Source organism: Bubalus kerabau, chromosome 6 (assembly GCF_029407905.1).
Source record: "Bubalus kerabau isolate K-KA32 ecotype Philippines breed swamp buffalo chromosome 6, PCC_UOA_SB_1v2, whole genome shotgun sequence".
Lineage (NCBI taxonomy): Eukaryota > Metazoa > Chordata > Mammalia > Artiodactyla > Bovidae > Bubalus > Bubalus kerabau.
The window spans coordinates 118097674-118166094 of NC_073629.1; the positions used below are offsets into that span (position 1 = coordinate 118097674).

The 68421-nt window shown below is 56.1% G+C and overlaps 3 protein-coding genes across 8 annotated transcripts; 2 read left to right on the plus strand and 1 right to left on the minus strand.

Annotated features, from left to right (window-relative positions):
- The first annotated feature begins 6586 nt into the window (after nt 1–6586).
- On the plus strand, nt 6587–22868 carry KLHL30 (kelch like family member 30). Of its 4 annotated transcripts, none has more exons than XM_055586596.1 (7): nt 6587–6712; nt 8457–9273; nt 10599–10734; nt 12576–12662; nt 13197–13352; nt 14934–15122; nt 16085–17597. In XM_055586596.1, the coding sequence occupies exons 2-7, from the start codon at nt 8500–8502 to the stop codon at nt 16504–16506; spliced, it is 1764 nt and encodes a 587-aa protein (XP_055442571.1). In that variant the 5' UTR covers nt 6587–6712; nt 8457–8499; the 3' UTR covers nt 16507–17597. The 4 variants fall into 4 exon arrangements, with proteins under 4 accessions (XP_055442571.1, XP_055442573.1, XP_055442570.1 ...); XM_055586597.1 differs by lacking the exon at nt 6587–6712 and having other exon boundaries at nt 6723–9273; nt 16085–16230; nt 17455–22868; XM_055586595.1 differs by lacking the exon at nt 6587–6712 and having other exon boundaries at nt 6720–9273.
- A 1477-nt stretch (nt 22869–24345) lies between these two features.
- Nucleotides 24346–32869, plus strand: ERFE (erythroferrone). 2 transcript variants are annotated; one of them, XM_055587039.1, is made up of 8 exons: nt 24346–24567; nt 26942–27067; nt 28049–28151; nt 29683–29930; nt 30009–30117; nt 30215–30305; nt 31298–31376; nt 32551–32869. In XM_055587039.1, exons 1-8 carry the CDS (start codon nt 24397–24399, stop codon nt 32647–32649), a joined length of 1026 nt encoding a protein of 341 aa, XP_055443014.1. In that variant the 5' UTR covers nt 24346–24396; the 3' UTR covers nt 32650–32869. The 2 variants fall into 2 exon arrangements, with proteins under 2 accessions (XP_055443014.1, XP_055443013.1); XM_055587038.1 differs by lacking the exon at nt 32551–32869 and having other exon boundaries at nt 31298–31718.
- Nucleotides 32870–35525: 2656 nt separating this feature from the next.
- Nucleotides 35526–60125, minus strand: ILKAP (ILK associated serine/threonine phosphatase). Of its 2 annotated transcripts, XM_055586599.1 has the most exons (12): nt 59970–60124; nt 52923–52988; nt 52403–52459; nt 49383–49502; nt 48000–48126; nt 46843–46949; nt 46412–46505; nt 46043–46130; nt 44342–44463; nt 37716–37835; nt 36151–36232; nt 35526–35783 (listed from the first exon to the last, which is right to left on the minus strand). In XM_055586599.1, the coding sequence occupies exons 1-12, from the start codon at nt 60022–60024 to the stop codon at nt 35643–35645; spliced, it is 1179 nt and encodes a 392-aa protein (XP_055442574.1). In that variant the 5' UTR covers nt 60025–60124; the 3' UTR covers nt 35526–35642. The 2 variants fall into 2 exon arrangements, with proteins under 2 accessions (XP_055442574.1, XP_055442575.1); XM_055586600.1 differs by lacking the exon at nt 52923–52988 and having other exon boundaries at nt 59970–60125.
- Between the last annotated feature and the right edge of the window lie 8296 nt (nt 60126–68421).

Genomic DNA, 68421 nt, shown 5'->3' on the forward strand with positions numbered 1-68421 from the left:
CCTCTCCCCCCACTCACTGTGGCCTTGGGCAAGGCCGTCCACGGCTCCAAGTCTCATGTTCCCATGAACATCCAGGACTCCAGGAAGATCGGGACTCCAGGGTTATGTGGGGGGGGGGGGGGCGGTGTTGCTCAGACCCCAGCATGAGGCCTGGCTCAGGGAAAGGACCTCTCTGCTGGGCACTCACGGGTGACTCCCCAAATGCCCTTCTGCAGGCACTCTGCTTCCTGGGGGCCTCCTTATAAATACACCGTATCCTGAGAGTACCCCCAGGGACCCTGAGTCCCTTGGGCTGGGCCAGAGAAAGCTGGTTTGTTATTTAAAAGATGTTCCAAGTGATTCTGATGCTCCGTGACCTCAGAACCCCACTAGCAACTCACCTGTGGGAAGCACGTGTCACTGCCATGGGAGCGGGAGCTGGCCCTGCAAGGCCACACTCAGCTGTAGGGCCCTTTAATCTTGGCATTCAGTTGTCAAAACCCCACTGAGGACCTCCGAGCCCCTACCTAGGGACCCAGAGGGTGCAGACTTCAGCGAGGTGACCAGACACAAGGTGCAGAACCAGGGGCTTCCAGAAGAATCGGGAAGACACGAGAAGGGGAGCCCGGTCTCTCCCCCTGGCCCACTGCAAATGCATACAGGACAAATACAAAGAAAACACTGCACCCAAGGTGGTGAGAATGTCACCTTTTTCTCATGAGGAGAATAAATATTGGAACAGTGTAAGCTCTTTGAATATCAATGCTTGGATTTAGAAGAGTCAAACTTTTTTTTTTAATGCCTCTAAAGTTCTTTTGAAAGAAACCATGATCAAAGCTGGTTTCCCAGGTAGCGCTAGTGGTAAAGAACCTGCAGGGACAAAGCCGGCTGTGGAGGCCGGCCTACAAGAAGGCCTCCAGCGAGCCCGCCTGCTGGTGCCATGTCTGGTGGGGTCCCTCCCTCACTGTACCTTGGAATATGGCAGAAGCCACAGACTGCACCTCCAAGTAGGCTGTGAAAGACTCCCATCTTCGTTGCTGTCTTATTTCTGGGGGAAGCCAGCCGCCGTGTTAGGAGTAGTGCTGCGGGGAGGTCTGTGTGGACCTCTGTTCCAGGCCAGCCTCTGTCCCATGACTGCAGTCCAGTGCGCTGCTTGGCACCAGCTATGGACACATCCTGAGGCAGAACCACCCACTAAGGCATTTCCAGAGCCATGAAACTGTGTGAGATAATAAATGTTCACTGTTTTACAACACTAGACTTTGGGGTCATTTGTTATGAAGCAGTAGCTAGCTAATACAACAGACTAGAAGATTTTATATAGAAGAGTGATGAAGAGGCTTACATTTCAGGTATGAAGAGATCATAAGTATAGAGTAATAGTCCATTGATGGACTAGAGATCTCTTCAAGAAAATTAGAGATACCAAGGGAATATTTCATGCAAACATGGACTCAATAAAGGACAGAAATGGTATGTACCTAACAGAAGCAGAAGATATTAAGAAGAGGTGGCAAGAATACACAGAAGAACTGTACAAAAAAGATCTTCATGACCCAGATAATCACAATAGTATGACCACTCAGCTAGAGCCAGACATCCTGGAGTGTGAAGTCAAGTGGGCCTTAGGAAGCATTACTATGAACAAAGCTAGTGGAGGTGATGGAATTCCAGTGGAGCAATTTCAAATCCTGAAAGATGATGCTGTGAAAGTGCTGCACTCAATATGCCAGCAAATTTGGAAAACTCAGCAGTGGCCACAGGACTGGAAAAGGTCAGTTTTCATTCCAATCCCAAAGAAAGGCAATGCCGAAGAATGCTCAAACTACCACACAATTGCACTCATCTCACACGCTAGTAAAGTAATGCTTAAAATTCTCCAAGCCAGGCTTCAGCAATATGTGAACCGTGAACTTCCGGATGCTCAAGCTGGTTTTAGAAAAAGCAGAGGAACCAGAGATCAAATTGCCAACATCCGCTGGATCATTGAAAAAGCAAGAGAGTTCCAGAAAAACATCTATTTCTGCTTTATTGACTATGCCAAAGCCTTTGACTGTGTGGATCACAATAAACTGTGGAAAATTCTGAAAGAGATGGGAATACCAGACCACCTAACCTGCCTCTTGAGAAACCTATATGCAGGTCAGGAAGCAACAGTTAGAACTGGACATGGAACAACAGACTGGTTCCAAATAGGAAAATGAGTACGTCAAGGCTGTATATTGTCACCCTGCTTATTAACTTATATGCAGAGTACATCATGAGTAAGGCTGGGCTGGATGAAGCACAAGCTAGAATCAAGATTGCCGGGAGAAATATCAATAACCTCAGATATGCAGATGACACCACCCTTATGGCAGAAAGTGAAGAAGAACTAAAGAGCCTCTTGATGAAAGTGAAAGAGGAGAGTGAAAAAGTTGGCTTAAGCTCAACATTCAGAAAACTAAGATCATGGCTTCCTGTCCCATCACTTCATGGCAAATAGATGGGGAAACAGTGGCTGACTATTTTTCTGGGCTCCAAGATCACCGCAGATGGTGATTGCAGCCATGAAATTAAAAGATGCTTACTCCTTGGAAGGAAGGTTATGACCAACCTAGACAGCATATTAAAAAGCAGAGACATTATTTTGTCAACAAAAGTCCATCTAGTCAAGGTTATGGTTTTTCCAGTGGTCATGTGTGGATGTGAGAGTTGGACTATAAAGAAAGCTGAGCGCCGAAGAATTGATGCTTTTGAACTGTGGTGTTGGAGAAGACTCTTGAGAGTCCCTTGGACTGCAAGGAGATCCAACCAGTCCATCCTAAAGATCAGTCCTGGGTGTCCACTGGTAAGACTGATGCTGAAGCTGAAACTCCAATACTTTGGCCACTTGATGTGGAGAGCTGACTCATTTGAAAAGACCCTGATGCTGGGAAAGATTGAGGGTAGGAGGAGAAGGGGACGACAGAAGATGAGATGGTTGGATGGCATCACTGACTCAATGGACATGGGTTTGGGTGGACTCCGGGAGTTGGTGATGGACAGGGAGGCCTGGCGTGCTGCGGTTCATGGGGTCGCAAAGAGTCGGACACGAGTGAGCGACTGAACTGAACTGAGTCCACTGATGGAACTAGGGTTGTTCTGACCCTAGAATTTGGTCATTCAAATCAGCAGAAGAGACACTTCACACAGAAAACATTGCCCTTTTGCAATAGAGATGCTGCAGCAAATCCGTGGGGGAAAGAAGGGATTGTTAATAATAGTACTGAGAGTGTTGGAAACTATTTGGGGAAGAAAATGTATGACCTTACGGCACCCCATGCCCCAGATAAATCCCAGATGGAATAAGAGATACTGTGAGCAAGTAAATCCGTGAAATACCCGCTGAGGGGGTGGGCGGGTCTGGTTGTGCAGGACCTCACAGCATGACGGGGCCAGGCTGAGCATAGGGGGCAGTCTTCTCTCCTGCAGGTAAGTGCCTCGGTCACCCGAGCTGGACGACCCTCTGTCCACGCATCAGGCTTTACCGCGGTCATCTCACACTCCCCAGCTGCTCCGGGGCAAGGCACAGAGGTGACGCCTCTGCCACCGCAGTCCGCCTGGCTCCCAACCTGCACGTCCATTCCTACAAGTGATCGGGTGTCACTTCCACCTTCTTAAAGCATGATGTGTCCCCATTATGATGGAATTAAAAATCACGTGGTCCAAAGACTCATCACATCAGAAATGCCTCATCACATCAGAAATGCTTGCCACAGAGTACCGTGATAAACAGAACACAGGCCTCGCCGCGGTCCTGACGCTCGTGTGCTCGTGGGGATTGTCTGCTGCCAGTTTTCTGCCTCGTGTCTTTCTGTGTTTTCCAAATCTCCCACCATGAACATGTGTTATTTTTATCATCCTAAAAAGAAACAGGCAGCGTATTTTTAAAAATTGCCCCACTGGGGAGCAATCGACGATGAGGATCTGTTGAGCCCCTGGTTTCGAGTTTCCCAAACTGACCTGTCATCCGAGGCGCTGGGTCCCCGTAGGGCGTCCATTCTTGGCGCCCTGTGCTGTGCACGAGGCGGGGGCGGGCAGCTGCCCGGGACCCTGGCCTGTCATCAGCGTCGCCTGTCCTGTCTCCTGCGGCCCGAGGCAGGGCTGCATTAACCCTTCGTGCTCTGCCCGCAAACAAAGTGGGGGCTGGGACAATGCCTCTCTTTCCCCTCCAACGCCTTCTCCTGGATGGCCCTGGACACAGCGAGAGCTGGAGACATCCATGAAGCCCCCGGGAGTAAGGCTGATGCTAAGGAAGCCCAGGGGGAAGTCCTGGGGCTCTGGGGAAGGGGCAGGACCTTGGGCTGGACTGGGCTATGACTGGGCTAGACTGGGCTGAGCTGGGCTGAACTGGGCTGGACTGAACTGGGCTATGACTGGGCTGACCTGGGCTGGGCTAAACTGGGATATGACTGGACTGGGCTGAGCTGGGCTGGACTGAACTAGGATATGACTGGTCTGGACTGGGCTGGGCTGGGCTGAACTGGGCTAGACTGAATTGGGATATGACTGGGCTGGACTGAACTGTGATGTGACTGGGCTGGACTGAAGTGGGTTATGACTGGGCTGGACTGAAGTGGGTTATGACTGGGCTGGACTGAAGTGGGTTATGACTGGGCTGGACTGGGCTGAACTGGGCTGAGCTGGGCTAAACTGGGCTGGACCGAACTGGGATATGGCTGGGCTGGGCTGAACTGGGCTGGACTGAACTGGGCTATGACTGGGCTGGCCTGGGCTGGGCTAAACTGGGATATGACTGGACTGGGCTGAGCTGGGCTGGACTGAACTAGGATATGACTGGTCTGGACTGGGCTGGGCTGGGCTAAACTGGGCTAGACTGAATTGGGATATGACTGGGCTGGACTGAACTGTGATGTGACTGGGCTGGACTGAAGTGGGTTATGACTGGGCTGGACTGAAGTGGGTTATGACTGGGCTGGACTGGGCTGAACTGGGCTGAGCTGGGCTAAACTGGGCTGGACCGAACTGGGATATGGCTGGGCTGGACTGAACTGGGCTATGACTGGGCTGGCCTGGACTGGGCTAAACTGGGATATGACTGGACTGGGCTGAGCTGGGCTATGCCTGGGCTGAGCTGGGCTAGGATATGACTGACCTGGCTGGACTGGGCTGGGGAGGGAAGCGCGGACTCAGGACACCTGTGAGTGAGCAGCGTGTGGGAGGCCCCCCGAGCGTGTGGTCGGGCGGGTGATCCCTGCGGCGTCTGTGTGATGACCACACTCCCACATTAGAGCCGAGACTGGGGCCGGCTCATGACCAGCGCCTCAGCAGGAAGCTGGGCCAGCTGCCACGTGCCCGGGAGGAGACAGCTGTCCCAAACCTGCGCTGTCCTGACACCCAGACACCCTGGGGAAATTCCCCTACCTTGCCAGGAGTGGGACCCGTCACCCTGGTGCCCCCAGGCCCCTCTGCCCTGTAAGAGCACCAGCCAGTCCCCACTGGGCTTTGGGAGGCCAGTCAGCCTTGGCCACCTGACTCCTCCACGTCCCAGCACACCTTGAAACTGGTTGTACTGGTGAGGCCCAAGCGGGTACAAGACGGAGGGGCTGACAGGCAGAGCCCCCCAGCGGGCCTCCCTGGTGCCTGTAGGCCTGGGGCTGGAAACATCCCTCTGCCCCCTGGCATGAGAGATGCCCCCCTCTGCCCCCTGGCATGAGAGATGCCCCCTCTGCCCCTGGCATGAGAGATGCCCCCTCTGCCCCCTGGCATGAGAGATGGTCCCCTCTGCCCCCTGGCATGAGAGACGCCCCACTCTGCCCCCTGGCATGAGAGATGCCTTGCATGCCCTCCACTCACCCCAGATTCAGTTGGGGCCTGTGACTCCAGAACCTGCAGAGATCCAGGTGTCCGGAGTTCCCCTGTGACTGCCGTGAACCCAGGCCTCCCAGGAGGCCACGAGCCTCTGCGGCTGTATTTTTAGACCATCCCATTTCTTAGCCTTCCTGGGCATCACTACTAATGAAGACATCAGGGCAGGTCCAAGGCCAAGGCCAAGGCCACAATACAAGCAGACAGAGCCTCAGGACCGCACACCCCTGTCACCAGCCTGGGAGGTGCCTCTCTGAGCCCCTCCTTTACCACCAAGACTTCCCAGCACCAGGGACCCCAGGTTTTGAAAGTCTTTGCTGAGCAACCCCCATTTCCTCACCATGGTCACTTTTTCCCATGTGATGGAAAATAAGAGGCCACGTGCGCCCCTGTCAATAACCACAGGAAAGCTGGTACGTGCCGGGCCCTTATGACACCCTGGTCCTGAACTGGGGGCTCCGTGTGGCCCCTGAGTCCCCAGCTCGGGCTTCACTGTGCCCCTCTTGCCAATGAGAAAACACAGAAGTGAGAGACCCAACACTCCTCACTGGGAGTAAGGGGTAAGCCCAGACATGCCGCTCCCCGGGTGCTTGCTGCCGTCTGTCCTGGCCCAGGGGTCACAGGAGGCTCCCGGCCAGCATGGTCATTCAGAGAGGACAGGCAGAGAGGAGATGCCACTCCTCTCCTTCCCTTACTGGCCACCCCCCCCCACCAGATGCTGAAAGAGACTAAAAATACCCTCTGTCCCCACGTGGCTGCCAGCCCAGCCCAGCCCAGCCTGGCCCCGTCACATCCCAGCAGATCCTCCATGCCCCTTGGCCGGCTGGGCAGTCGTGTTCTCCAGCCTGAGTTCTGAGACAAGGTCTCAAAGACCCACTGAGAGGTAGGATTGGGGGCAGCTGGAAGGGGGAGGTGAGGACCGGGGCTGAGACCAGCAGGGGAGGGAGAGTTCTAGCGGACAGCCCAGTAGGCCTGGAGATCCCAGCCCTGAGTGCTTTGGGGAGAGACCCGCACACAGCCTAGACCCAGCCCCAGGGGGCTGGGGTGGGGGCTCAGCGGGGCTGCTTTCCTCCAGGTCCTTCTGGAGAAGCGGGGGGCAGGCTGGACCACACCTCCGCCCGCAGCCAGGGCTTTGGCGTCCAGCCCCAGCCAGGGCTGGACTGAGGCCCTTTGTTGTCCTGTCCACTCTGCCCTCCTCACTCCCGGCCTGGCAGGCACTGGGCAGGGGGCTCTGAGCCCCCCGGAAGCCTTGGCCCCCGGTGAGGACTGCAGGGCGGCAGGTGTCAGCAGATGACCTGAGGCTCCCCGGGAAGGTGCCAGGTGCTCCCGTCCACTGGCCCTGGCTGCCTGGGGCAGTGGCCGCCTGGCTAATCTCCTGCGCTCCCCTGGGAGGGACGCGCAGCCTTCCCCCCAGCCAGAGGGCCTTGCAGGGAGTGGGTGAGGCAGGCTGGATGCCCACCAGGGCCCTGGACCCGTCCTGACCCAGCGGAGCCCAGGCAGGTTCTTAGGCCTCTGGGTGGGTTCTCTGTGTGCCTCCCTGCTCAAGTTCCCGCCACCGGCATGGGACCCGGGGCGTCCACAGGGCAAGTTCTCCTTATGGGAGCTTTGGGGCTTTGTCGTTTCGATGGCAGTGGGTGGACCCGGCATTTTGCACCGGCCTTCGCTTTGTTGGCTGCTAAGGCGCCCCCTGGTGGACCCACGGCGTCTCAGGGTGTAGCTTCTTGCTCTGTGGTCACTCGGGGGAAGACAAGCTGTGCAGAACTTTCTTTTCTCTGGGGCGGTTTTCTTAGGGCAAAAATATCAGAAGATCATAAGGAAATACGTGCATAATTAAATTAGCCCAGAATGCGTTCGCTGGATCAGGCAATTCGAACTGAGATTGCTCTCTTGTGGTTGCTTGTCTTCACCAACCTACATCCAGTGGCGTAACTGGGGGGTCCGGGGGACCGGGACCCCCGAGCTGTGTAGTCTTGGACGAGGGACTTGAGCCTCTTTTTGCCTCTGTTTCCCCACCTTTAAAGGGACGGGAACAGCAACCGACGGCTGGCAGGGTTCCCATGAGGGCTGAATGACAAGTGTTTGTGCAAAATCCAGGATGGCCTGGTCTGAGGGGGGCACCGTGAGGACATGGCTGATCCCCCAGCCCTTTCACCTCCAGCCTCTCAGTCTGCAGATGATGAGGCTGGGACCAGAGAGGGGCGTGGCTCACTCAAGGTCACCCAGAAAGGTCATGGCAGCCAAGGTTCCCTGTAACCACAGGCCAGTAAGAACCCGTGGGCTGAAACTATTCAGATGCGGATGCCCTTCCCAGCAAGGAGGGATCTGGGAGTAGAGGAGGCCACTAGGAGGGTTGGGGGTGGCTCTGTTCCGCACAGTCTAGAGGTGCAGAGAGGGGCTGAGGCTTGGTTCTCTTGCTGGCCCATCCTGCCCTGATTGCCTAGGCTCTCTGAGCCTCAACTGCCTCACCTGGGAAAGACAACACCGCTTCCCAGGGCCTCGGGGCTGGTTTAGGTGAGAGGCTGGGCGAAGCACTTCACACGTGATTGATGCTCAGACCGGTCAGCCTGACGGGTGACTCGGGCCGATGAGACAGTCCCCCTGGCTGACCCTGCTGGCTCCCTCCCCAGGAGCCCGCGCGCGGACGCCCGTGAGTAGGTGAACCTCACTGTCATGGTGCGGAACGTGGACGACCTGGACTTCCACCTGCCCTCGCATGCCCAGGACGTGCTGGACGGCCTGCAGCGGCTGCGCTCCCAGCCCAAGCTGGTGGACCTCACGCTGCTGGTGGGCGGCCGGGAGCTGCCCTGCCACCGCGGGCTCCTGGCGCTGAGCAGCCCTTACTTCCACGCCATGTTCGCGGGAGACTTCGCAGAGAGCTTCTCGGCGCGCGTGGAGCTGCGGGACGTGGAGCCCGCTGTGGTGGCGCAGCTGGTGGACTTCGTGTACACGGGCCGGCTGACCGTCACCCAGGGCAACGTGGAGGCGCTGACCCGCACGGCCGCACGCCTGCAGTTCCCCGCCGTGCAGAAGGTCTGCGGCCGCTATCTGCAGCAGCAGCTCGACGCCTCCAACTGCCTGGGCATCTGCGAGTTTGGGGAACAGCAGGGGCTGCTGGGCGTGGCCGCCAAGGCCTGGGCCTTCCTGCGGGAGAACTTCGAGGCCGTGGCCCGGGAGGACGAGTTCCTGCAGCTGTCCCAGGAGCGGCTGGCCGCCTGCCTGGCCAGCGACCTGCTGCAGGTGCAGCCGGAGCAGAGCCGGCTGGAGGCGCTGCTGCGCTGGGTACGCCACGACCCCCAGGTCCGGGCCGCCCACCTGCCCGAGCTGCTCAGCCTGGTGCACCTGGACGCCGTGCCCAGGCTCCACGTGCAGCAGCTGCTGGCCTCGGAGCCGCTGATCCGGGAGTCGGAGGCCTGTCGGGAGGCCTTGGCCCAGGGCCACGAGGGGGTGAGTGACAGGTGGGGAGCAGGGAGTGGAGCCCCGAAACCCCACCCTCATGGGGACAGACGGGATGAAGTGGGCAACCCCGCCTCCCTGGGGTCGGTTCACTTCCCAAGTACATACTGCGCCCCCTGTGTGTGCCACTTCCTGCCCGTGAGGACAGGGGACCCAGAAGTGGTCATCCCTAGCCCACAGCTTGGCGGGAAAACCTCCTGGAAACACACCCAAGGCACATGAGAAAGGCCATGCTGGACTTTGGGTGTCCTCACAGGGGCAGGCAGTCAGGGAAAGCTGCCTGGAGGAGGCAGCATCTGAGCTAGGCTTTAGAGGAAAGATAGGAGCCTGGCAGGGTTAAGTAAGCGAGGAAGAGCGCACAGCTTGTACAGAGGCGAGGAGCATGGACAGGCGTGGCAGCCGGCCACCACCTGACCTTCGGAAGCTGCTCAAGCGTTTATGGGATGCAATTTCCTATCTGGGCTGGCGGTGGGCCTGGTGAGAGGGCAAGTTCTTAATTAAGTGACAGGCCAGGGTGTGACTGAGACGAGGAGCTGAAGTCTGTCTGCTCCCAGGCAGCTGGCTCAGGGCTTTGCTCAGAAGAACCTGTTAGGAGCCAACTCTGGGGACAAAGATGTGGCTCAGGGCAGCAGTGGGGGGTGTGGTGGCAAATACTGGCCACTCTGCATCCATACCACCGGCCTGCCGGGTACAGGGTGCAGCCACTGGCCACCCGCCCACGAGGTGGTCACCCTGTAGGTGCTGGAGGTGGGACGTCTGGACATTTGAGGGTGGGTCAGAGAGGCAGTGGGACTCCGGGATCCAGGGAGCTCTCACCCAGCAAGAAACATTCCAGCCTTTCCTGCCATCCAGGGCCATCCTATGTGGCCACCCCGGCTGGCAGAGGGGAGCTGGGCTCCCAGGGGGTGGGGAGCCTACCTGGGGGTCTGGGGACAGGGTCTGGGGGTTGGTTCCAAAGGTGGTGCAGAAACAACTCTGCTCGGCAGGGCAGGGGCTGGAGAGCGGCTGGGAGGGAGCAGGCTTCGCGCTCAGGCCCACGAGGACCCGGCTGCCACCTGTCCAGGTTCAGAGCGCTTGCCATTACCAGCCCATGGCAGCCATGGCATGTGGACGTGTATGCACACACACTCAGGCACAAGCCCACACAGGCACGCACACGCTGCAGCTCGCCCCACCCCACGCATGTGCACTGACGCAGGGCCACACTGTGGACCCACAGCGGCTCCCAAATGCCCAGGCCACGGCCAGCCTCCGCACCCGGGCCCCTCTGACCAAGGATAGGGCCTGCCCCTGACCCCAGCCCCCTGGCCCCACAGGCGCTGCTGGCCCTCCCGCAGAAGCTGGAGGAGGTCCTGGTGGTGGTGGGCGGGCGGGCGCTGGAGGAGGAGGAGGAGGGAGCCGAGGAGCTCGTCCCCCTGGCCGGGAACTTCGCCTTCTACCACACCAAGGCCAGTGAGTACCCTGAGGGCCCCACAGCCCCGACGCAGGGCGCCCTCCGTCCTTGGGGGGGGGTTGCAGAGGAGCCCAGGCCCCAGCAGGGGAGGGAGGTGGACTGCGGGGGGCCCTGCGAACCCCTCTGCCTCCAGCCGCAGCCCTAACTCTGGGGTTCCACGCGCTGGGGCCTGGGGAAAGCATCCCCTGCCCAGACTGCCCAGTGTGGCAAAGTGGCTACTGGCCCGGGTGGGAGGGCCAGCTGGCAGCTGCTTCCCCTTGGCGCTTTTCCTCTGTCTGCCTAACGGGGCCTCAGTCCTGAGGAGCACAGGGAGCTGGGGGTGCGGACAGCCTGGGGTGCGACAGCTCAGGATCAGGGTGGGCCCAGTGGGGTCCCGATTCCTGCCTTTGAGTAGGTCACTTTGCCTCCTTGAGCCTCAGTTTCCTCATCTGTGAAATGGCCTTTGTAATGAGGAGTCAGTGTGAAGAAAGGGGGCCAGGCCTGCTTCTCCTGCCCAGGAGCCCCTTCACAGGTCCCCCCCACCGGAAAGGAGGAGTGAGAGGGCAGCAGGGCTCTGGGAGGAGGGGCGCCACGCCAGCCCTGGGAAGTTCTTCAGAAAGCACCGGTTTGCTGGCCGCCGTCCTGGGGCTGCTGGGCAGGGGGCCACCACCCCGTGGCATCAGCGGCTGGCGGGCTCCAGGAAGCCAGGGCCGGCTGTCCCAGGTCAGGGGCTGACGGGGGGGATTTGTGGGCTGACGTCAGCAGATGAATTGGGAGCAGCTGTCCCTGAGACCCCGGGCCGGGGTGGGGCGCGGCAGGGTGGCTGGCAGGCAAAGGCCTGGTGTCCCCACCCTGGGGTGACACAGGCGTGAGTGAGGGGGACACGCAGTCCCTGCCTAGCGGGGGTTCCGCATGTCCTGAAAACCACCGTACAGTTGTAAACAGTAAACAGGAATCCTCCTGGGGACATCCCAGAGGCCGATCTCTTCCACAGCCTTCCACAAACACCCAAAACGTGTCCATAGAGAGGACTAAACATTCCCATTTTTACTGCTCATTTTGTTTTTTTTCAAAGTCAATCTCTTGCTCTTGTAGCTTCGTTAAGGCAGATCCATTGCTGCCTCGTGCAGTGGTGTGGGCGTTGCTCTGTCTCACCTCAGGGGCAATAATTCTCACAGCCACCGTCAGCTGGGCAGCTGCCGTGTGACGGCCGCATCTCCCACAGTCCCCACCCACCAGGAGAGAGATTAGCCCCATTCTACAGATGAGGAAACTGAGGCTGGGCTTTGTCTGAGGCCATGGCACTGGAGCAGGGGCGCGGGGGTTGGGACCCACTCTGCCAGCTGCACGGCCGCGTCTGGTCCCCTCCCTGCTGCCCGTGGGCTCAGAAGGTGCTCGGGGTGAGCAAAAACATGAGAAGCGAGTGAATGAAAGATGCTTGTGTTATGACCCACCTGTGGCTTAGCGATCGGGCCCCTTAACCCCTCCTCCACCTGATTGGGGTGGGAGCTGACTAGGGGCCAAAAAGTCCATCTGGGTTGGTAGGATCAGCTGCAGGGTCAGGGTGAGAGCCAGCCCCTGGAGCCTGGACTCCTTCTCTGCACACCCAGGGTGCCAGGCCCCAAGGGTGGCATGGGGAGCCGGGGACCCCCTGGAGCCAAGCCCGGGGCAGCGGGGGCAGCCGGGGCCACTTTGAACCCGTGCCACTGGGTATCCTTCCCCACCTCTGCACCCAGCTGAGTCCAGCCTCTGCCCCCCACCGGTGAGGGGACATTTCTGCCCCCCTCAAACGGAAACGCGCAGAGCAGGAAGGGGGCCCCACAGTAAGCCCCGCCACTGACACTCCCCTGTCTTCCGCCAGAGAGGTGGATGGCCCTCCCAGACTTCCCCGACCACCACAAATGGGGCTTCTCGCTGGCGGCGCTCAACAACGACGTCTACGTGACAGGTGGGCGGGGGGGGGGGGGGGTGGGGGGTGGGGCGTGTCCTGAGCCCCGAGGCTGAGCCCTGAATGCCATGCTCGGATCGCTGGCCGTTTGGTCAAGACTCTCCCAGACCTTTCCATCCTACAGAAACAAGGAAATGTCAAGTCCACGGGTCCACATGCGGGCACAGGGGAGCGTCACGGGCTCTGTCCTGCAGCCAGGGTCTCCCCAGGAGGAAGCTTGTGAAGGAGGGGGGTGTCCCTCTGCTCTTATTTATTGGAAGTTGGGGGGGGTGCAGTCCTCGGGAGGTTTGGTTGAGAAAAAAGCTTTCGCTGATGGGAGGTCTGAGAGGCTGTCCCGCTTGTTTATGTGGTGTGGAGGGGTCTCTGCAGGTCACAGGGCTAGACTGTGCCACCGCGGTCACCACCCCCCTACCCAGGGTCCCGCAGGACGGGGGCCTGGCACCGAGGAGGGGGAAGGAGACCTGGTGCTCAGTCCGCGCCCGCCCGGAGGTCCCAGGCCAGTGGGCGCCCGCGTAGACAGAGCCTCTCTCGTAGGCGGCTCTCGGGGTTCCAGGACGGACGCGTGGTCCACCACGCAGGCCTGGTGCTTCCCCCTGAAGGAGGCCGCCTGGAGGCCAGTGGCGCCCATGCTGAAGGCCCGCACCAACCACGCCAGCGCCGCGCTCAACGGGGAGATCTACGCGGTCGGCGGTAAGGCCCCTCCCCGCGCCCCGCCCCCTGCCGCCGCGCCCCGCCCCCGGGCATCCTGGGGTGCGGCTCAGGTAGGAGTCTCAGGGCCCAGCTCCAGGCTGCTTCCATGTTTTCTGGGACGCAGAGAAGAGGACAAGGAGTCAGTCCCCCAACCCCGTGAAGAGCCGGGGTCTCAGCTGCCGATGGAGATGGCCACGCTCACCCCAGGACCCAGGGCTCGGCCCTCGGCTCGGGGTCACCTCCTCGGTGACGTCCCTGGGGCGAGGGGACACACGGGGCGCCCTTTTGCTGTCACCTGGCCTCCAGACACCCCCGGCCTGAGCTCAGGGACCACCGTATCCCCCCTGCACCCCAGAGGCGCTGAGAGGAGTCGCCCCGGGGACGCTGACAGATCAATAGTGAAAGACGCAGCAGGCGGCTGAGCAAGAGTGTCCCACGGCCTCCGGAGGTGACAGCTGGCCCTAGGGCCATCCCCGGAGCCCCACCTGTCCCGGGAACCCCCTTTCACTCAGTGGCTTCCGTGTCCCACACCCGAGGACAGAGGGCTTGCACAGGGGTACAAGGCAGCTTGGGGCCCAGGCTCTCAGAGCCCGAGGTGGGTTCCAGATGGGCGCCCACCCATGGCTGGTCTGCGTCACCATCACACCCAGGCGGTCCAGGGCCGGGAGACTGCCTGCGTGCTAAGTCGCTCGGTTGTGTCCGACTTTGCGACCCCAAGGACTGCAGCCCGCCAGGTTCCTCTGTCCATGGAACTCTCCAAGCAAGAATGCTGGAGTGGGTTGCCACGCCCTCCTCCAGGGGATCTTCCCAACCCAGGGATCGAGCCCATGTCTCTTTGCATTGGCAGGCGGATTCTTTTCCACTAGCACCATATGGGAGGGGCTGGGTGAGGGGCTGCCTAAAAGTCCCCCCAAGAATGACTTTCTCCATCCCAGGAAGGGCCTCCGCCATGTGTAGGGCCTGGAGATGGTGGCCTCCTGGGACCCCTACAGGCACCTCTCCAGTCACCCTGGGCTCTGAAGGGCTCAGAGCAGCTGGGCCTCACCGGGAGGCCCTATCACCTGCTCCGAAGTTGGGCATCCCTGGTCCAGGAGCCCACTCCCATGCCACTTCTTGGCAAGTGGCCTTGGACAGACACTCTCCCTTCTCTGAGCTCTGCTGCCCTCTCTGTAAAATGGGGCACATTCCTGCCTCTCAGGGCTTCCCAGGTGGCTCGGTGGGCAGAGCATCTGCCTGCAAGGCAGGAAATGCTGGTTTGAACCCTGGGTCAGAAAGATCCCCTGGAGGAGGGCATGACAATTCGCTTGAGTATTCTTGCCTGGAAAACCCCATGAACAGGGAAGCCTGGTGTGCTGCAGTCCGTGGGGTCTCAAAGAGTCGGGCACAACTGAAGCCATGGACCATGCATGCATGCCCGCATGCACCTGCCTCTCCAGGCTGTGCCCACCTCCCCCTGCCCTTGTCCCCCTGGGCACCCAGGGCAGCCCCTGCAGCCTCTGCAGAGCCTCAGACCCTGTGTTTTCAGGAACCTTCCTTCGTCCTAGCCCCCCGCAGCCCTAACCCTACCCCTTGGCCCCGCAGGCACCACTCTGGATGTGGTGGAGGTGGAGAGCTATGACCCCTTCACAGACACCTGGACGCCCATCCGCCCAGCCCTCAAGTATGTCAGCAACTTCTCCGCGGCAGGCTGTGGGGGCCGGCTCTACCTGGTGGGGTCCAGTGCCTGCAAGTACAATGCCCTGGCTCTGCAATGCTACAACCCGGTCACAGGTGTGGAGGGGGACAGGGGGTGTGGCTGGGGCTGGGGGCGGCCCACGGGGCCAAGGGGGTGGGCACAGGTGGCCTCAGGGCCCCTCTGCGAGGCTGTGACCCCGTCTCAGCCTCTGGATGGGTTGGGGGGCCCCAGGGATAGGTGTGGCCATCGGGGTCAGGGAGCGGGCAGCCGCAGGCCTCTTACAAAGGGCCACGGCCCCCCTTACCCCAGTGATGGATGGGGCAGTGGAGGAAGGCAGGGGCCCACAGGGGTCACTGGCACAGAGCCACAGCCCCCCACAGTCTAGAGGTGTGGGGGCTGGGGGCACAGTGGCAGGTTGGGGGGACCAGGAAGCCCTGCCCTGGGTCCTAAACCTGTCTGGCTGCTGGATCTGCCTGGAGCCAGCCTCGTGGGGAGGGGCAGTGGACCTGGACCCCCAAGGCCTGGCGGGCACCAGCTCGGGCTCTAGGGTCGGGGTCAGGGTTTGGGCCCCGATCTGAGGATACAGGGCTCGCACAAAGCTCCTCCTTCCTGGTGTGGGCCAGGCCCGAGAGGGAGCGAGTCGAGAGGGAGTGAGTCCCCTGCCTCTGGGGGTGATCAAGCCGGGGATGGGGGTTCTTGAGCTGCTTCAGGGGGAAGGAGCCAACTCTCTCTCTCTCCCTTGGGGCAGCCCCTCCGGTCCATCCTCTGGACGGTGGGGCTAAGGATCCCATGAGACGGACCAGGCCCAGGGTCGGGTGGGGGCCCTGGGTACCGGACCGAGGGGCCAGCAGGATGGAGGCAGAGGTCCGGGGCGCCCACTCAGGCCAAGGCCTCCGGATGCCTCGTAGCCCCCCCTGAGGACCCAAGGATGAGGCTCCTGGGGACCCTGCCCTCCCCCCTGAGCAGGAGTGGGGCTCAGTGGGGCGCCCCCGCCCACATGGCAGGGCAGGAGGGTCAGAGGGCCTCCCCGGTGATGTGGGCGGGCGTGTGTCCGCAGACGCCTGGAGCGTGATCGCCTCGCCCTTCCTCCCCAAGTACCTGTCGTCTCCACGCTGCGCCGCCCTGCACGGGGCACTCTACCTGGTGGGTGACAACACCAAGAAGGTCTACGTGTATGACCCCGGGGCCAACCTGTGGCAGAAGGTGAGCCACCCCCCACCCCGGAAAGAGCAGGCCTGGGCTGTGGGCCCCCCTGGGGCAGGGGGCAGGGGACAGGGCCTGCAGACGCAAGGGCCCAGAGCGCCCCCCTCCCGAGGACCTGGGGCCGCTGGTCACTGCGGATGCTCTGTCCCCAAAACACAGAAAAACCTGTCCTCCTCAAGGGGGCAAAGCCAGGCTCGGCCAGGGGCACTCCAGGGCCGGTGGACTCAGAGAGAGAGCATCTGCTCCCTGATGCAGGCCAGGCCCACGAGGGAGTGAGTCCCCTGCCCCTGGGATGATCAAGCCAGGGAGGGGTGTTCTTGAGCTGTTTCAGGGGCAACAAGCCAGCCCTTGGCCCCCCAACCGCACCCCGTTCCTTCTACTGCCCCCTCCTCCACCACGTCAGGGCAGGGGACGGGGGCTTGTGGGGGCACCAAAGCCCTGGCCTCTCTCCACGTTTCTTCCTGAGAAGGAGGAGGGACAGTGCCCAGAGCCCACGGCGGCCTCTGCTAGCCGGGCCAGCAGGGCAACAGGGGGCCTGTGTGATCCGCTGAGCGCAGCTGTCCCCTGGCGTCAGTGCTCAGCTGACCGGAGGCCCCATGACAGCAGCACAGGTGCAGGGCCGGCCCTGCCAGGCTCTGGCCCTGGGGCCCGCCGCCCGGGGCTGGCCCGGGCTCCGGCCGCGGGGCTGGACGTTGTCCTCTGCAGGCCTGGAGGTCTGCTGCCTGTTCCCGTCTCCACCTTGGGGGGCCTCCCCTTCCTGCCCTCCCAGGCTCTTCGGGACGGGCGCACACCTCTCTCCCCCTGGCCTGGGGAAAGCTGTGAGCCCTCAGACTGCTAGCCCCCGGCCAGGGCACCCCTGAGGCCCCGGGCTGAGTTGAGGGCAGAGCGATGAGTCCCCCGGGGTGTCCATCAGGGCGGAGGCCACACTGTGTCCTTGAGACAGACAGAGAGTCAGAAGCCCAGCCTGCACCCTGGGAGCGAGGCCCAGGCCCCCCTCAATGCCCCAGGCTCAGATATGGGCAAACCCGGAGAGCAAGGGGCGGCTGGGAATGTTATCCCCGGAGGAGCGGGGTCTCCCCGCAAAGGAAGAGTCTCAGGGGTCCCCCGGGGCAGCTGGGGTCAGGGCTGAGGCCCCAGGAGGCAGGTGGGGCACCCTGGATGGGGGGGTGGGGCGAGGTGCCCCCCACCCTGAGGCCCGGGGTGCTGAGAGCAGACCGTCTGCAGGTGCAGCCCCTGCACAGCCTGCACGAGAACGGGGCGCTGGTGCCGCTGGGGGACGCGCTCTACGCCACGGGCGGCCGCTGGCAGGGCATGGCTGGGGACTACCACGTGGAGATGGAGGCCTACGACCGTGGCCGGGACGCCTGGGTCCGCCTCGGCGCCATGCCCCGCCTCTGGCTCTACCACGGCGCGTCCGCTGTCTTCCTGGACGTCTCCAAGTGGACCCAGCCCTTCGGGCCAGCCCCGGAGCCCTGAGCCACCCCGTGGCGCCCCTGGAGCGGGCTGGTGGTGCCCCCACCCCAGGGGCACGGCCCCCTTTCAGTCTGGTATGTCTGACAGCTCAGCGTCACCGGCCCCTCTGGGTCCAGGCTGGGCTGGGGCCACCGGGGATGACAGGGGACAGAGTCTTCGTCTCCGCAGCCACCACTCCAAACTCAGAGCTGACCAGCGACAAGGGCTGGGCCTCTGCATGCCTGGAAGGATGGGGAGAAGCTGCGCTCCTGCCGTGGGGCGTCTGAGACCTCAGAGCATGGAGCCAGGCCCCAGGGAGCAGCGTGAGAACTCGTGATCTGTCTGAGGACCGGCCACTCCAGGCCATGTGTCCCTCGGGTGGCGGTCGAAGGGAGCCATACAGATGAGGGGGCCAGTGGGGGCCCTGGAAGCTGGGGGGCTGCTGAGGGCAGGTGGCACCTAGCAGAGGGCCCTGAGGTGGGGTCAGCGCCCGCCGTGGGGGGCCTGCTGCTATCTCACAACTGTGTGACCCGCCCGGCAGCCCCCCCGCCCTGGTCTCAGGCACACAGGGTTGGCTCAGGAGGGGTCTCCCGGCCCCCAGGCTCACACTGGCACCTGGTTTCCAAAGGTTGCTTCTGGGGAAATAGAAGGCCCAGCTTGTTCTGGGTCAGCCCCCCAGGAGGGCAATGCCCGCAGAAACAAAGAAGGAAGGAGGCGAGGTGTGGGGGCTGGGAGAGACAGTCCTTCTGCTTGCTGGGGCGCTGGGGGCAGAGAGGGCGGCAAGGCTGCCCAGAGAGGGGGTCAAGAAGGGCCTGGGCTCCCCCCTTTCTTGGGGTGTGTGCTAAGTTGCTTAAGTCATGTCCGACTGTTGGCCACCCCCTGGACTAGCCTGCCAGGTTCCTCTGTCCATAGGCTCCTCCAGGCGAGAATATTGGAGTGGGTGGCCATCTCCTCCTCCGGGGAATCTTCCCGACCCAGGGATCGAACCCTTGTCTCTTACATCTTCTGCGTTGGCAGGCAGGTTCTTTACCACCAGGACCTAAATGAAGGCGCTTCGTCAGGAGGAAGGTCCCCAGAGGGGAGCTGGCGGGGCTGGTGTCCTGGGGCTGGTGTCCTGGTGTTCTGGGGATAGCTCCTGGGTGCTCTGGTGACTTGCCTTCATGCGGCCTGCTGGGCAAGGAGGCCCAGCACGTGGACTGCCCAGAGTCCCCCAAGAAGCACTGGGGCCCCTCGCAGGGAGGGTTCAGCCCCCTGCCCCTCCTCACCCATCCTGAATGAGGCACCACGTCTGTGGCCACTGGGATGATGGAGGCCCCTCACCGGGCCCTCCCGCCTCAATACAGGCTCGGTGGGGGCGCCCAGCCTGGCTGTATCCCCAGCGCCGACCTGCTGAGCCCTCGGGCAGCTCCTGACACCCTCCAGACCTGGGTTTCGTCTCCAGGGCCAGCCCGTGGGCTCCTCCAAGAGTCCCTCGGGTACCGCAGGGCCCCCGATGTTGCTGGTTCTGAGCATCGGGTCCTGGGTCCCTCCAGCTCCCATAGACCCAGGGCCACTTTGCTCCCAGACTGACTCCTGCCCATCTCTTCTGAGAGACCTGAGTGGGTCCCAGGATCCAGACAGAGTGGGGCGTGCTGAGGGTCTGCTCCCAGAGGAACATGAGCCGCAGCCCTCAGGACGCCTGGTCGGTCAGATGGTGGATGGGGCGGGTGAAACCGAGGACGGAGTTCTCTGGGATCCTCCCCGCTTTCTGTAAGAAAATCACCTGAAATATTTTTTAGACGCTGATCAAAGGTGCTATTTCAAAGACTCAGCATGTCACACTGGAGTTTTTTTCTGATCAAATACACGTAGTTGAAAATGTCCGAGGTGAACGCCTGCTTTCTGCTCCGCCCGCCTGCTCGGCAGCGGGGCTCAGTACTTGGGGTGGGGGAGCACACCCCCCTGCAGGGCCTGGGGCTCCACTTAGGGGGGCCGGACTGCCTGAGCTGCCGCTATTCAGGGTGCCTGGATCTGGCCCCTCAAATTCAATGATGGAAGAACTTGACGGGGGGCTGCATCTGAGGTGTGGGCAGGCTGAGGCGACTGAACGGGGGGCTCAAGGGGCTCCCAGGACCACCAACAGGGGGGAGTTAGCACCCCTCTGCCTCCAGGACCAAGTAGAGCAGAGGCATAGCCCAGAAAGGGAGCTGGGAAGGGAGAGGGCACCTGGGGGCTCCATGACCTCGGGCCAACCCCAAGGCTTAGTCTCCGTTTCCTCATCTCACAGTGGGGGCAACCACGTGATTTGAGAACCGGGTGATGTCAGGCACACGGGAAAGGCAGGCTGCCCACCACCCACCACCCCCCTGGAGGCCACTCCACAGGCTGCTGAGGCTCCCGCGGTTCTGGGGGCAGAGGGAGCTGGGCTTCCCATGACTTCATTGGCAGAGGTCCTTCCTCTGCAGGAAGAGAAGCGAGTGGGAACGGCTTGGCTGCATCAGACCGCTGGGAAGCCAGGGCCAAGGCTGTGACCTGAGGGCCCAGGAATGAGGCTTGGATTTCCACCAGGCCCGAAGGCACAGGGTGGGTTGGGGGCCACCCCACACACCGCCCGGCTCCCGCCTGCAGCCACTCCAGTGCCTCAGCTGTGGGGTCCGTTACCTTGCCCACAGACGCTGCCCCCCTTTCTGCACCCACAGGACACTGCTGCTGGGGAGGGGCACACAGGGCCCCCAGAGCCCTGTGTGTGGGGGTCCTTGGCTTGTGTGACACTTTGCTGAGCTCCCCTCCCCTCCTTGGGGGCTCTTGTGGAGCTGTGAACCCCCCAGAAGCACACGGGGAGCCCCACACGGAGGCCCCAGCTCTCTGCACGCTCCCGCCCTGGGGCTGGGCCATGTCGTCACCTCCAGAGAGCGTACAGAGGCCACTCGGCAGTGGAACAGATCCGATTTGGGTCCTCTGGCGGGTCCGTGACATCATGAGGATTGCTCACTGCTTGGGAAAATAACTGTTTTTCACATGGCAAAGGCTCCGGTCCTCACTGCTGACCGCACAAGGGCCAAGGCTCCCTACTGTGAGCTGGAACCATATCACGAGACTATCCGAAGGATCGTGTCACCCAAACCTGGTCCCTCTGTCCCCGCTGTCCCCGGCATCGCCAAAGGTGACAGAGCCTGAGGCTCACCTTCCCAGGGCGCAGGACGGGACTAACAGCAGATATGGTCCCGGGAGCAGCCAGCCTCACCTGAGCAGAGCACAGGCCAGCAACCCAGAAGTGGAGTCCCCAGGCAGCAGGCCTCCCTCTGGGGTGGCCCTTACCAGCCACCGTACCCCTAACAAGCGGGATCCCAGACGAGGGCTCGGGGCTGGCAGCTGACATTGTGCCCATTGTACAGAGTAGCAAACTGAGGCTCTGAGGGATGCGAGTCTAAAGATCCCGAGATGGGCCTCCTCCAGAGCCACAGGGGGCTGTGTGAGGACCATCTTTGCCGAGCAGACCTGCGTCTGGGTCTGGCCGGGGCTCTGACTGTGCTCGGTCATGGCCTCCACGGCCCAGGGCCTCTGTCTTCAGGCAGGTCTGAGGGCCCCCTCCCCCCGAACGACATGATGACCCGGAAGGCAGGCCAGCCGGCCTCGCTCACAGCTCCACGTAGCACCCTCTGGGGCCGCACCTCACCCACAGCAGGCCCTGAGGACACTCGTGCATTTACCCCAGCTCTCAGGCAAGGAGGCTGAGGCTCCCAGAAGCTCCTGGACAGCCCAGCCACCTTCAGGCCCCTGCCGCCATCCAGGGAAGGGAGAGCTCTGTGATGAGCCCCTGGTTCAAGAGAGGCAGCTGCGCGCATTGCCCCGGGCTTCGCTCACAGCCAGACCCCCGCAGGAAATGCCTGAGGGGCGCCCATCTCAGGGAAAAGGCAGAGCCACAGTTCAGAACCCCTCCAGCTCATCATCAGAAACAGGAAGGACCTTGATGCAAAACGTGTGGCTGTGAAGATGGCACCATGCCCAGGGGGAAAGGGGTCCAGCCCGGCCCCAAGCCCAGGCTGTGAGTGCCTGGTGAGCCCCCAGCTGCACGGGCTGACCAGCTGGACCATGGGAAGTGAATGCGATGCTGGGTAAGGACAAGCCTCTTCAGAAGCATGAAGGTACCACTCACAGAGCTGCACAGGCCGATGACAGACGCCCCTCTCTGCCAGCAGACTGCGGGTTTCATCAATGAAAACACCCCACACTCGGCATCTCACGGTCTCAAGGTCTCACCCCCAAAATGAAACAGAACAGAACTGTTAATATTTAATGCTGAAGCACACACCCAGCACACTCGCATGTCAGTACAAAGTTTCAGTGCCTGGCTTTCTAATCGATGTGCCTGTGGGGCCAGAAGTGAGAAGCCACCCAAGAAACCCTGAATTCTCGGAGGCCTTCCAGCAACACCATCTACAAATACTGCAGCAAATGCCTTTGTTTGGAACAAAACTACTGAATGGTTGTCAATGGAATAAGTTCATCTACTTTATTGAATGCATATAATATAAACCAGTATTTCTTACATGTCTTCTTGCAAAGCTGCAATTTCTTTTTCTTTTTGTAAATTAATTTATTTTAATTGGAGGTTAATTACTTTACAATACTGTGGTGGTTTTTGCCATACATTCACGTGAATCAGCCATGGGTGGACATGTGTTCCCCATCCTGAACCCCCCTCCCACCTCCCTCCCCATCCCATCCCTCAGGGTCATCCCAGGGCACCGGCCCTGAGCGCCCTGTCTCATGCACTGAACCTGGACTGGCAATCTATTTCACATATGGTAATATACATGTTTCAATGTTATTCTCTCGAATCATCCCACCCTCGCCTTCTCCCACAGAGTCCAAAAGTCTGTTCTTTACATCTGTGTCTCTTTTGCTGTCTCGCATATAAGGTCATCATCTTTCTAAATTCCACATATATGCATTATTATACTGTACTGGTGTTTTTCTTTCTGACTTCACTCTGTATAATAGGCTCCAGTTTCATCCACCTCATTAGAACTGATTCAAATGCATTCCTTTAAATAGCTGAGTAATATTCCACTGTGTAATGTACCACAGCAAAGCTGCAATTTCTATAGGAATTTCTATTTTTTTATTCCATTGACACCTTTCCCCACTCCAAACATGTACAAAGATGGAATTCCTGTGCAGTTCTAATTTGCAGAGTCTAAGTCTCATAGAGTGAGTCTATGGGACACAGATCCCTGGGTGGGGGGGAACACATTCTCAGGGTGGGAAGGGCATTTTTTTCCTTTAAGAAATCTAAAACTACCATCAACCCCACCATCTTACAGGGAAAGAGGCAGAACCAGAAGGAGCATTAACATCATATTTAAGGCTTTTCCTAAAGTGCAGATTTTCCCGTCCCCTGGAAACAGTCCAAGGATGGTGGGGACCGCAGGTGGTGCGGCAGGGCTGAGGATGACCCTCGGCTCCTCCCCCAGGCCCTGGCTGCCACTCTCTGAAACAGGACGGGGTGGGGGGGGGTCTCCCCTCTTCTCAGAAGAGGTGGAAGGCATCCCTGGTGCGGGCGGCAGGCCCTGGTAAGGTGCGCTCCTCAGAAGTGCCCTTCCCCCTAGCCCCCAGATAAGATGCAGTTTACCCACCAGGGGCAGGCACCTAAGGGAGGCACAGGAGAGCCTGAGCCTGGAGTGCCAGCCTGGGGGTGGGGGCGGGGAGTGGGAGTCGGGGGAGTCGGGGGAGAGTTGGGGGTCAGGTAGAGAGGTCACGCGCGGGTCACAGAACAAACAGCGCAGGGAGCAGTGAGCGGCTGGCTCTCTTCAGGGAGGAGCCTGGAGCTCAGGCTGGCCACTTGGGTCCACCAGTGGGCTGCCCTGATCTGGGGGGGAGGGAGGGGCTGCGGGTATCTGGTCCCCGGTCCCCGGTCGGATCTGCCCCTGACCCCCAGCGAGTTCGAGGCAGGGCTCGGTCCTCCCAATCTGGGCTTCAGGGAGCCCGCTCCCAGGCGGTAGATCTCCTCCGTGCCCCTCGCCCCGTGCCTCCCGAGGCTCCCGCAGGTGCGCCTGGCCGGGAAGAACAGCGAGTCTCTGAGCTCGGGGGGGGGCGGGGGGGGGTGGGCCGCGGCCGTGGGAAGCAGGGAGGGGTCGCCGCCTAGGAAAGGGGCGCCAAAGAGGGGCTCTGGCAGTCTTCGGGCTCAGATGTGATCCATCTAGTAAGACCCAGCGCGCGGTCACGGAGAGGCGTCTCAGGATCCCCGCAGGAGGCGCGCGGGACAGAGAGGATAGACGGGATACCCCGTGGCCTGGAGAAGGGCGTCCGGGTGCCCGCGAAGCAGACGCTGGACAGCGCGCAGGACGGACCGGAGCGGAGAGGAAACGCGCCCAACAGGAGGGGGCGCTCCGGCCCCCGCCAGCCGCGGCTCCCCAAGCCCCTGCCTCCCCCGCGCGGCCCTCCTCGCAGCCCCTGCTGACCCCGCGCCCCCGGTCCCCACTCGCGGCCCGCCCGCACCCCCCGGCAGCATACACGCCGCTCCCTGCACCGTCCCGGTGGGGCGGCCCGCCTCCCCGCACCGCCCCCCGCCAACCCCCGACGACTGCAGCGCGCGCAGGAGCCGGGAGGCGGCGCCCGGCGGGGAGGCGCGCCCCGCGCTAGGCGGGGGATTCAAGCGCGTTATAAGGCGCGGAGCCCGGGGCCGAGGAGTCCAGAAGCTGCGATCGCAGGCCAGAGGCACCCGCCGCCCGCATGGCCCCCTCCCGCTGCCCTGCGCGGGCCCTGCTGCTCGCCTACGCTAGTCTGCTGGCCGCCGCCGTGGGCCTGGGCTCCCCGGAGCCCGGTGCGCCCTCGGGGAGCCGCGCCCGCGAGGAGACGCCGCCCGGGAACGAATTGCCCGCGGGACCGGCCGCCCGCCCGCCGGTAAGAGACCGCCCGGCCCGCCTGGGCCCTGGAGACCTCGGGCCTCAGCCGCCCCGCCCGCAGCGCGCGCCCCTGGGTCCCCGGGCGCCTCGCGGGCGCAGCGCGCTCGCTTCCGCGGCGGCGGGGAGCGGGGCGTCGCGAGCCCGCGGGGACCGGGGCTGACCCGGGTGTCCCCCTCTCTATAGGGGATGGGAAAGCGTTTAGCTTGCGGGCTTGGCGCCGGAGGTCTGGGCGCTGGCCCCCTGTACAGCCCGGCGCCTTAAGGGCCAGCCCTGACCTTGGCTTTTGGGGTTGTCATGAAAAGCAAAGTTCTACTGGATTGGGGGGAGATGCCTGTTTTCTGGAGACTTCCAGGTTGGGAAACTCGTAAAGTGTAAATAACTCCATCCTCCTGAAGTTGGGAAGAGGGTATCTGTAAAAGTGTGAGCAAGTCCCTGACCCCCACCCCTACCCACCCCACCCCTGCCCCCTATCTCTTTGGTGCCTGTTCTCTGGAAATAAACAACTGCCTTCCTGCCAACTGGGGAGGGAGGGAGAAAGTGTCTGGATGGGGTGCCGGGCTCCGATGTGTGATTTCTGGCCAACACTTAGCTCTGCCCTGCTCCTTCCTTTCTGGCTGCAGAAGCGGGTGGTCCGGTTGGGGGTGACCAGGGGGTTGGGGCCTTCAGAGCTGCCCTCAGTGTGGGTGGGGCCTCCAGGCAGGGAGGGGAGGGCTCTGGGGAGGGTGCTTGGAGTTTCTTTTCTCTGAAGATGCCTGTGGGCGGTGCCTGGAGGCTCAGGCTTGCACCTCTGCTCTCAGCATCACTTTGGGAACCACGACGCCCCCGCTTGGGGATGCCCCCACTGAAGACAGGTGACAGTGGCAGGCAGCCCCGATCACTCCCCAGGAGGGGCCTCCCCAGAGCCCTTGCTCCCGTCGCCCCCTGCCATTTCCTGTGGACTGAAGGCAAAGCCTACTACCTCAGCCCCCTGGGGGACGCCAGGGGGCAGGGTTTCCAGAGGCTGGGCTGTGATGGTCAGGAAACAGAGGGGCTTCAGGTGCTTCCAGGGGTGGGTTCTGGCCTTGGAGGCAGGGCTCTTTTTGAGAGCTGCTGGAGGCTGGAGACCTCCATCAGCCAGGGCAGTAGCCCGACGCCCACCCACACTGCCGCAGCCCGTCTCCTAGGCCCCCAGATCAATGTGGTTCCACCCGTTTCTGTTTCAAGCCAAACTGGGGTCTGAGTCCCTCCACAGACTCCTTCCTGGGCCAGTGGGAGGGCTGGCCCAGCACACAGTCCACCCTGGACAGAGTCCTCCTGCCGGGTGTTCCCACGAAGGCGGTGTGGGATGGTGAACTGGGGTCACTGGTACTCGTGGAGAGGAATCACTGGGGGAGGCCTCGCAGGGCCCGGCACCCAGGGAGGTGTGGGGATGCCCTGGGCACTCTGAGGCGTCTCCCTCCGACCCACGTCCCTCTGTCACAGAAGCCCCGTCCCCATCACACCACACCAGCTCCTGAAAGAAGGCCCTGGGTCCCTGCAGAGTGGCCGTGAGACCTGTGACCCTGGCCGGCTCCAAGATCCCAGGGTCCTTCCATCAGCTGCCCGAGTCAGTGCCCATGACCTCATCCAAGCCCTCTTGAGCCAGTTTCCTTCCCAGCTGGCAGCCTTGCCTGGAGCCCAGACTGTCCAGGGCCTGCCGCCCACAGGGCCGGAGGCCTCTCCCTGGAAGTTACCTCCTGGAGCTCCACCATGTCAGGACTGGTCAGAATGCAGCCTGCTGGGGGCGGGGTGGACGTTTCTGGACCTGTCACTGTCCCAGCTCGGGGCACGTGACTCAGAAGCCCTAAGGGCAGGCAGGGGTCTCGCGTCACCATATCTCAGCGCGGGACACCCCACCCGCGGTGCCCGAAACAGCCCGGGAAGGGAGGCCTCGCAGCCCTGAGGGTGGAAATTGGCCTCCCGAGAACTCCCCGGGGGTTGGTTGGGGTGCCCGCTGGCTGTTGGTGGCCCTGCCTGAGCCCCCAGAGAGGCCGGTGGTCCAGTCCTCAGGGAGGCGCACGCACTGCAGCTCCCCTGGAGGGAGGCGAGAGGGGCCCGGCAGTGCCAGCTTCCTCTTGCCCTGAAGCTCGGCACCCCGCCTTCCTCCACCCATGCCCAGGGTCTTCCCCTGCAGGGTCCAGGCTGAGGAGCGACTGTTCCCCAGGGGTTGCCCTCCGCGGCCGGGAGGAAGGGGCCGGGGGCTGGGGCTGTGCTGGCTTGGGGGCCAGCACTGTTGACGGGGCCCAGGGGGCTGGAGGCCAGCCCCGTGCAGCGACCTCTTGCCAAGCGTTTGGTCTGCTTGGCCGGCAGCCCTGTCCGGGAGGCAAAACAACCCACTGGCGGCTGTGTTCCAGGAGCCCCCCGTGGAGCGGGCGCACGGCCTCAGCGACCCCCGGGACGCCTGGATGCTCTTCGTCAGGCAGAGTGACAAGGGCGTCAACAGCAAGAGGGGCAGCAGGGGCAAGGCCAAGAAGCTGAAGGTGAGCACTGGAGCCCAGCCAGTGTGTGTGCACGCGTGTGCGAGCCTCCACCGAGCCTTTCCCCGGCCCCACCCTGAGCACTCCCAACGAGCACAGACCTTCCGCGTCAGGCCGGAGAGCACAGAAGTGTCAAGTCGGGGCCCGTATGACCCTGAGGTTGGGGTGCCTGTTCCGGCCATTTACCTGCACCCCTAGAATGCCAGGCTCGCTGCTTTCTCTTCCCTCTCTGTATCCTGGGAGGCCTGCGCTGGGCTGCAGGGCAGTCAGGGACCGAGCAGGAGGGGCCTGCGGGTGCACCGGAGTGACACAGTCCGGGGGCCAGCGGGGGCCTGGGCAGCCACTGCTGCCCACCGTCCTTCAGCCTGGGCGGGGCCTGGGCCCTGCTTCTGACGGCTGACCCTGACCTGGGCCCCAGTGAGGGCCGCTTCCCCTGCGGTGGGGTGCGCCAGGCAGCGCTGTGCCGCCCTGCTGAGCCCTGGCCTCCCTGCTCCCCAGGGCCGCCCCAGCTGGGCTGCCACAGGGACCTGACCCGTCACCCCCAAGCTGAGCTGGGGGCTCCCGAGGCGCCTCCCGGCAGAGTCCCAGCCCAGTCCAGTGAGGGCTCCTTGAGGACCGACCCCCTCGGGGTGGCCAGGCACAGGGGCACTTGCCGACTGGGGTGGTGACCTACCTGAGACTCACGGGCAGCCTGGAGCGCCCCCTGCCCTCCTCTGCCTCCCTCAGCCCCAGGGCTGGACTGCGGCCTCCTTCTTCCCAGCCTGGCCCCCAGCGGCCCGCCAACCCCAGCCCTATGCCTGCAGCTTTCACTGCCTCCTCAGGGGAACTGGAGGCTGACCTCCCTCAGGGGTCAAAGCAGGAGTCTCCCCGCTCCCTTGTTACCAGCCTTTCTGGCAAGAGCTCACCGAGGGGGTGCCCACGGTGCCCCCCCCCCAGCCGCGTCCTGCCTGTTCAGAAGTCCTCACTGTCGACCTTCTCTTTCAGCTTGGTCTGCCAGGACCCCCGGGGCCTCCCGGCTCCCAGGGCCCCCCAGGCCCCATCATCCCACCTGAGGTCCTACTGAAGGAGTTCCAGCTGCTGCTGAAAGGTAGGGGGTGGGTACCACAGAGATACACACCCCACTGGGGAGGGGTGGGGATACACACCCCACAGGGGGGAAGGCAGGGCAGAGATACACACCCCACTGGGGAGAATGTGGTGGGGGTATACACCCCACTGGGGAGGGCGGGGTGGGGATACACACCCCACTGGGGAGAACTGGGGCAGGGGAGCCGAGATCGGCTGGACCTTGGTCTTGTCAACCTGTATCTGGGAGGCCATGGCTCGGGTTGCTGGCCCGGGTCAGGGCTGTGTGTGGGTCGGGGCCGGGTGGAGGTCGGGGAGGAGTGGGTGAGGAGGCAGCTTCACAGAGGAGGATGGACTTGGCCTCTGTGTTCAGTAGGTGCCTGGGGACCAGCCTCTATGCCCCACCTGGGAGGCCTCTGAACTTGCAAAAGCTGAGAGATCCAAGCCTGCGTTCCCCAAGTGGGGACTGTTAGGGAGAAGTCAGAGCTCCTTCAGCTTGCACAGTGTTCCACTGAACCCTGCAGGGACACCAGGGAGATTTCAGGCCTCTTTCTTCCCCTCACCTGCACCCCGCCTCTTCCCCTGACATATCTCTGCTGCTGGCTGCAGAGCCCAACGGGCAGGCCCGAGGAGGCTGCCCTCACGGGGCAGGGAGGACAGTCCCGGGAGCGCAGAGAGGAGCAGGCTGGGGCTGGAGGCCACAGAGGGCGAGAGCAGAGCTGAGGGGGCTCTAGCACCCAGGGCGGTATCCCTGCACTGCGGCCAGCTGCCAGGCGTGGGCTCTGAGTACCGACTAGAGTTCATTTCACTGTGGAGAGCTCTTGAGTCTTTTCGCACTTCTATTTAATGTACTAGGGCTTCCTTGGTGGCTCAGATGGTAAAGAATCTGTCTGCGATGCAGGAGATTCAGGTTCGATTCCTGGGTCATGAAGATCCCCTGGAGGAGGGCTTGGCAACCCACTCCAGTATTCTCTCCTGGAGAATCCCATGGACAGAGGAGCCTGGTGGGCTACAGTCCACGGGGTCGCCAAGAGTCGGAGACGACTTGAGCGACTAACAACTACCCTTCATTTAACTAGACCAGTTTCAGCGGCTGAAGAACCTCCACATTCTCTGCAATAATTTCTTTACACTCAGCTTCTTTCCCCAAATGACGGGTCTGGCTTATCCTGCTGTATTTCCTGATTCAATAATAATGTAAACAGAGAAAAAGCAGCAGCAGCCCCGGGGTGAGAAGCGGTAGGATAAACAGGTGAGGCAGGAGAACGGGGTCCTGGGTGCACCAGCCCTGAGCTTCCCGGTAGCCAAAGCGTGAAAGGAAACGCGAGCAGCCGCGGGATCGGGAAGCCGGTTCCTAAGACCATGCAGGCCAGAGCGGGTCTCCCGTGGATTCCCGAGCGCGGGCGCCCGGCTCGCGGTTCCGGGGGTCATCGGTAACGGTGCCCGCGATCTCAGCGGCGCCCAGGTTTGGGGCAGGTGTCCGGGAGGGACGCGGCGGGGCGGGCCGCGAAGGGGTAGGGGTCCCGGCGCGACCACCACCCGCTCTGTGCCAGGCGCGGTGCGCACGCGGGAGTGCGCGGAGCCCGAGCCCGGCCCGCGCGTTCCCGCCGCGGTGCCGGCCGCGCGCCGGGAGGACGACGAGGAGGCGGCGGCGGGGAGCGCGGGCGTGCTAGCGCTGCTGGCCGCGCCTCTGGCCCCCGGCCCGCGGGCGCCGCGCGTCGAGGCCGCCTTCCACTGCCGCCTGCGCCGGGACGCGTCGGTGGAGCGGCGCGCGCTGCACGAGCTCGGCCTCTACTACGTGGTGAGTCCGGGCCGGGCCGGGCCGGGGCCGGGCGGGCGCGGCGCGGCGGGCCCGGGGTGACCGTCTGTGCGCCTGCAGCCCGACGCCGAGGGCGCCTTCCGCCGCGGCCCAGGCCTGAACCTGACCAGCGGCCAGTACACGGCGCCCGTCGCCGGCTTCTACGCGCTCTCCGCCACGCTGCACGTGGGTGAGGCCCGGACCCGGGCTGGGGGAGGGGTGGGGGTCGCCCCGCCGCCCTCGCGCCCCGCCACCCGGTGATCACTGCCCCCGCGCCTCCCCCGCAGCGCTGGCCGAGGCGCCGAGGCGGGGGCCGCTGCGCCCCCGGGACCGCCTGCGTCTGCTCATCTGCCTGGAGTCCCGGTGCCAGCACCATGCGTGAGTGGGCGCCTGCCTCTTCCCTCAGGGCTTCCCCCGCCTGCTGGCAAAGTTCCTCCAGCCTCCTGGCGCCCGCCCGCTGCCCCAAACAGACCCTCCGCATCCCGCACCCGCCGCCCTGGTCTCCCCACCTCCTCCATCCCACCTGCACCCAAAAGGGGCTGACTATACCATCCCTCGAGGAGAAGGCAATGGCACCCCACTCCAGTACTCTTGCCTGGAAAATCCCATGGACGGAGGAGCCTGGTGGGCTGCAGTCCATGGGGTCGCTGAGGGTCGGACAGGACTGAACGACTTCACTTTCACTTTTCACTTTCATGCATTGGAGAAGGAAATGGCAACCCACTCCAGTGTTCTTGCCTGGAGAATCTCAGGGATGGCAGAGCCTGGTAGGCTGCCGTCTATGGGGTTGCACAGAGTCGGACACAACTGAAGCAGCTCAGCAGCAGCAGCCCATCCTGCGATTGAGATGCCAGCGTCGTGTCCTCAGAGGTCTCCCCTGCCCGGTCTGTGCAGGGCCCCTCCCCAGGCACTCTGCCGACCCATCCATCCTCTGGTTGATGTCGGTTCAGAAGGGCTGGGCTGCCCTTTCTGTACCCCTGTGCCCAGACAGCCCGGGTGGAGAGCAGGTGTGCCACAGTAGTGGCAGAAGGCGTGCAGGAGTGAAGGTCACATCTCACTCCAGTTTGGGAAGCTGCTTAGGGCTTGGCCTGAACCCAGACTCCCAGCGGCCTGCCCCCCACACCTCCAGCTGCCCCGTCAGAGCCTGGACTGGCGGCCCTGGCGGCACACGCTCCGTCCTGTGTGCTTCAGTCCTGTACTCACTCCTGTTGGGGACCCAGTCCAGATACCACCTCCCCCAGAAGCCTGGCCAAGGCTGCCGTTTCCGTGGTGCCTGGCCGGGTGCTGGGTGATGGGGAACACATTGCAGGTGGTGTTGGGGGGTCTGGGGCTGGGGTCTCAGGCGCCCCCTCTGTCTCCTTTGGCCACAGCTCCCTGGAGGCCGTCGTGGGGCTGGAGGGCAGCAGCGAGCTCTTTACCGTCTCGGTCAACGGCGTTCTCTATCTGCAGGTATGTGGGGCAGGATCCACCGTGGGGGGACCACCGCCGGCAGGGAGATGTGCTAGTGGGCTCGGGAGCTGTGGGTGCAGTGCCCCCCACCTCCAAGCCCTGATGAGGGTCAGGGCAGCACGGAGCACTCTCACTAGTCCTTGCAGAGCCAAGCTGTGTTACTGGATCTCCCTTCCCCACATCTGGCCTGCCCCCCAGACACCTGTCCTCTGCTCTGCTCCTCCGTCTGTTTTCTGACCTCCCAGGCATCCCATGTTGAGGGCTGGCCTGAACTGGCCCTTCGGAGAGAACTCAGTTTGGCAGGGGAGTGGTGGAGGACAGTGACAGAGGTCAGCTGTCCCAGGGAGGACATCACGACCCGCTGGCCCACTGAGACTGCGGGAAGCAGACGAGGTTATTTCCACACAAAACCCCAAGCAGCAGTCTCTTTCTAGACTGTGAGGATTTAGGGCAGGTGGTCGAGAAATGGATGAAAAGGATTTCCTGGAAACAAAAGTCTAGTTGCAGATGTGTTGAAAATCAGCTTACATGCAAACGGCCCTAAGTAGGCCAGGCCTGTTCTGAGCGCTTCACATAAATTACTCATTAACCCACCGTGATGTGAAGCGGCTCAGGGAACTGTGGCACAGAAGGGTTAAGTAGCTCGCCCAGGCTCAGCCAGCAACGCCAGAACTGCAGGCCAGGCTGTGGCTGCAGGCGCGGTGGCTGTTTGCTGAAAGGTCTGGTCCGTGCATGGTGACCTCAGGCGGCGTGGTGGGCCTGGGGTCCTGAGATGGAATGCCTGGCTTCTGCATTTCTGGGAGCTCCTGCTTCACATCTGGGGACGTGACCCTGGGGTGCCTAGACCACATCTGGAGTAGCCAGGCCCTACTACTGGCCTCATGATGGCTCTACCAGAGGGGTCAGTGGCCAGGCCCGTGGTGGAAGGGGCACCCTCTCGCCTGAGTTTTGCAAAGAAAGCTTGACTCTGGCCCCGACTGGAGGCTTGCCCCCACACGCACGAGCTAAGGGAGCCCGCCAGTGCAAGAGGCTGATGGAGCTGGGGAGAAAGCGTGAGAACAGGGGTCGGAGGTGCTGGGTTTGACGGTGAGGCATCTGGGCTGGCAGGGCGGGGCGAGCAGTCGGCGTGCCTGCGGTCCACAGCGTCCGGGCTGACCGCGGAGCCTCCCTGCAGGCCGGGCAGTACACCTCCGTCTTCTTGGACAATGCCAGTGGCTCCGCCCTCACGGTGCGCAGCGGCTCCCACTTCAGCGCCGTCCTTCTCGGTGTGTGAGCGCCATGCCCGAGTGTGAACAACCCCGGGGGCGCTGTCGGAGTGGCAGAGGCCGTGGGCAGAAGGGAGCCCGCCGGACTGCCCACCCTGGCCACCGCAGCTGAAGCCAGAGACGCCACTACAGGCAGCCAGCGGAGGCCACACGCACTCTGGCGGTCCCGGAACTCCGGGTGATCTCGGGACGCCATCTTTTCCAGGGAGGGGTTTCAGCGTGCCCAGGTGCGGGCGTTTTTGTCCACGCCGCACCCCCCCCCCCCCCCCCCCCCCCCCGCCTGCTGCAGACCTGGACCCCTCCTGGGCAGCTTGCTCCGTGGCTGAGGTCCGGCCGCACCTTTTCCATCTTTCCTAGGGCTCTCATGGGCTGCCCGCTGGGCGTGCCAACAAGGAGGGGAGAGGCCGCTCAGCCTGCCTGGTGCCCACCTGCCCCTCCCAGCTGTGCCTTTGGCTGCCATGGACCTCAGGGCACTGCTTGGCCTGCAGGGACCACAGGGCCCGAGCCTGTCCTTGTGGCCTCTGGGCACAGCAGCCTTGGGCACCAGGGACATGGGATAGGGGCTGACGGGGAGAATGAGTCCAGAGCTGTTTTCACGTGTGTGTGCGAGTCCACGCTCACGAGCTCACCTGGCCTTCCCACCATCCCCTCCTTTGCAAACCCCCTCCCGGACGAGGTAGTCTTGCCTGTCTCCCTGAGGCCCTGGCATGCTGCTCCGGCCCACCTGCCAGATGAGAGAGCTGGAATGTCCCTGCAGATTAGGGGCGGCCAGGCCCTGTGCCCTCATCTGGATGGGTGAAGCTGTGGCCCCCGCAGGCTGACAGCTCTGGGTGCCCAGTCACCACAGTCCAGCCCCGCTGGGTCCATCCGGCTCTGGGCTCTTCAGAGTGTCTTCCCCACTCGGGTGGCACTGTGGCCGCAAGTTCAGATGGGCGTTGTAGGCAGGCTGGGGAACAAGTGCCTGCTGCAGCCGTGATGGGATTCGGGGGTGGGGGTGGGGTGGGGGGATGGCGGCTGTTCCCGTGGACAGATGGGTGTCTGAGAGTTCCTGCCATTTCTTGATGCAGGGCCCCTTTGGCCTGCTGAAGAAGTTACCCCACCCCCATTCCTGCATGGAAAACAGGCCATAGGAACACCGGTACCGCAGGAGCTCCTGGGGGCCAAGATGGTCTGGCAAGCGTGCCTCCAGGCCTGGGAGAGGCAGGAGCGACGACTGCAGTCACCCTGCTGCTTGACTCTCTAGCTGGCCTGGGCTGAGCAGGTGACTGGTCCCCAGGAGCCCTCAGCTTCCACCCCACAGTCTGACTAACGGGAACCCCAGGCACCATGTGCACAAACAGACCGCTGGGTGCCCTTTGGCGGGCTGGGCACAGTTCTCAGTAGGACTTGCCCCCACCCTACCAGGAAGCACCAGCCAGCTGGCGTCCTGCCTGCCCACCCCCGCTCCTAGATAAGGGTGGCACGGCCACGCCCTCTCCTGCATTTCTCTGTACCCAACAGGCACAGATACTTTAGAAAAGCTTTCACCCTGGGGAGACGCACGGTCCTTTTTCTCAATATAAGTGTGTTATACAGCAATTAATTGAAGTATTTATTGTATAATGTTGTCAGGTGAAATATATTTATGTATAAAAACTGCCTGTTTGAGTATTTTTTTATGTGGTTATACAAAGTTACAGAAGCAAAGGGCTGACCTTAAAAACACAGAATTGGAGTCCTTTAGGCCAGGCTCCTGAGGACAAGGGGCGATCTCCAGGGGTTGGAGGGGGAGCATGGGTTTGGCCAGGGAAGCCCCACGCCAAGCCTCTCCCAGCTCCAGGAAGCGGCACTCTGGGAATTAGGGACACCTGTCAGCTGTAAGAAAACGTTTGGCTGAGTAACTTGCGCGGTTTCCCATGTCTGAGACGCCGAGGCTCTCTCCTCCCGTGATGGCACACTGCCTCCGCAGAGAGGGAGCCTGGCTCTCCGCGCTGGGAAGGGGTATGCTGGAAGCGTTCCCAAGGTACTTGCAGCAGGGAGGCCAGTCCTTCTAACGGAGCTGACGAAGTGATAAGGCCTGTGGCAGGCTGGGCGAGGCCCACAAAGATGACAGAACAGCTTCAAAAGCCCGTCTTCAGAATCTTACATCATCCCGAGGCAAGCATTTACACAGAAAGACCTGAAAGCCGTCTTACTAAGGAGCTTTACCAGCAATACCAGTGTCCTGCTCTCTGTGTGAAGAAGGGCGTGAAAAGAATTTCGAGTTTGTTTTCCTGGGGAGGCTCATCACACGATTTTAGCATCTTGGACAGAAGTGTTGCTGTGAAGCCCGACTTAAGCCCAGCCCAGAGCCCAGTACGCACGCCCCTGAGCCAGGAGGCCAGGCCTCAGGCCACACGGGGCCGCAGTGGGACTGCCCAGCCCTGGAGACGTGTGTGTTCCACACCTGGGCATCCAGCAGCAGCCTGGCATCACAGGACCGGAAATGAGTGGCACTCGGGTGTTTTGGAGGGCCAGTGGGGCACTGCTCAGCTCTCAGCCTGACCTCCTGGCTGAGCCTGGGCTCACGCCGCGTTAACGCTTCGTCACCTTATTTTCGTCTGCAGAGCTGAAAGCAGCCAGCTCCTCCAGCAGCCCTGGGTTCTGGAGCTGGCCTGTCTAAGCCAGTCACCACCTCACTCCCCTCTGTGAAACGCCACTTCCCCAGCCAGTTATCGCAGGGCGGCAGCAAAGGAAAGGTGCCCTAAACTACAAAGCCCTGCGCGGTGAGCAGCTGACGGCCATGACTACTGGCCAATCCAAGAGGCCCACAACACTTTTAACAAGGAAAGACCCAAAACACATTCAAAAGCAAATACAACCCCTGGAAGGTCAAGGTGTTGCTCAAAATGTAGTAACTCAAAAGTCTAGAAAAAACACCTTTATTTACAGCCATGAGCATCCCACAGGAGTACACGAAACACATAATGTGCACAACACAAAAAACGAACCTCGGAGTCAAGGCCGCGCCGCCGCGCCCGCCTCAGAGCCCTATCCGCACCACCATCACGGTGACATTGTCCGCCGAGCCCCGCTGCACCGCCTTGTTGGCCAGCCTGTTGCAGGCGGCTTCGTAGCGGGCGTCCACAGTGGGCTTCCCTTCCCGCCTTTGGATCTTCTCGTCCTACAGGGTGGGAAAGGGGTGCTGGTGAACAGGGAGCCCGTGCCCCACCACTCCTGAGATGCCCCCCACGAGGGACAACTGCTCCCAGTCCCCGTGGGGGGGGCGTGGGAGAAACTGAGCAGTGAGTGCCCTGGATGGAGGTCCCACTCCCCCCTGGGGACATGGGAGGTAGGGGGCCCGGAACTGCACGGGGACACGGGAGAAAGGGGGCCCGGGGCTGCACGGGGACACGGGGGGAAGGGGCCCGGGGACACGGGGGGAAGGGGCCCGGGGACACGGGGACACGGCGGAAGGGGCCCGGGACTTCTCCTCTGAAGCCCAAGGGCAGCCGGAACAACGGGCACCCACCCCTTCTGAGAGTGCTCACCTCCAGGCAGGACAAGATGAAGTTCACGGCTTCTTCTGGGGTAAAGACCTTGAAGAGGCCATCACAGGCCAGCAAAATAAACCTATAACATGGAGAAAAACATAAATGGGTTTTAGCAGCAAACTTTACAAAATACCCTGGCAATGGAGGTAAAATGTATTTGGCCAACTAGTCAAAAGCTAAACATTTTAAAACCAATTTAACGTCTACAAGATCAAGGTTAAAGCTACTTAAAAATATATTGGGTGAGACGGTACACATCAGAGCTGAGACTGCACTGTTCACCTAAGCTACGGATGAACCCAATCCCAGCTTCTCAGACAAACTCCAGGAAGATCACCGAGGAGACATATCAGGTGGTACGATAAATACACGGTAAGCGTCAGTCACCGCAGGCCTCAATCCGTTCCCCAAACTGGACGGATGCTTGGACTTCAGGAACGTCAAGTGCTCACTGCCCACGTGAAGGGAGGACAGCCACCCACTTTCACTGCTGGAGAAGAGGCCTCTGTCCCTTTCAAAGTCCCCCCAGACTTCCCAAGGGGAGTCTCTCTGACAGGGATGGAGAGGGTGGGACGGTTCCAGTTCTCCTGCTTGTCTCTTTCCCCGTTTTAACACCCGCATCCTGGTTTTCCACCTCTGACTGGGCACTCACTCAGCGAGCATTTGCAGGTAACGTGGTTTGTGCCTGGGGCCCATGAGGGCCCCAGTCCAAGTGGTGCCAGCCCCTTCCGCCGAGGTGAAAGACCCTGGAGTGGGGCTCTGCTCTGCTGTACAGCAGGGACAACATGGGGCCTGCTCTCATGTGGCAACAAGACTCTCCCGAGGCGTCACCTGGGGAGCTGGAGGAGCGGGTGGAAACGTGCTCTGAGGGGCTGAGGCAGGCGCGGAGGATGTGGAAAGGCGCCCCCAGCAGCACTGGCCCCCCGGCCCCTCACTGCCACCTCAGTGCCCACACCCTCGACACATGCCCCTGGACCCCATGGGCCCCGTCCTTCTCCCGCCAGGCACAGGGCCTTATTCTCAAGTAGCTCAGAAACAGAGGTGGACAAGAGGTATCTTTCTTCAAACTACTTCAGCTCTGCTTAAAAACCTCCCACGATTCTCCCATTATGAGCTAAAACCCAGATTGCTCAGCAGAGAACCCAGACCTCTGCAACCTGCCCTCGAGTGCCTGCCACCATTTCCTGACACCCCCCCACCCCGCCCTGTGGCATCGGTTGGCCGCACCTTCACCCCATCCCACTTCACCACCCTGGGGTCTGTCCCCTGCGGGAAAGCCCTGCTTTCTCCAACACGCATGTCTCCCTCCCGCCAAGGCCAAAGGCTCCCGGAGCACCCGCACCCCTAAGACACACGGGACTGGACACGCCTGTTCACATGTGGTCAGACTGGACCCACGAGAGCAGACTGGGGTTTTATTTATCCCTGCACCTGGAGGGCCCAGCACGGTGCCTAAGACATGGCCGGCCGCCCACTCGCCACCCCAGGTTCAGTACGCCAACTGGAAGAAGTCAGCAGAGAAACAAGGGAGGCGGCCGCCCGGCGCCCCGCGCCAAGCCTACCTGTCGTTGGGGGTCAGCTGGCAGCGTCTGATGTCCGGCACCGAAGTGACCCCGCAGCGCTTGTACTGCCCGTCCCCGATGGAGCGGGACACCTCCAGCACACCCAGGACACGCCCGTCCCTGCAGCGAGAGGAGGCACATCAGACTCCACCTGAGGCCAGGCTCCCGGGGCCCAGACTCTGGCCGCAAAAGCAGAGGAGTGGGACAGGGTGAGACGTGACCTGTGGCATCCACGTCCCTCAGCTGCCAGTGACACACAGCCCCGCACCACTGCGCGGAGCCTTCCTGTCCCGGGTCATTACCGGCCCGCTGCCCCGCACACGGCTGGCGCCAGCGCCCCTCAACCTGGCTCGTGGCCCCGCCAGGCCTAGCCCACTGGTCTGCCCAAAGCCCAGAGTCAAGCCTGACTGGGAGCAGACCTGGCTTTGTCTCTGTTTTGTTTTTACCTTAAAGCCACCATGGGCTTCCCTGATAGCTCAGTTGGTAAAGAATCCGCCTGCAATGTGGGAGACCTGGGTTTGATCCCTGGGTTCGGAAGATCTCCTGGAGAAGGGAAAAGTTACCCACTCCAGTATTCCTGGGCTTCCCTGGTGGCTCAGCTGGTAAAAAATCCGCCTGCAATGTGGGAGACCTGAGTTCGATCCCTGGGTTGGGAAGATCTCCTGGAGAAGGGAAAGGCTGCCCATTCCAGTGTTCTGGCCTGGAGAATTTCGTGGTCTGTATAGTCCATGGGGTTGCAAGGAGTTGGACACAACTGAGCGACTTTCACTTTCTTTCACTTTCAAGCCACCAGGGTTACAAACAGCTGGGATAGAGGGATATTTTGTATTTCACTCTAATTAGATTTGGAAAATACCTGAAAATGACTATCCTCTGATTCAGAAGCAAGTGTTCTTTACCTTGGGTATGAACATGCTTTAATGACTTAAATACAAACAGGAGAACTCTGGACAGAATTACACCTTTGCTCATTCTGCTTCCAGGAGAGGGAAAGGTGACTGCAGGGCCTAGGACAGCTGGTCCTGTCAGCAGGGAGAGCAGCCCCATGCCTGCCACTCCCAAGGACAATCCTGGTGGCCGCTTGCTCTGCCACTCGGGCAGCTACAACGCTCGAACACCCAGGCTCTCAGGTGTGAGACCAGAGGAGACACCACACTTGACAAGGGGCGCCAGAGAGCTCAGCCAACCGCAGAGCTGTGCGCGGAGGTGCCGCATCACCACAGGGCTCCCAACGGGGACGTGCCCTGGAAGCTGAGCCACCGGAACAGGAGCCGGAACCGCCCCCCTGGCCCGGGGCCGCTCTCGGAGTCAGGATCCCGCCTGGCTCCCGGCCCTTCGCTGGCCCTCAGAGTCACCCTCTCGGTGGTCCCAGACAAACCACCAGCAGCAAAGACTTGTCCTGGTATCTGTGAGCAGCTGAGCAATCTTCTCAGGTACGAACAGCAGGACAAAAGGCAAAAGGGAGCAAAGGGCGCCAGCGCTGAGCTGAGGGTGAAGAAGTGCGTGGGGGACCCTCAGCCCTCAATGTGCCAGAGGCAGCAGCTCAGAGCCCGCGGTCCAGAGTGCGTCTTTGGGACCGAGGGCCGGGGCACCCGCGCGGCCTCCCCCTGAGTCAGAGACCCAGCTTTTTTCAACAAGACTGTGCGCAGAGGCGGGGCTGAAGACCCCGGTACCACCAGGACAACAGAGCCCACTCACGCTTCGGAAGCGAGCCCAGCGGGCTGGCGCTCTGCCTGCACTCAGCACAGCAGGCTGCATGGGCTGTGTGGTGCGGGCGCCAGCCAGCTGCAGAGGCCCGGGCCCGCCAGGCTGTGCATCACAGGAGCGCAGCCACACCACCTGCCCTCTGCCCAGCGAGCCCAGCAGGACTGCTCCCAGCAAGGGCTGCCCAGAACCAGCCACGTGGGCCACGGGCTGCGCCCGCCCCAAGCCTCCTCGACAGCCCCTCCACACACAGCCAGCTTCCCCCACGCAGCACAGGACTCTGGGTGCTCTGCGCCGGCCTCTCACCGGCAATCCGCGAGAATCCACTCTTCCCCCACTGTGCTGGGCAGGGAGTGGGTTTTGAAGTCCCAGCCCCTGAGCCAACCTGCCTTTGCCGGGGACCTGCCGCCCACAGGCCTGGCCTCCTGCCCTCCAGCACCTGTGGCTTGTGCTCCACGCAGCATCCTTCCTGCCTCCCTTCCGTCCACCCATCAGTCAGACAGCGGCTGTCCCACTGGTGCCAAGTCCGTCACCAGTGTCCTGACCGCAGCGCCTTCTGGGGTTTTGTTCTGGTTTCCCCTTCACAGCGGGGAAGGGGCACAGAGACCAACACCCTGGCTGCCAGAACAAGCCGAAGCCTGCTCTGACCGCAGCTGCTCTGGCCCAGGGACACAGTGGTCTCGACGGGCTCGCAAAGCTGAGGCTGGGAGGTGGAAGCTCCATCTTCCTCTGACCATCCCAGGATGGCAGATGCCAAGGTCCGGAGTTTCAGCAGGATGGGTGCGACAGGGCAGGACTGCACCTATGATTCCAGAACTATCTCCCTGTCATCAGAGAGTGCACCAGACACGCAGCGCTCTAGACCCGAAGGCAGATGCTTCAGGTGTAAGCTTCCCTTCCTCGTAAAATAAACATCAAACTGTCCTCAGCTTCTCCGAGGAGTTCTCCTGAAGCGGCGTAACGCCCTGCACACAGTCCACTACCCTCAGTGTAGCAAAGGAGGAAAATAAAAACACACACATGGAAGACACACTGGAAAGATTCAGGAGATGAGGGTGAAGAGAGCAAGACGTGAAAGCAAGTCTCTGCTTTGTATTTTAGACAGCTAACCAGGTAAACGTGGGTCTTATTCCCTTTTAAAATCATGGTAAAAATTATAACATATTTGTCATCTTCACTTTTAAGCAAACGGTTGCGTGGCGTTAGGGACACTCACACTGTTGTGCAACCTTCATCTCCAAGCTTTCCCATCCCCCACCAGGACTCTGCGACCACTAACCTCCCCTCCCCGCCCCACCACCCCGTCCTGCCTTCTGTCCCGAGGAGGACGCTGGCCACTCGGGGACTCATATAAATGGAATCACGCAGTGTTTGCTCTTCTGTGTCTGGCTTACTCCACTTAGCAAACTGTCCTCAAGGTTCGTCCATATGACAGGATCTCCTATCAAGGCTGCACAGTGCTTCCATTTTATGGAGGGCCATGTTTTGTCTGTCTCTTCATCTAACGATGGACGCTTGGGTTGCTCCCACCTTGTGGCCACCGTGGAAAATGACGCTGTGCACATGGGCGCGTGCGTATCGGCTCAAATCCACTGCTTTGAGTTCTGGGCACACAGACCCAGCGCTGGGCCTGCTGGCTCATACGGCGGGTCTATGTGCTTTTACCTTTACTCTTTATTGAAGTACTGGTTTACAATGTTGTGGCGGTAGACCTAGTTTTAATTTGTAAGGAACTGCCATGCCGTGTTCCACAATGGCTGTGCCATTTTACATTCCCACCAACAGCGCACCAGGGCTCCTATCTCACCATGTAAATGCTTCATAATAGAGGGTAAAAGAGCCCTGAAGTTGAAAACAAAATGAAACTAATGATCATGATAACCAGAGTGTAACAAAACCACAGTGAAAATAACTACTCCATGTTTACACACAACACTCGGTACATCCTCAGTGAGACACAGACTAAAGAGAACCACCAGGAACTCACGCTCAGTAACAGCGATGCTGCTGATGTTACAAGTTTCAAAAAGCTATTCTGGCAAATAAATACGCAATGTTATTAGGAACCAAGATCTTCAGGATAAAAGAAGACACTACAACTACTGAGTCAAAGAAGTTAAGAGAAAGCCCTGTAGATGCTCCATCTGAATGAGAAGTAGCAGTCTAAACTCACAGACTACAGAGAGCACACGTGTGTGTGTGTGTGTTTCCTGGTTCTGTCCTGGAACAGGTGTGAACTGAGGACACTGCAGTTGAGCCCAGCAGCCCCGGCACATGGAGCTCTTTTAAGACAGGCAGATGTGTGGAAGGCGCTCCCTCCCGCTGGCCACAGAGGGCACGTAAGCAGCAAGAACACCCTGCCTCTACGGCTAGAGTCAGCGCCCTGGATACAGAAACCCACCTGCAGTGACTCCTGGAGCAAGGAAGAGGGACGGAAGCAGCAGAGAAGGGAAAGAAAAACCACGAGTTTCCACAGCTGTGGGTGCTCCCACTCTGCAAATGGTGATGGAAGAATTCAACACATACCTTGCTTTCAGGGGAAAACTGGTTCCCCCTGTTGACGAAGGAAAGCCCTTCCTAACAGGATGCCTGCTACCACGAGCAGAAGGAGCCAGAAGTCGATGGTCTTCTTTGCTGGCCCTGTGAAGAAGCTGATTCGTGCAAGGTCGCTGAGGGCCGCTAAAATCGTCAGCTGAAAGGCTGACGGGCAACAGTCCCAAGGTGCCCAAGTGGACCTCCCCAGACTACCGGCAGACCGCACATGGAAACATGTCCTCCACCCTGGAGCCATCTGCTGTCGACGGTGGCCAGCACAGAGCCCGCATCTCCAGCAGTGATTGCACTCGGCTACTGATGTGGGGGCAGTCAGAAGCGCCTGGCATCCCCCGTCAGATACCTTTACTGAAGACGTGTAACCTGAATCTAAAGCAGCCTGTAGACCTAAATTCTGCTTTATAAGACATAACATACAAGCGCCTTAAACGGAGCTGGTGACCCTGTACAAGGGCTGACTGGGGACGCGATCCAAGCCAGAGCAGAGATGCCTCTTCACGGAAACACACGAGTCCAGTGCTGACCAAACCCTGGCTTCCAACACAGACACTTTGGGGACAACTGGGGAAATGAGGCCACACATGGAATGTTAAGATAACCTAATACAGACTAAGGAATGATTATTTTCTTAGCTATTACGTCTGCAACTAACTTTTAAATAGTTCAGCCACACACACACACATAGACAAAGCAAATATGGCAAAATGTTAACTACTGAATCTAGGTAGTAGATATTTAAATGCTTACTATTTTAAAATTTTTTCTGCAAGTTTGAAAATCTTAATGAAAGTGCGAGGGCATGGACGAAAAGAAAAAGCATGCCAGCCCCGGCCTCAGGCAGGAGACGGGCCACAGCGCAGCCCTTAGCTCGGGAACAGTCACCCCTCCTGTCTCTGAGCGCCCCACTCTCTTCTTCAAGCTGAGGGGTGCACTGTGAGTCCACACAGCTCTTAATAAATGGGGACTGGGGAACGGGGAGTAAAGGCAACACAGCTGGTCTTACTTTCAGCCATAGGAATGTTAATGTCAAATCTTGTCAAGGAGATCAGACAAAAGCAGAATTTAAAGTTAAAGTCGCAAGAAAGGACCGAGACGATGATGGTACTAACAGCCACCCACGGGCTCGCACGCTCGGGCACCAGCGCCCACAGCGGCCACGGGGCCCAGCCACCCACGGGCTCGCACGCTCGGGCACCAGCGCCCACAGCGGCCACGGGGCCCAGCCACCCACGGGCTCGCACGCTCGGGCACCAGCGCCCACAGCGGCCACGGGGCCCAGCCACCCACGGGCTCGCACGCTCGGGCACCAGCGCCCACAGCGGCCACGGGGCCCAGCCACCCACGGGCTCGCACGCTCGGGCACCAGCGCCCACAGCGGCCACGGGGCCCAGCCACCCACGGGCTCGCACGCTCGGGCACCAGCTCCCACAGCGGCCACGGGGGCTCAGCCACCCACGGGCTCGCACGCTCGGGCACCAGCGCCCACAGCGGCCACGGGGGCTCAGCCACCCACGGCGCTGCCCAAGGGCAGAACCCAGTCTATAATTCCGTCGTGGCTCACGCAGACAGCCACAACCCAGACCAAAATCGCCTTTTACTAACCCTGGAGTTTTTTAACCAACCCTAAGAATTCTGACTCCTCTCCAGAGACCTCCCTGCACCACCGGCCAGAAACAGCCTTGGAGCGACAACAAAAACTGCCCCAAGTGAACAACAGAAGAGAAACGACACCGCCCAGGAGGAGTGACTGCGTCTCACACCGGCGTCTCACTTCCTCCAACAGGCAACGAGATCTCAAACGGCTCAAACCTAAGATGAACCAGAAAGCACCTCTGGCGATGTTGCTAATGCCGCACCCTCAGCCCTGCCTAACTGCCTGAGAGGTGGCCGGTGACAGACTAGAGCTGGCACCGTCTTCAAAGATGTACGGAGAGGAAACCACCGCGGCAGGCCAAGCCAGGCTAGCGCGGCCCCTGGGCCTGAGAAGCTGCTCCCCAGAAGCCCAGAGCTCATGCCTAACCACTCTAGGTGTTCTCTCTGCAGAAACTGCCCAAAGTGTAGCTTATCCAATTACGACAAATACTAGATTTTAGGAAAGTTCCTAGGACCATAGAAAATGCTGGAAATGGTAAGCTTGAATTTGAGACAGGAATCCTCCTTTTGCAGATGGAGGAAGGAAGTTTCCTGCACACACATGGTTTGCTCCCACTTGGACACACGTGAAACCCCACGACACGTGTTCACCAAGTTAGACCTCAGACAGTCTCCTCATGCTGAAGACTGCACAGGCAGAAGGCCCCACCCGCGGAGGCCTCTCGGCTCGCTCCACAGCGGCCCCCTTCCCGGAGCCCCTGCCACCCTCTGGTTACCTGACATTCCCTCCGGCCTTCTGTATTCTCATTCGTTCTTCATACTGGGTTGGATTATGCTCCTTGCTGAGGCTTAAGGCCGCGTGTTTTTGACTCTCCTCATTGTAACGACAAAGGATTGCCTGGGAAGATGAGAGTACAACAGGTGTGAAACCGAACAAGCCCGGTGCGTAACGCTGACAGTGGAAGAGCAAGGTCAACAACTGACTTTCAGAGTCAGCCTCCTGCTGACAAGCTTGAGTTCAGCAGGTCCAGCGTCAAAAGCATCAAGTGGCAAAGTGGAGTCACACACACGCAAACACCAGGGGAGAAGCACCAGGCGACCGCAGCCCCTGCTCCCCTCGCCAGGGCACTGTCTTCCCACCCGTGACGTGAAGGCAGGTCCCCTAAAGTGCCGAGGCCCCTTCAGGCGCCACTGCTCCCCAAGTCTACACTGGCCCGCTCGGTGGGCTGATCAAGTACACGTCCGCGTGTTCCCGTCACCGTGATTACTGTGTGGTCACTTCCGGACAAACCTCCTACTCTACGGAGGGGGAAGCCTGAGGCCCAGAGGACAAGCATCACGCCTGGAGTCACAGAACAGGGCCAGGACTGAAACTGGGTCTGACTCCAAAGTCTCTCTTTTTGGCTAATTCGTACACATGTTCTTGAAGTCCTCTGGTCTGAACGCCCATGTACAAGAGGCAGTCCCACCAGAGAGACCCACTAGAGAGTCACCCCAACACAGACCCCACTGGGGCAGGGCTTTCATCTGGGGTGCTCACAGCTCCCAGTGCCCCGTGTCCCAAGTCACCCTAAAAGCAACAGGGTGGGAAGGCCACTCTGCCCAGTGGCTGCCGCACAAGCACGGCGGGCGGGCGGCGGGGGCGCCGCAGGCACTGCAGGGACTGCAGGGGCCTCCCCCAGGTCCAAGTCAGCCCCCACGGCCGGGGCGCGACGCAGGCCGTCATCAGTGGGGAGACAGCAGGCACTGCAGGGGCCCTACGGAGCCTCCCCCAGGTCCAAGTCAGCCCCCACGGCCGGGGCGCGACGCAGGCCGTCATCAGTGGGGAGACAGCAGGCACTGCAGGGACTGCAGGGGCCTCCCCCAGGTCCAAGTCAGCCCCCACGGCCGGGCCGCGACGCAGGCCGTCATCAGCGGGGAGACAGCAGGCACTGCAGGGACTGCAGGGGCCCTCCCCCAGGTCCAAGTCAGCCCCCACGGCCGGGCCGCGACGCAGGCCGTCATCAGTGGGGAGCAGCTGGCTTTTCTCCCTCAGCCCTGAGTCCTGGGCTCAGCGGACATTCATCCCATCACCGAGCACTCTTCTAGTCACAGCTTTTGAATTATTTTGAAATTACATAATTTGGAGAGGCAGGGGTTAATACTTTTCATTCATTACTATCTGAGGTCAAAGAAATGAAGACAAACATTTGTTTAAATATAAGTAGTTTTACTTGAGGGCCAATTAAATTCCAACTCACAGCTCTGTACCTGTCTGACAGATAGGGTGTAAGTCTTCCCAGAACAAACAGCCTCCAGTTTAGCAGCCATTCCTTGAACCAGAACCTTTAACTCTGCAACACAGCCCCTTGTAGCGCCCGCCAAGAATGAAGGCTGTGAGCCCACCGTCGTGGCTGCAACCTTATCCCACAGCGCTGCCTACGGTTCGTCCCCTCGGATGCGCTGCTGCCTCAGCGGGCGGCACCACAGCCACATACCCGACTGTCCCCAAGGTTGGCGATGTAGAGAGTGTTGTCTACGGCCAGGACACACGTGGCAGTGGACCCATCTTTCCAGGCAGGTTTCCTGGAAGGGGAACATATCAGACACACAGTCACCACCAACATGCTAGCTCTGAGACTGAATTTCCAGAGTTGAAAGGGAAGTGTCATACTTTTAAAATGGACGGTTTCTTTGATACATTTTTTTTTTTTAATTCAGACTTCATTAAGCTGTAAGCGCTTACTTGGTGCTAGGAGTTTTTCAGACAACAAGCGTTAGCATTACACAGTGTCGGAAGGCCTGAAATGCGTTTAGGAAAACCACACACACCCTCTGCTCACAGGTCTTCACATGGTCACACTTACTGGCTTGAGGCTTGCTTCAGGAACTCTTCATCAGTATGCTTGAAGGTGTCCAGAAGGCACCTTTTCACCGTTTTCTCTATGCTGATTCCATCTCCTGTTGCAGCAGCCAGGAAAGAAAGCGAAGTCTTAAGGAGGGAGACGGCCCTCCGGCCACCGCGGCTCTGTTACGGCCGAGAACCAGCTGTGCTTCCTCCACTGTAAGTGGGGGCCTGAGTATCCCCCCAAGTGCAGAGGCAAGAGGCGCCATCACCCAGAGACACAAGCTCCACGGTGGGCCCGCCGTGCAGCCCCTGCTCCCCTCCGCATGGCCTCCTCTACACCAGGCTCTTACGCTCATCAAGGATTCTTCGCTAAAGCCAGTGACATCTCACTTATCAGCACAAAGAGCCAACCCCCAGGTGAACATGAACCGATTGAGCTCTGAGCCTCACCTTTAGGAAATTTCCTGATTAAGTTCTGATGCAAATTCTGTGCAGCGAATTTTGAGGCTCGAATTCCTCCATGTCCATCAAAAACAGCAAAGTATGAAACCCGGGTGCTGGAATAATGAGCTGAGAGTCAGCAAGATCCTCAGGCAAAGATTACTCCTCTCCATTAAAGCTTTTAACTCGAACAGCAAGCAGTAACAGTACCTAAGACAATACTGAAGTAACATCCATGACATTTTAAAATTAAAAACTCACCCTTGCTTCAAAAATCAAGATCTGTTAACTCTGATTTTTCACTAATATTCAGAACGCTTTTCTATTTAGAGCAGATTTAGTTTTCTACTTACAGCAGATTTAGTTTTAAACACTAACACAGACAAACACAGATAAAGTACTGACAATCAAAAACCTCTGGAAGAGAGCAGGTAGTTTCAGAACTGCTGCTCAAACTGACTGATACCAAACTCTTAAAGCCTATCCCACCACCCCTGTTCCTAGTCCCCTTTCAGGTTTGCCAGAAAACTCACACACACAGATAAACAGTATTAAAAAACTGTTTCAAGAAGGAAAGAACAAATATGCTTGTGAGAAATGACATTTACTCTGCAGAGCCGCTCTTGTCCTCAAACATTTCTAGAATCCCTTCTCAATGTGGGACATCATGAGCCATGAAACAATAAACTTATTTTGCTGAGCATGCTCTTGAGGCCCATCCATGTTGGTGCAAATGGCAAATTTTATTTTTTAATGGCTGCTTGATATTCTATGTGTACATATATTTCAATATATAACATCATACATAATGTGATGTATGTGTGTATATATACCTCTCATACGTGGTTTATAACTCAGAATCTTACAGTGTGGCAGCTACTAGTTATGGCCTGGTGTCCCCCAATTAAATCTGTTCCCAAAAGATGTGCCCGCTGGGGCTTCTCCAAAGCCCCTTTCCTGGCTCTAAAAGCAACTCTAAGCACACTCCTGCTCTTGGTGACAAGGGCTTTTCCTCCATACCTTTCCCTTCACTTTCATTTTATGCAACTGCAGGAAAAATTCGACAGTCTGCCTTCTGCTGTTTTGGGCTCCTCTGGGCCCTCACTACCACACCAGCATCAGAACAGACTCCCACGCCACGCAGGCTGCAGGGGCAGGACACTCACACGAGAGCGGACGGGGGCTGGCACTCCGCGGTGATGTCGTTCAGGATGACGTGGGCATCCTGCATCTCCTCCCGCTCGCCCTTCCGCTCAGCCACGTAGCCTTTCAGGCTGAAGATCACCGAAGAGGCTACGGAAAAAAGAACAAAAAGCCAATACAAAACTGCGCTCTTCTCTCCAGACGCCCTAGTCCCAGAGCAAGCGAGAGGGAACTGCGGCTGTTCTACCCAGCAGTGTCCAAGAGCTGCCCTGCCAGGCATCTCCCAGGTGGCAAGTCTGCTACAGAAAGCAGAGCACTGCTGAACGGGGCGGCCTCTGCAAGGCTGAGCAGCGGAGAGGAGACAGCAGGCGACGGCAAGTCGGTGCAGAGCGGCTCTTCCAAAGAGAGCACTTGCTCAAAGCACCAGAGCAAGGAGCGCGCTGCCGCCCCACAGAAGTGAGGCTGGGACCGCGGCAAGGAGCTCCTTGCAAATCTCGTCTGTCAGTAACTTCATGAGGACAGAAAAATCTCTAGTTTAGAGAAATGCACGTAAGTAGTTTACCCCAAGGGCCCTGTTGGATACACTGGGAATACGTGTTTCCACGCTTGAGGCTGGAAGACTCTTAACAAACGGAAAGATCAGCTGCTTTTACTTTAACTGAAGAAGGAAAAGGAAAAAGGAGTCCACTGGAGGCGCAGAAATTTCTCTTTTAAGGGCTGGTTTGAGCTCATTTTCTGACACTGAGAGCCACGTCAGTGACAGATGCCCTTCCTGCCAGGGCACCCGCTGGCAGGCACAGCGCTCTGCAGGCTCCAGGCAGTGACAAGCCACACTGAAGCCTGCATCTTCACGTCCTCCGCGGGGCCTCCAGCCTCCGCCGGAGGTCACTGACGGCACGCGACAAAGTGGCCTGGCGGGCGCAGTCAGTAAAACCCACAGCTCTCTCTCCAGCTGACACTCCTCACTCACTCCTCATGCGACACGTTACAAAGCTGCCGACAAATTTCATTGCTCTTTCCAGCCTCAGGTCGACTCTTGGGCGCTGCCTGCGAGCTCGTCACAGAATTCCAAGTGCTAACAGACAGGCGGAGGTCAAGGACATGTAGTCAGAGAGAGACCGGGGCCCACACGCTAACCAAGGCCGAGTAAACCTGTCTCTAACCCCTGAAGGACCAAGGCAGGTTTCCTACCTGACCGAAGGTGAGTAAGAGATGGAGCACATGGAGAGCAAAGAGTGAGGAAGCAGCGTGAACTCGGAAATCCGTGTACAAACAGGGAACCCTATCTACTTCTTAAACACAGACTCAGAAAGGAAGTGTTATCATTGGAAAGCTAAGCTGGTTTTTGCTCTGGGTTGTCTTACAATATGAAGTCTAATACATTTGTTTTCAAAGTGTCTGAAAACCTTTACAAACTTTCTTTTCCACAAGCTCTTCACTCCCATTCTTCTCTTCATCAGAGGCTTTTCTCTTTGCTCCTTTCCCTTCATTCTTTACCTCCTCGGATAACGAAGTGTCAAGAGAACCTGGAAATATAAAGTAAAAACCAGACAGAAACACAGCTATAGACTGTTAAAAGTCCCGAGCAGACCTGGCTCCCTCCCAGCCCTCGGAGATGAAAGGACATTCGAGAGAGGCCTGGCAGAGAGGGAGGCTCAGTGGTCATGGCCATGACTCTGAGGGGTGGTGCAGTACCCTGGGTGCCCACAGTGGGAGACCACAAATTAAAATCCAGGCCCTGCTCAGATGGCCTCGAGAGGTTATGTGAGAGGCTTCTCAGTGGTAAAAACACCTAGTCATACTTTGGGGCTATGGCACACACATGGTATTTTATATCCACAAGCCCTTACGTATACCTTTTCCAAAACCTGCAAAGTAAAACATCCTGAACCAGCCCCAAAACACTAACAAAGGCTTAAACTGAGACCAATATCAGGCTATAAGAACCGTCTGTATCCTGCAAGGCAGAACAGGACTGCTAAAGCCATTCCCACTTGCAAAGGGATGGATGTCTATTCAAAGTTAAGAGCTAGGGCACCTGCAGTGAGCATGCACCGTGGAACAGCAGGCCTAGTTTTAAGTCTCGGTTCTGCCATTTGCAAGGGGCGTGCCCTTAAGGCAAGCTACTTAACCTGCAGGCCTCAGCTTTTTCATCCAGGACAGGGAGAACACTGTCCTCTCAGAAGGCTGTTTAAAACTGATGGGGAAAACCCATGTAAAGCTCTCATCACAGCCCCTGGTCCATCAAGCGTCCAAGGAATGGCCCTACGTATTCTCTGCATGTAGGCATAAAAGCGTACAACCATTTACTATTCATTCAACTACTCTTTGACAGACCTTTCTGAGTACTGAGGGGGAAAAGAAAACATTCTTGCCCTCAAGAATAATCAGTTACTTGCAAAGGACAGATTTCTGCAACAGTGTAACACACACATTCTATCCTACATGGTAAGGAAAGTTAACTGGGACAACTCATGATCTCTCAATGGTCTCTCCATTAGCCTCCTGCCACTTACTGTTTGTGTTCCAGTTTTCCAAATGTGTATGAAAAAAAATTTTCCTTTCTTTTAAGTTGGAAAACAGAAATTTTTTAAACTGTTATTGCCTTCAAAGTAAATCACACTGTAATCAGAGAATGCGGTCTACATATGACACTGATTCTGTACTAGGACTTTACGGCCTAGAGCGTAGTCAACTTCTGTAAATGGCTCTTGCCTGCTTGAGAAGAAGAGTATGTCTTCTCAAGAAATCCTAAATATTGGATACAAGATTGCATTTTACATCCAAAAAAAAAAAAAAAAACCACCCTGTTAATAATGGTGTTGGAAGTCCTCTAAGTTACTGTTAGTTTATCGCCTTCTGCCCTGAGGATAACTAAAACATAACTACCCTGACCCCTCCTTTAAATCTGTTAGGAGCCCCAGCTACACACGTTTAACTTTCACTATAACTGAGAGTACTGTCTTTATTAGGAAGGTTTAAGGGTAAATTGGATGAGAATGCTGTGATTTTTTCGTATGGACACATAGCCTGAAAATCTGAGAATTCTTGTGAAAGATGACTGTAATTCTTTTTCTAAATACAGAAATGTGTGTGCGCTAAGTCACTTCAGTCATGTCTGACTCTGCAATTCTAGGGACTGTAGCCGGCCAGGCTCCTCTGTCCATGGGATTCTCCAGGCAAGAATACTGGAGTGGGTTGCTATGCCCTCCTCCAGGGGATCTTCCCACCCAGGGATGGAACCCACATCTCTTACATCTCCTGCACTGGCAGGTGGGTTCTTTACCACTAGTGCCACCTGGGAAGGCCAAACATAGGAAAAATACTAATTTAATCCATACTTGGCTAGACTAATTCCAATGACTTAGTAGTAATTAATTAATAATACAGAAAAATATACTTGAAAAAGCAGCAAGTGTTCTATCTGACAACGTAAGGAAGGTCTTTTCACACTGGAAGATACTCACATATGAAAGGACAGCCTGCATCAGCCCTGCCCCCCACTGCGCCCTGCCCCATCCCCTCTGGGGGAGCTCCATGTGAGAAGTCCTCAGACAGAATAACAGACTCATCATGCATGACAACCTACAGGAATCTGCTCTGTTTCCCCCTTCTGTTCCATTGGGACGTAAAAGGAAAAGTTAAACATTTACAGAAACAAGCAGAGCCCCGGTTAATAGGCTTGACAAAGATGGAATCAACAAAAAGAATGCTGAGAACACACATAAGAGCTCTGACTGGAAACTGACTAAGGTCTTAAACTTCAAGAATTCAAACCCCTGCACGCCGCCTGCACCAGTCAGTAAAGCAGGGCCACTCCAACTTCATTTAAGGATCAATATTCTTTTTATTTTGTAAGTGGCATAAAACAGAAGACTAAATTATCAGGGATACTGAAAATATTTTTTCAGTGTGAAAAGTGAAAAGTACGTCACATATTCAGATACTTTTCTGCTGGATACATCTGGATCTGTCAGGAACATAACAAGGCAAAACTACAATGACAGACTCAGGTTTGTTTTTTTTTTTTAAAGAACATTAATAACAAAGGTCAAAGTAAATGACTGAATTCTTAAAATTCCAAGGAGTAGAAAATAATCACCAAAAAGTGATGCAGTATTTATGTATATTTTTGTTTCCCAACTGAGGCTATCTACTGAGTTTAGTTTGCTTGTTTATTCGTTTTGGCAGGAACCTCGTTCCCCGGCCAGGGATCAAACCTGAACCCCAGCAGTGAAGGCACTGAGTCCTAACCACTGGGCCGCCAGGGGATTCCCGGTATCTGTTAGTTTTAATAAACCTTATGTATTATTACAATTCGTCATCCTAAGGCTTTTTACAGCTATAAATAAACACACTTTATGTAAGAGTAGAACATCATATATTATTTCCATCGGCACATTGGACTAGTTTCCCTACCACTTACCTGAATCGCCACTGCTGGCTGGCGGGAGATCGTCAAAAAGCAAAGGTCCCCCAGAGCCTGAAACACAGCAAAACACCGAGTGAGCCCCCAAAGCCAGGGTGGGGCTCACGTTTCAGAACCCATCCCACCAGAATGCCTACACAGGCCACTGACATAGACTCAGAGCTCTCGTGTCCATCCCGTGGCAGCGCGTGCCGTGCACACAGCGTCCCGAGCCTACTGTTGAGACTCATCATCTCAAAGGAGACGGAAGACCTGCCTCAGAGTCCAGTCTTATTTCACTAGTAAAACAGACACTCAGATGAACCAGAGAACACCGCTCAACATCTTCACGAAGCTCCTCACGGCTAGCAACTAGTGGATTTTTCTGCCTTACCTTATGCCATGGATTCAAAACTTAAGACAGTCCAACACCTAAAACATCTGTGTGTTGAAAATGGGGGAAAGGGAAAAAGATTGAGACAACTACAATCCCAGGATGACACGTTGACACACACCTGGGAGAGCCTGGAGACTGTACCTGAGTCAGTACTGCTGGCCGGAGGGAGACGGTCAAAGGGCAGAGATGCTTTCTGAGCTTCTTTCCCTAGAACACGGAACACCCGCTTAGAAAGCACGTGGACACTGGCCAGGTGGGGTTCGAATCTTCTGAGATACGTCAGCTAGTAAATTCAAATCTTCTCCTCTCTACTGGACAGAGTAACTGTTTCCCAAAATACTTTCTCAACAGTCATTTAATATGGACATTTTTTCCAACAGTTACAGTCAATATACAAGCAATGAAGGACAATCCAACAGGAATTTTAAGGGCTACTGAGTGTTTTGAGGAAAACAAGTATTTTTCTTCCTAATTTCAGTATTGAAAGGAACACAATTTAAAAAACCTTTCTTTAAGAGTGAATCCTGAGAAGAAAAAACTGATTCTAGAGCAAAACAATAATTCTATCTGGGTACCTCGATAAAGGGACTCTTCAAAGATCTACCAATCTTAAAAAATCCTATTTCAATAACATTCTGAACTAATTACCAAGTAGAATTTTAAACACACAAGCAGAGAGATGGTGAGAGGCCCGAATGTGTCTTAACCTGGTATCTCCAGCACAGAGCCCAATTCAATAAATATCTATGAAGAAAATGAGGAATTTTAGATACTCCAAGATAAACTCAGGAAAAAGCTAAGAAATCTTTCTATTTAAAAACCTAAAGATTTACCTAACAAAAGTACTTGTCTTAATGTTTTATACTCAATTATCCCTTTCCACATAAAATTTAATCATTATTCCTTCTCCAGCTTTCCTCAAAATTTCTACTGAAGTTATGAAATATACGAACCAGCCCACAGGAATGTGGGGGAAACAACGGGCTAAAGATGAAGGTGTGGATGTCCACGTCCTCTGAGACTGAACACACTGATCTTGTTCCTCAGAGCTCAAGTACAGAAATGCACCCATTTAAAAACCAACTCAACATGTGTGCCCCGAAAGTTTCATCCATATTGTCTTTCTGCCTAGAAACGAGCTGGGTATCAACTCTACTTTTTTAAAAACTAAAAATTTTAAGTAAAATTTATAAACTCCAAGGAAAGAAATTTCTTCAGGAGTCTTTAGATCAGAAGTACATTAAATGCCTGATAAATTCCTAATTTAACAAAAAGTAACTCTTTTGCTTTATACCTGTAACACAAATAGGAAATGGCTATTTCATTAAATTACCATTTTCTCCCTTAGGATTATCATAAAGACATTAAGTAATTACAAGCAGTTTCACTTTTCTCACAAGTGACATACTCTATGGGAAGTATTCCAAAAACAGCATTAGAACATTAAAGGGCATTTAGAACAACCACTTACTCACTGTACTATTCCTCCTACAAGAATCACTAATATTTCAGCAGGCCACTTCCAAGAGGAACTCAAACCGTACTAGTCTAAGCATCAACATATCTATCATATTCTAACAGACTCCAAACTGAACAGGATGACCCAAACAGTAGCACTATATTCAGTGGGGTCAGAGCACTAGGCATCTTGGGACAGAGGGACATTGCAGGGAGGAGCCGACCTGAAGAGCAACCAACCCTTCCACTTATGCGGGGCCACATTTTAATTTCTGAATTAAACTACCTCTCTATATCAGGTCTTTCCAAATCCAGTGTCCATTGGGGCGGGGGCGGGGGGGAGTCCTCTTTTACCCAGGTAATACATTTTTGGTCCTGGCAAGCATTCCTAATAAGAGGGTTTCCAGCTCAGCACTAGCCCGGCCGCTCTCCTTTGTTGAATTAGTTAAGAAAGTGCCTTAAACCTACTACCAGCCCCAAAGAACAGCCTCTCTTCCCCTGCTGAACAGAGTGAACCTCAACTGCTCTCTGTCACTCTAGAATATTCTGAGTGGTACTGCAATTAAACACAGTGAGATCAGCTCAGAGTTTTGTTGGCCACAACTGAGAATGGCTTATGCAAATGATAATAAACATTCACTGCCTGCCGGGAACTACTCTAGTGCTCTACATATTTTCATGGATTGAATTCTCACAATAATCTTATGAAGTGGGTACTATTATTACGGTTACTTACTGAGGAGGAAACTGATGCACCTGCTTAAGTAACTGTCCAAGAGACGAGCCAGTGAGAAGCGGAGGTTGAAATGCAGGCAGCCTGCTTTCCCAGCACATGCTCTTGGGGAGGTGTTATATACTGCCTCCTCGCCGTTACTGGAACTTCACAAGGATCATTTAACCTTTATACAACCCCCCAAAGATAATCTTAAGGCTCTATAAGATCTCTGGAGTACCTTTCTGCATCATCATAAGGATCAAAGTTAGAATAGTTTACATCTTTAAAAACAATCTGTACGTCACAGATGCTATAAAGGGAACTTCTGGCTAGCCAGAACCTTACATTCTGTGTTGGATAAATAGTAAGTCAAAGTATCTGGGGCTGCAATTATTGGACCATGTGTGACCTTGACCTTAACTTTAGAAGTAGTCCCTGAGTTCTAAATACAAGAGCTCTCATAAAGAAAGAAACAAGACAGAAAACAGGTTTTCCATGACAGTTAATCTCATCTAGATTTTTTGTTTTAAGTTATTTACATTCTGAAGCTAAGTCTACTGAAAGTTACATATGATGCTGACAAAAATACTCGGGCTGATCATATTCAGGTTAGCAAAAAGTTGCTACTTATAGCAACAGAAAGCTTAAATATTTTGCCTAAATTGCTTTTTGTACCTGAATTTCCTTTTTAACTATAAATGTGATACAGTCGACCTGTGGATACAAAGGGACATCCGTGGATACAAAGGGCCAACTGTACCACACCATTTTATATAAGTGACTTAAGCATCCTCGGATCTTGGGATCTGAAGAGGGCTTCAGACCCGATACCCTGCAGAGAGTGACGGACAACTGTGTATGTTTTCCAAATACCACGGATGTATTAGAAAAAGGCCCACTTCCCCACCTATCCTCACCAGAATAACACCTTAGTGTATACTTTCCATTTCCCTTTACGCTCATGTATTGAATTGAAGATGTTCATTTTTAAAAGGTAGAAGTACACTATATACAATGATGCTGCTGCTAGGTCACTTTAGTGGTGTCCAACTCTTTGCGACCCCATGGACTGTAGCCCGCCAGGCTCCTCTGTCCATGGGATTCTCCAGGCAAGAATATTGGAGTGGGTTGCCATTTCCTGCTCCAGGGGATCATCTCAACCCAGGGATGGAACCTGTGTTTCCGGCGGCTCCTGCAGCGCAGGCAGATCCTCTACCATGAGCCCCTGCCGCCACTCTATACGATGCTCTACCTGTGCCACTGTTCACGCACGCTGCGTCTAAGCATCCTTTCCAGCGGTCGCCCACTACCCTACAATATACAGGAGCACTGCCACTCACTTGTCCAGGTCCTTTACTGATGGGCATGCGGGCTGATTCTGGTTTATTACATGACAAATAATGCCATAATGAACAACCCAAGACTTATAACCTCATTTTATCTGCCAGACTGCTGGTCAGAAAGTAAACAAAGAAATTTGACAAATGCCAAAATGTGTTCCCAAAAAAGTTGTGGTAACTTTCACTCTCAACATACTTTATGAAAATGTCCATTTCTCTAAATACTCATTATCATCATCCCAATTTTTAAATCTGACGAGGGAGAACCACGGTACACCAGTGGCCTGCTGTCCTTCCCAGTGACTGAGGAAGCTGCGCACCAGTTCCCAGAGATGGGTCGCCTGCGTTCTTCTGTAAACTGTCAGGATACATCCTTTGACCATTTTTCTAATGGGTCACCTCTTTTTCCTGTGAATTTGTCTGAGCTTTTCTACCTTTAGTAACAGTACCGCAACTATTTTCTCTCAATTTGTCTTTTGCCTTTGTGCTACTTTGGCTCCAAAAACTTTTTTATTTTTACATAGCTAAATCCATTTTAATTTTTTTATGACTTCAGTTTTTTCTTACTATCCCTGAGGTTTTACAATTAGTTCAAGTTTTTTCTAATACCTTAGCCTTTATTTTATATTTAGCTCAACAAATTCATAAAAAGAAATATTTTGAGGATGCCTTGCAAAGCAAGTATTTATTTAGTCATCGACAGCAGACCATCAGTTTTAAAGCGTACTGGTGTAGTGAAAGAACCACCCTATAAAGCTGAAACCACATTACTACACAGATGACTTTAAACCAAGACACCTTTAACTTGTTCAGACTACCAAATATAAGCTGTCTATCTTCAAAGACATCAATTGGCACTTTAATGACTATGATATTGCAGAGTCTGACATGACTTAGAGACTGAACAACAAGCAAAGAAATTCCATTTCCATCTGATATGAACAAATACACGTCGTCTTTAAATAAGTATGTATACTATACATTAGAAACTTGATTGCACTCAGCAAGCAAAATCTGTTAAGGGTTGGGATGAAAACCCTTAATTCAGCACAAAATCTGAAAACATTTACTGTATTCTTTTCATATTTTTCTTCAGATCACAAAAAGTAAGAGGCTTGGTATAGGAACATTAGATGTGATGTTCAAAGCAAAAATCAAAACACTAAATAAAACACACTGGACATGATCAGAGGAGTGGACACTTCTTCCCTTTGGACACTTGGCATTTTGACAGAATCCATTTAAGAGTGCATTTCCCCCTCTTTGGAACAGCTGTGAAAGTTAGCTCATAGAGTAACATCCACAAACCACCAGCACCTATCAGTACTGGGCACAGAGCCTCTGCTCCCCCTACACACAGTACTCTCTCTGAGCCGTGGGTAACAGTAGGAGGCAACACTAATTTTTCAGATGCAGGAACAGCCACAGAAGACAGTAAGAGCAGAATTCGGATTTGAAACCAGTCTGAGTACATGCCCCACACAACTCTTCTAGGGTCTGTGAAAATGGCCAGGCCTTTCATCGCTCCTGCGCGAGCTCAGAGGCCTGTGGCACCTGCACAGGCTCTGGGGGCTATGCCCACGGCGCCTAGCCCCTCGCTCCTTCCACTTTAAGGAGCCGGCTTAACTTTCCTCCCATGCACTCTACATTCAATGTTATCAACAATTTTTCAGAAACAAAAAGTATGACATTTGAGTCAAATTCTCAAAAATCAAAGTACTTTTACAAAACCGTGAAATCAATTTCTGTTCTTGTTCAAATCAATTTTTTTTTAACCTGTTAAGTTTAATCTTACTGGTTTTCACTAAATGCCTGTCAAGATAACTTGGGGTTCTGGTTGTGTACTCACTTTAGTACTTACCCCTGTCAGTGTTCTGTCATCAACAAATTCAGAAAGCATGCCTTCTTTGCTTTTAAAGCTATTACAGAAAACACACTCGGTCAAGGAGAACCTGCGGCAGTGCCAGCACCCTCCTCACAGGCAGGAGGCAGGTCGTGATGCACTCTTGAGGGAACCCGGGTTTAAACAGCACGCAGCACCTCTGCCACCCTGTCGTCTCAGCCAGGGTTGGATATGTCCTTCCAGGGACCAACTTAAAGACTCGTCAAGTTTTGTATCATTCAGGGGTCCCTTCCGCCTGAGTGGACCCAAATTAATTTCAGGTAGAAAGTGATGGCGATTAAAGAAAACGACAGGCTTACAGGCGCATCTGCAAACGCAAACTCTGCCCCAAATATATTCAGACAGAAGCTATCCTTCACCAACAGAGTCAAAAAGACTGCATACACAAGCCAGCGTTTTCACCCACAACGAGAACAATCTAGGAAACAATCTACAAAATGAGATGTTCTGCCGAGAAAACCAGCAGTGCCGTTCTTGTGACTAACGGCCTCCTAAGACTGGCCTGGCGTCCACAGGTCACATGCCAGAATCCAGGCCCTATGGGGCAGAACAACCCCTTCTTGGGAGCCTTCTTCATGGATCCGAGTCTCAAGTCGCAACTCCTCCACGTTGGATGAGCAGGCAAACCCGAGAGCCAAACGTTCCCCAAAGAGCAATCACACTGTTCCCTCGCTTAGAATCTCTGCAAATTACACGTCTCTCCATCTTTGGAGGCCCAAGTCCAGCACCACCTCCCACCCAACTTCTCCGTTCACGGACCACAAACATCCCTTTCCCGGGACATTCAGCATTTCCCAGTCATTAACTTTGTCCCTTTTCGATGTCAACCACTCGCATTCAGGATTCGGCTTCTCTGAAAGCAAGCAAACGCTGGGTGTCAGTCACCTTCGTATGCCTCTAGGACAACAGCAGTTGCCGAACCAGGGTCTCCAGACCCCCTCCCAGGCTGTCCAACAAAATCCGCTGCGGATTTCGTAACACAGAGGGCCGGGCCCCACCTTCCGGGCTTGCAAGCTGAGTGGGGCTGAGCTGGGCCTGGAATCTGAAAAGTGTTCTGAAGTTTTCCACGTTTTCTGCCACCGAGTTAGACTGGTTGGGGTGGGGGTGGGGGGGAATCCTAAAGCACAGCATCCAGCTGAATGTCTTGCACCTGAAAACGTGAATAAGTCTTGCCAAATTCAGCCTGGGCGCCGCTGTAACCCGCCGGACAGAGGACCAGGAGTGGTGGTCCCCGCACGGCTACCCCGTGGAGCTCCGATCCCCGGCCTCCGGGACGCGCACGGCGGCCGAGGTCAGGGGGCAGCCGGGGTGGGGAGCGGACCGGGCGAATGGTCTTCCCTTTGGGGAGAGGGGACTTCCCGGAGCCCAGAGGGAACAACAACAAAAAACTACTCCGAGTCATGAGACAAGATCGGAGGCTGCAGAGAGAACGAATCCTCTCTTCTGGGCCTCAGAATCACGAGAAACCGAGCCGGGGACCATCTCAGTCGCCGGGGTACACACGGAACACCAAGCAAGGAAAACGCTGAACCGGGAGCGCGCCCGGGACTACCAGCTCCCCAGGCGGCCGGTCCGGACGCAGGCCGGCGGCGCGGGGCTCCCGTGAGGGAAAGCGGCCGCGCACAAAGGGCGCCGGGCGGCGCGCGGCCTTTCCTCCTGCGCAGCGAACATGGCGGAGGCCCGGCTCCCCGCACCGGTGCAGGCCGCGCTCGCCCTCCCGCGCGCCCGCCCGCCCTCTTTGGCCCTCACCAGCCCAGCAGCCGCCCGCTTACCAGCAGCCGGCCGCGGCGAGCGCTCGGGCTCCGGCAGGTCCCCGAACAGGTCCATGACGGAGGCTGGGCGGCGGCTGCGGCACACGCGCAGCCCGCGACCGGCGGCGGGCTCCACACCCTGCGGCGGCGGGGGCAGCGGCGGCGGCGGCGGCGGCGGCGGCCCGGGAGCCGTCAATCACCCGAGGGCGGGCCCGGAACGCCACCAATCGGCGCACGGCGTGGCCCTGCCGCCCCAGAGACCTGCGCGCGGGCGGGGCTGTGCGGGGGCGGGGCGACGGCGCGCAAGCGCACTGGGTCTAGCTTCCGCCGCGAGAGGGAGTTGGTAACCCGGGCTGGCTTGCTGACGTGAGGCTGATAGCGCCATGTTCCCCGCGCACGCCTGGCCTGGGCTCCTCCAGTTTTCTCTGGGCATAGGCGTTGGATTCCGAGAAGGCCCCTTCCAGAGAGACAAGTCTGCGCTCAACGGCAGCTGTAGTGAGCCCTGGTGACCCAGAAGACTTTATGGGGTTTTCACGTCGGTTCCGTCCCGCCATCCCTGGCCAATTTGAGGTTGAGAAACAGAATCCTGTTGGAGCGAGCCCTTGAGATGCAGGGTGGAGAGGAGGCATCTCTGGACTTGTCTGCTCCCATCCGGACACGTGGGGAAGAGGGGAAAACGAGCGCCCATGGCGGTGACATCGGGGAGCTGGCCTGGCACTCACAGCTGGCCTCGGTGTTCTACTGAATATGCAGAGTTCCATGAAACGTTAGACATCAGGCTCTGATGTTAGATCCACGGCAAAAACGAGGCCCCTCCATACTTGTCTGAACACAGACAGAAGAACATTGTTCAAGCCACGAAAATGACCAAATCTCCTTCTGTCTCGGCCAATCAGAGTGACTGCTCATTCTTTACCAGTTACAGGTTTAACTTTTCTCTAGTCTTCTTGTCTTTGTGATGCAATCTATGAAGACATCTGGTCAAGGAATTGCTTCCTTTTCCTGACATCCAATCCAGAGTGGACTGGCTTCCTTAAACGTTTCCCCCACATCAACTAACACAACTGAAATGTTGTAAATATCAGTAGTTGCTGTGCAGTCCCCCAGTTGTGTCCAACTGCGACCCCATGGACTGCAGCACACCAGGCCTCCCTGTCCCTCACCATATCCTGGAGTTTGCCCAAGTTCACGTTCCTTGCATTGGTGATGCCCTCCAGCCATCTTATCTTGTGACGCCCTCTTCTCCTCCTGCCCTCAATCTTTGCCAGCATCAGGGTCTTTTCCAATGAGTTGGCTTTTCACATCAGATGACCAAAATACTGGAGCTTCAGCAGCTGTCCTTCCAGTGAATATTCAGGGTTGACCTCCCTTAAGATTGACTGTTTTGATCTTGCTGTCCAGGGGTTTTTCAGGAGTCTTCTCCAGCACTACAATTCAAAGGCATCAATTCTTTGGCATTTTGCCTTTACGGTCCAGAGATATATCTACATCCCTTTACTGCGGTTTCCCGTGGTGATGGTCTCCCTCGCTGGGATGAAGCACAAACACAGCTCCGTGGACTACAGATTACTGATTTCTGGTCATCTCTGGCTAAGGACATTGTTGGCCCAGCAAGCCTTCATGCTGCACATCTACACTACTGTCTGAAACCCTCAGGCTCTTTCCTCTCCCTTTAGCAGATGAACTGCCTCCTCCCTGCAGGCATGCTCTAAAGGAATAACAAAGCCCCATTTTTTCACCTCTCTTCCACTTTCGGCCCACCCCAACCTTGCTTCACTTCGTCACTTCTCCAAACACCTCCTGCTTAGCTCATCAGTGAATTCCCACTGTGATGCTAAAGGAAACTGGGTTTTTTAGTCCTCAGCGTACATGAATCCCAGCAGTATTGACACATCAGCCTCTCTTTCCATTTGGTTTGTGGGACATGTCACTCTGAAAGCGTTCCCTGTCTGCTTTGCAGGCCCACATCTTCTGCCTGGTTATTCATTGAGGGAATTCTTTAATACTTGATCCTGGGTCCTCCTCACCCCACATTCCCTCCTTCAGCAAATCTCATCCACACGTGGCTTGAATTTCCATTTATCTAAATGTGGTTTGTTCATTTGTGTTTCCTACCAGCTCTAGATCCACATGTTCATATATCATTCACGCGCTATCTCAGGGATTTCTCAAAAGTCACTCAAACTCCTGAAATTGTGAACTGCAGTATGAAGAGGGCCACAGCAAGGAATGGAGGGAGGCCTTCAATCCAAGAGCACGTGAAGAAATGAGTGCTGCAAACGGCTACATAAGCGTGGAAATGGGTCCTTCCAGTCAAGCCTCAGATGTGACTCCAGTCCAGGCCAACACCTCAATTGCAGCCTTGCAGAGGACTCCTGACCCATGAAAACTGCAATAACAAGTGGATGTGGTTTTAAGCTACTAAATTTGTGGTAATTTGTTACACAGCTGCTGCTGCTGCTGCTAAGTCACTTCAGTCGTGTCCGACTCTGTGCAACCCCATAGACGGCAGCCCACGGGGCTCCCCCGTCCCTGGGATTCTCCAGGCAAGAACACTGGAGTGGGTTGCCATTTCCTTCTCCAATGCATGAAAGTGAAAAGTGAAAGTGAAGTCGCTCATTCATGTCCGACCCTCAGCGACCCCATGGACTGCAGCCTTCCAGGCTCCTCTGTCCAAGGGATTTTCCAGGCAAGAGTACTGGAGTGGGGTGCCATTGCCTTCTCCACTGTTACACAGCAGTGGATAACAAATACACCCTCCATCACTAAGTCCTACCAGTTTTATCCCCTGACCCCCATGCCCACCCACCAAGTCTGTGTCACCAAATCACAGCCTCCTTTTTGGCTTCCGCTTCAGGCCTTTCCTGAGCTCATCTTTCTCTGTCTTGTCCCAGCACATTTTCTCATGTGGGTCCTTTGGCTTGGAATCTTCTTCTGTCCCTGCTGCTTCTGGGAAATCTGATTTATTCCTCAAACTTTGGTCATCAGTTACTCAGGAAAACCTTTCTTGAGTGTCCTAAATACAACCCCACTTGACACCTCTCCTCAGTGGGTTTTGTCATGGTTGCAGTTTTACAGATATTTATGTCCTTTTGTCCTTAGTGACTGCATCTTCTATCAGAATGTAAGCTGTAGGGGTCAGGGACTATGCTTAGTTTTGCACATTACTGTACCCCCAGCACCTGGCAAACAGTAGATACACTGGCTAGATGAATGAATGATCAAATGGACAAATGAACGGATGGATAAACATGTCTATTTTTTAAAGGAGTGTAATGTATTTATTTACTTTTTAAGGGACATTTTATTTATTTGACTGCTGCGGGTCTTCGATCTTCCTTTGCAGCGCGCAGTGTCTTTGGTTGCAGCGCGTGGAATCTAGTTCCCTGACCAGGGATGCAAACCAGGCCCCCTGCAATGGGATCACGGAGTCTTAGCCAATGGCCGACTAGGGAAGTCCAATATGTCCGTTTTTGATGCTCGGGGTTTATGATACAAGCCTTCCTACTTCCAGAATGTTGGGAATTTTGGAGCCCGAAGTGCTGCCTCCTGTGTACTCACTCAGGATGACCCAAACTAAGTTCAGTTTTGCTCTTAGAAAAAGATGGTTAATTTCTGATTTTGAGACCTTAAACTGTCTAGCAATAAGAAAGGTGCCTGATGTCCTGGACAGGTTCAGCTGCCTGAGCAGCAGATGCTATTTTCCAGAGTTTGTCGCAACAATGTTTCCCGTTCGCTGTGCTGCTCTAAACAGAATTCTGCCACTGCTGCCATCAAGAGGCAGGCTCTGAGCCTCCTCCCCTCCAAGCTGGGTGAGCTGTGACTACTTTGACCAACAGAGAGAGTGCACGATGCACATTACATGTTTTCCAAGTTTAGGTCATAAAAGACCACACAACTTCTGCCTGCTTCTCTGAAATGCTTGCTCTCGGGGAAGTCAGTCACCAAGTAAGAAGTCCAGCTACTCTGAGGCTGCTTGGCTGGAAAAGCCACATACATAAGCACTGCATTCAACGACGCCCCTGATGAGCTGGCATGGCCAACAGCCATCAGTGACTGCCAGCCCAGTTCGGTGAGTCATCTTGGACATCCATTCCAGGGGAACCCTCACACTAGGATTCTGAGCCCCAGCCAACATCTGACTACAACCTTATGAGAGACCCTGAGCAAGGACTGCCTGGCTAAGCCCTTCATGAATTCTGACCCACAAAATCACAAGCTAAATAAGGTTTCTTTTTTAAAAGTGAAGTATAGTTGATTTGACCATAATGCATCAGTCTCACTTTGCTGAGTGATTGAGTTTCATATATATATATGTATATACATAGACTTGTTGGTGGTCACTCAGCTGTGTCTCTTTGCGACCCCATGGACTGCAGCACGCCAGGCTTCCCTGTCCTTCAGTATCTCCCAGAGTTTGCTCAAACTCATGTCCATTGGAGTCCATGATGCCATCCAACCATCTCATCCTCTGTTGCCCCCTTCTCCTCCTGCCCTCCATCTTTCCCAACATCAGGGTCTTTTCAAATGATTCAGCTCTTCGCATCAGGTGGCCAAAGTACTGGAGCTTCAGCTTCAGCATCAGTCCTTCCAATGAGTATTCAGGATTGATTTCTTTTAGGATTGTCTGGTTGGATCTCCTTGCTGTCCAAGGGACTCTCAAGAGTCTTTTCCAGCACCACAGTTCGAAAGCATCAATCCTTTGACACTCAGCTTTCTTTATGGTCCAACTCTCACATCTGTACATGACTACTGGAAAAACCATAGCTTTGACTACAGAATTTTGTTGGCCAAGTGATGTCTCTGCTTTTTAATATGCTGTCTAGGTTTGTCATAGCTTTTCTTCCAAGGAGCAAGCATCTTTTAATTTCATGGCTGCAGTCACCATCTGCAGTGATTTTGGAGCCCAAAAAATAAAGTCTGTTACTGTTTCCATTTTTTCCCCAACTATTTGCCATGAAGGGATGGGACCTTATGCCACGATCTTCATTTTTTGAATGTTGAGTTTTAAGCCAGCTTTTTCACTCTCCTCTTTCACCTTCATCAAGAGGCTCTTCAGTTCCTCTTAGCTTTCTCCCATAAGGGTGGTGTCATCTGCATATCTGAGGTTATTGACATTTCTCCCGGCAGTGTTGATTCCATCTTGAGCTTCATCCAGCCCGGCATTTCACATGATATACTTTGCAAATAAGTTAAATAACCAGTGTGACAATATACAGCCTTGATGTACTCCTTTCCCAGTTTGGAACCCATCCATTTTTCCATGTCCTGTTCTAACTGTTGCTTCTTCATCTGCATACAGGTTTCTCAGGAGGCAGGTAAAGTGGTCTGGTATTCCCATCTCTTGAAGAATTTTCCAGTTTGTTGTGATCCACACAGCCAAAGGCTTTAGTGTAGTCAACACAGAAGTAGATGTTTTTTCTGGAATTCCTTTGCTTTTTCTATGATCCAGTAGCTGTTGGCAATTTGATCTCTGGTTCCTCTGCCTTTTCTAAATTCAGCTTGTACATCGGGAAGTTTGCAGTTCACGTATTGTTGAAGCCTAGCTTCAAGAATTTTGAGCATTACCTTGCTAGCATGTGAAATGAATGCAGTTGTGTGGTAGTTTGAACATATATATATAGAGAGAGTTTTCAGATTATTTTCCATTATAGGTTATTACAAGACACTCAGTTAACTCCCTGTTGTGCAGTAAATCCATGTTGCTTATCTATCTTATGTATAGGAGTTTGTAGATACAAACCAATCCCATACTACTAATTTATCCCTCCCCCCTTCCTTTCCCCTTTGGTAACCATGTTTGTTTTCTACATCTATGAGTCTGTTTTGTATATAGATTCATATGTATTATTTTTTAGGCTCTACATATAAGTGATATCATTTAACATTTGTCTTTCTTAACTAAGAAAGTAAGTCATTTGAGTTAATTCACTAAGTATTATGGGTCAAGTGTCGCTAGTGGTAAAGAACCCGCCTGCCAATGCAGGAGACACAGGAGATGTGAGTTCGATCCCTGGGCTGGGAAGATCCCCTGGAGGAGGGCGTGACAAGCCACTCCAGTGTTCTTGCCTGGAGAATCCCATGGACAGAGGATCCTGGTGGGCTACAGTCCATGGGGTCACAGTCAGACAGGACTGAAGCGACTCAGCACACACACATGTACCGAGCATAATACTCTGAGTCCGTCTGCAAATGGCAATATGTCATTCTTTATATGGCTGAGTAATATTCCATCATGTATATATACCACATCTTTTTAAGCAGATCGTCTACTGATGAGCACTTGGGTTGTTTCCATATCTCAGCTATTATAAATAGTGCTGTTGTGAATGCTGGGATGCATGTATCTTTTTTTTTTTTTTTTCAAAATCTACAGAGATTTTATTGAGCTCATCTTCTAATGGAGTTAATATTCCCATCCGTGCTTCCTCCTGAATAATGCTGGAACCTGTCTCCTATTCTCTGAAGCCAAGTCTTCACCCTCTTTTTAACTGGATGAATAAAACACCTTGCAAATGGATTCCTTTTTTTTTTTTCCTTTACTTTTTTGTGTGTGTTGTTTATTTTGTGTTTAATAGATTTCTATTTTATTCTTTTTTTTTTTACATTTTTCTTTTTTTAAATTTTATTTAACTTTACAATATTGTATTGGTTTTGCCATATATCAAAATGAATCTGCCACAGGTATACATGTGTTCCCCATCCTGAACCCTCCTCCCTCATCCCTCCCCATACCATCCCTCTGGGTTGTCCCAGTGCACCAGCCCCAAGCATCCAGTATCGTGCATCGAACCTGGACTGGTGATTCGTTTCATATATGATATTATACATATTTCAATGCCATTCTCCCAAATCATCCCACCCTCTCCCTCTCCCACAGAGTCCAAAAGACTGTTCTATACATCAGTGTCTCTTTTGCTGTCTTGTATACAGGGTTATTGTTACCACCTTTCTAAATTCCATATATATGCGTTAGTATACTGTATTGGTGTTTTTCTTTCTGGCTTACTTCACTCTGTATAATAGGCTCCAGTTTCATCCACCTCATTAGAACTGATTCAAATGTATTCTTTTTAATGAGTAGTACTCCATTGTGTATATGTACCACAGCTTTCTTATCCATTCATCTGCTGATAGACATCCAGGTTGCTTCCATGTCCTGGCTATTATAAACAGTGCTGCGATGAACACTGGGGTACATGTGTCTCTTTCAATTCTGGTTTCCTCAGTGTGTATGCCCAGCAGTGGGATTGCTGGATCATAAGGCAGGTCTATTTCCAGTTTTTTAAGGAATCTCCACACTGTTCTCCATAGTGGCTGTACTAGTTTGCATTCCCACCAACAGTGTAAGAGGGTTCCCTTTTCTCTACACCCTCTCCAGCATTTATTGCTTGTAGACTTTTGGATTGCAGCCATTCTGACTGGTGTGAAATGGTACCTCATAGTGGTTTGTATCTTTTTTAATTAGAGTTTTCATATTTTCCAGATATATGCCCAGGAGTGGGAATGCTGGATCATACGGTAGTTCTGTCTTTAGTTTTTAAAGGAACTTCCATTCTGTTTTCCTTAGTGGCTGCACCAATTTACAGCTCCAACAACAGTGTAGGAAGGCTCCTTTTCTCCACACCCTCTCCAGCAAAAGAAGTTTTTTTAAGCTGCTAAGTTTGGGGGTGACTTGTTACATAACAGTTGTAGCACGAAGAGCAATTCTGTACCCAGAGTGGGGTGTTAATACACCAAAAACTCAAAATGTACAGTACTGTCCTGGGACTGGGCAGCAGGCCCTGGAAGGAGCGGAGAAGACTCTTGGTGGAACCCTGATGGGCCGCAGGCTGTGGATGATGCTCAGAGTGAGAAAAATGCTGCTGGAAGATGGAGGGAAATCACCATTAGACGCTGATGGAAAGCTTCGCAAAACCGCTGCCGCAGTAGTGTAGGAAATAGAGAACTGTGCCCAGTGAACTTGATGGCTCTGGCACAGATGATTTCCAGGAAAAATACTGGAAGTTCCAGCTGCACCTGGGTGACAGGTCTGAAGCAAGCAGGACCGGGCCAAGCACAAATGAAGAGGTCGTCATAAAGTGCCGGTTTGGGGCCCACAGGAGGCCGCACCGATAGCTGAACAACCTGGTTATTCAGCCTTGTTTTGTGCACTGTGAGCAAGGACTGGAAAAGGAAGAAAATGACAAATAACTCTTCTGTTTTCTGTGGCAATGGAGAAAGGAATTTTATAGCAACTCTGGTTTGGGGAAATTTGAGTAAGTGTCAGAAATCTCTCACACTGTGCACATTTAATTGGCAGTGCTATTTTTATTGTGAAACGTGTCCTTTAAGAAAGGGGGAGAAGGACCTCCCTGGTCATCCAGTGCCTAATAAGACTCCACCTTGCAATCCCTGGTTGGGTAACTAAGATCCCACATGCTGCGGGGTAACTAAGCCCACACACAGCAGCTGGAGTGGCTGTGTGCCCCAA

Bases quoted from the DNA above. Each gene is read 5' to 3' on its own strand.
- ERFE (XM_055587038.1), top strand. From the start codon at position 24,397: ATGGCCCCCTCCCGCTGCCCTGCGCGGGCCCTGCTGCTCGCCTACGCT. The intron at 24,568-26,941 runs GTAAGAGACCGC...GCTGTGTTCCAG, and splicing joins GACCGGCCGCCCGCCCGCCG to GAGCCCCCCGTGGAGCGGGC. The intron at 29,931-30,008 runs GTGAGTCCGGGC...GTGCGCCTGCAG, and splicing joins AGCTCGGCCTCTACTACGTG to CCCGACGCCGAGGGCGCCTT.
- KLHL30 (XM_055586596.1), top strand. From the start codon at position 8,500: ATGGTGCGGAACGTGGACGACCTGGACTTCCACCTGCCCTCGCATGCC. The intron at 9,274-10,598 runs GTGAGTGACAGG...CTGGCCCCACAG, and splicing joins TGGCCCAGGGCCACGAGGGG to GCGCTGCTGGCCCTCCCGCA. The intron at 13,353-14,933 runs GTAAGGCCCCTC...TTGGCCCCGCAG, and splicing joins GGAGATCTACGCGGTCGGCG to GCACCACTCTGGATGTGGTG.
- ILKAP (XM_055586599.1), bottom strand. From the start codon at position 60,024: ATGGACCTGTTCGGGGACCTGCCGGAGCCCGAGCGCTCGCCGCGGCCG. The intron at 52,989-59,969 runs GTAAGCGGGCGG...TCCGTGTTCTAG, and splicing joins CTCGCCGCGGCCGGCTGCTG to GGAAAGAAGCTCAGAAAGCA. The intron at 52,460-52,922 runs GTACAGTCTCCA...GCTGTGTTTCAG, and splicing joins GGCCAGCAGTACTGACTCAG to GCTCTGGGGGACCTTTGCTT.